Consider the following 67,421-nt stretch of genomic DNA (forward strand, 5'->3'; position numbering starts at 1 on the left):
ACACAATGCACAATATTAAGAAAACTCTTCCATTACTAACATTATCACAACCACTTAACCATCATAGGCACAGGGAAATACTAAGAAAATGAACATGATAAATGCAACCTGAATAACAGATCTGTGTCTATAACATCTAATGTTATGGCACAAACAGAATTTCACTATCTGGATGGAAGAAACAAAATCATTCTCACCACTTAGATTAGATCATTGAAAGTCATTATAAATTTTAAGTATATAAATTCACAACATAGAGCATGTACTTACTTTATACTATGGTAGAAAGTAAAAACCGTTTTTTAGTCTGATTGATGCACCATGCTCAACTGATACCCAAAAAAGAGCTTAAAGTATTTGATAACTGATGCCTTGAAGACCATGAATATTGAACTTAGAACCATTAAACAGTACTTGATAAGGACTAGGCTATCATTAGGTGCATCTGTATTAGACCAGGCTATTGAAGTTATGCATTTTAAAGGATGCCCAACTATCACAGAAATTGCAGCAATAATTATGTTACTACAAGGGATACACCATTACTCAAATGAAGGCATTTGTTATTCTACAATCTAAAGGGGAAAAATAATAATAATGTGAATTAAAAAGAAAAAGAAAAAGAAAAAAAAACCTGTATCCACTCTTTAATAGATTCCAAAACAGAACTCCTGTAATCATCCCCAGCCAAATTATGAACTTTGTCCTGACATACAAACAAGATAAAGATCATTATCAAGTGACAATCCTGTGTACTTCAGTGCACTTCTTTAGGCACTATTCATAATATCTTTTGTTTTCTTATTAAAGAAAATAGATAAATTAGTAAGTGACAAGCGAAAAAAAAACTATGATATGAAAAGTAGGTGCAGTTGAGAAGCCGAAATGCATTGATATATTAAAATTTGTTCTTCTAAAAGAGGTCCACAGGGTGTAAAGGGTTTAAGGTATGCTGAATAATCTTTGCACAATGGGGCAAATGGCACATTCTCACCTTCAAGAGCAAGAAAATAGCAGAAGCGTAGGCATCTTCAGCCATGGATGTAAATCCAAGATTTCTAAGATCACGAACCACCTTTCCTATGTTTTTCACCAATTTGTTATTCTCTAAAAACTTTCTCCGCTGATAGCATTCATCGATATCCATTTCACCTCTATAGGAGACTTTATTTTTCTCATCTAAATCCATGTCATCTTTGTCGTCAGATTCATTATCATCTTCATATTCTCCAGCCATAATTGTACTTAACTCCTCCAACCTTCCCTTAAAATAACAGTGGAGTATCTCTGAGAACATAGTAAGATATAAAGAACCAGTAAATGAACTAATATAGATCAGCAGTATCGATAATCAGTTCCATAGAATGCAGAAAACTATTTTACCCATGCATCGTATAGCTGATTGTAACAGCCCTTTTCATGAAAAAAAAATGCGATGATTGATGAACTAGAGAGTGGTGAATGAAACAACATTAACTGGGAATATAACAAGCCTTAAAATAATCACAACAAGAAACTAAAAGGGAAACAAAGAAACGCCTCCTGCCTTCTAGGATGGTATTGTAACAATATAAATATATCTATTGATGGGAATAAAATTAAATTACTGATGTAACACATCAGCCCCTTAGGAAGTTGCCACACAACTATCAACGCACTTGTGTCTGTCTCCACAAATCTTAAAGTATGACTAGCATTTTATCTCACTTTTCTTTTTTTTCTTTTTTTCACTTTTACCTAAATTCAAGAACTGAAATAAAAATACCATGGGCAATATCAATTAATAAAATCATTTTATTCATTAAGTAATGACTATATGTGTCAAGGGGAAGAAAAAGGATGCAAGATATTCGAACTTCAAATATACGTGTTGGTACTTCAGAAACTGTGACAAAAAATGTCCCATGTGCAATTTAATCAAAATATTAGTTACATACTTTCAAGAGTGCAAAGAAATTTTTTGGGTTTACATGCTTAGAAAGTTCCTTAGTTGAAGCTCTTCATAGAAGGGGTTGCCCAGAAGCTGTTCAGATCCTATATAATGATGAGTTCTTCCACTGAACCATCCCCAACACATTCTTCATGATTTAGGACCGGTTATCAATAGTACAAAGCATACAAACAATAAGAATGGCATGACGAACCACAACAATAAGAATATGACTCAATTTCCAGAAACATATACTTAGCCAATTCAAGTCCAAAACATGTTTATACAAAGTAAAAATCCAGAAACAACTACCAGGGAAATGCCGAGGAAGCGTGGTCATGAGAACTGAAGACACTATTAACTGATATTTAGAAAAAAGATGGATTCTTTCTGCATCTGAGTTGTGTCTTTCCTCTGATATACTATCCTTGTATGACTGTAAAGCATGAACCAGCATTAACAGGCACTTTTCCTGATACTGTTTTTCCAAAGACACATCATCCAATGCTTTATATAATACTTTCTGAATCCCATTCTCTTGAATCTGCATTTCACATTCATGTGACTGAAAATATAAGCAAAACAAGAAAACAACTGCAAGCTGATCAAATCATATAAGTTTGACAGATTGCATAAACAGCTGGAAGCTTCCAGCAGCATCTTGAAGAACACCAGAGTTATTTCTTTCCAATGAAAGAGAATTGGAACACTAAAAATTAATCAAAAATAACTACATGAAAATTTCAGGTCAAAAAAATAAATATCCAAATGCATTATAAGTCTGGATCAAAAATGAAATATACAAACAGATAATCACCATGATGACTAGGATATTCTAACATCCTTATAAATATTGCTGAAGAAGGGAGTTGTTTATTGAGCTCTCTCTTTATTGGCATAGCCTTTTGGTGCCCCATTGTATAGTGTACTCTGGTTTACAATTTTTTCCCACTCTCTATAATTTTTTTATTGCCAACCAGGGAAAAAAAATAAAAAATAAAAAATTCCAACCTCCCTATGCTCTTCAGACTGGCCAGGAAAATCTAATCCTGCTTCCCAAAATATTGATATTTGACTACAAGTTACCTGTCTAATCATGGTTAGAAGTAATCGAAATTAAATATTAAGAAACTTCAAAAGATCTCCATTTGGAACTTGGAATAGACATAGGAAAGGAAAAAAATTAAAAGGAAAAGGTATTTCTCTTTTTCAATTGGGATTAAAAATAGGAAGGAAAGGACAATATAATGGAAATTAGGGAGAAATTTAAACCTTTTCAAGTTCTTTATTTTCTGCTTTGAAAGTGTGAAACATTAAAGAAAATCAGAGGATAAATTAGTTTCAGGGAAACTTGTATTTGATTTCATTTTCTTTCTCCCTTCTGTTAATTCATCCCACCACAGTTTCCAAGAATTAGACACATCCTTACTGTTTGTACAATATCATATATAAATACAGATAAATCCTATAACAAAATCAGTATGGACTAGCCACGGGATAACTCGGTATTGTGGATTGGAGAAATGAGATACAGAGGAGAAAGTAAGTAATTCAACATGTATTTCCTTGTCTTGTAGAAGATTCAAACTAGCCATCTAGCATACGATCATACCACATGACAAAAACACCAGAATTCTAGAATGCCATGCATACGTACAGGGGATTTACTCATTTCCATAACTTCAACGTGGGTGTAAGCATCAAAATGCCGCCAGAACCTCGTAGCACCATTTCTCTCAAAAGTTTCCTGCAACAAAACACCACACAATTCTAAATTTCCAATCCACCACAGTAATTCGGTTCCATCATTCACCAAGAACTTGAAATGGGTTATTTGATCAAAAGGACTGAAATAGTCCTGATATTACCTAGAAAAGCACAAACATAAAATAACAGTACCTCCAGGGAGCGAAGAAAGTGGTCTTGAACGAGAGAGCCGAGCGAGCGCTTACAGAGAGAGTGAACGTGAGAAACGAATTCGGATCCGACGGAGAGATCGCCGTGTCCGTTGAGGAGAGCTTCAGTGGCTCTACAGAAACCGTCCCAGCTCTCCATAATTTCTGTGATGGAGGCATCGTCAACAGAGTCCAGAATCCCTAAATCAGAGACTGAAGAGGCCGCTTCCATTGTCGCTTCTCTTGAAACCCTAGCTTATGGTGAGCGACCTGCTTTGAAATTGAAATTGCAGGGTCGGAGTGAGTAAACTACCATATTTCGAGATTTTGCCGCCACTTTCACATTAAGCCTGGGTTCTGATCTCTTTTTCAGTAGGGTGCAAGAGGGGGACCGGATGTTTGGACAATGGTACTGTATATCAAAATAATATCTTAAAAAACAAGTGGAAAAATATATGCAAAAATAAAATAGTTTTGGCATGAAAAAAAAAAAAAAAAAAGTCTCTTAAAAAGGCTTTTTTTTTCAACAAAAAAAAAAAAAAACTTCGTAAGTATTGAAAACAAAATTTCTTTGAAAATTCAACATCTTGAAGAGATTCTCTTTCCAAAATTTTCTCCATCCAAACATTTTTAATTTTCATGTTTTTCAAGAAATTTTTAATAATAAACATTTGTATTGTTATAAAATGATTCAGATAATATATTTTTATGATAATGAAATTATTTAAAACATATATATTATAAAATTAATTGAAATATTTTTTAATTATTATAAAAGAATATGTACATTTTTTTTATAGATATAAGATTATCTTCGACTTTAATCTCACATTTTCCTTAGAATTTCAAAATTATGTTATCTTTAAATTAATTTAATTAATTATTGTAAAAATAAATACTCATTTACTATTTTTTATATAAATAATAAATATTTAAATATTTAAATTTCCCATCATTTTTATTAAGAATAAAATAAAATAAAAAAATAAAAAATGGAAGGAAATAAGACATTTCATTTAAAACGTGAGTGTGATACTTTTGAAAATTTAGAAAATCCTTATTGAAAGGAATGATTTTACAAGATGAGATAAGAGGTAATTTTGGAGAAAATCTCAATTTTCAGTTCAATACATACATCACTTCACCGCAACAACAACACTTCACTAACATGAACTTTCCCCACACTTTTTCTGCACAATCCCTTTCTCCCATACTCCACGCACATAGAAGGTGTTCAATGAAACTAAAGAATTATTACTTAAATTTTAAGTTAAATTATTGATGTAAGTGTAAAGGATGGTTAAAGAATATATATAATGGATGTTAACCCAGGTTGTTGGGTTATTGCTAGCATCATGGAATAGAAAATAGAAAACATAGGCTTTTTAAAATACAAATATGTATCTTTATCTTTATCAACTGTACAATATATCCTTATCCATTGTATAGCCTTATCATGCCCCCTCGAGATGGGTCTAGTGGAGACACCAATCTTGACACATAGTTGTTGAAGTTGTTGCCGAGACACTAGCTTGGTGAGCACATCAACCAGTTGGTCAAAAGAAGAAACATGAGAGACCCGAAGTTCTTCATTTTGGACTCGGTCACTGATTACTACTCAAAAAGGGCTATTTGATAGCTTGTAATTAACTCTTTTAAACACTTTTGAGTAGTAATTATCGCCCTTTAACCCAATTAACATATTAAGGACCTTTGCAATCACTTCTAATCACTTTGTGTAAGTTTTGGTGTTTTTGTTAGTAATTTGATCACCAAAGCAATCCAAGATGGAGGAGAGTTATTTGGAATCCATGGTAAAGCAATGGAAAGCTCAGGAACATGAAGAATCAGAGCTTTGAAGCCTTAAAGTCCTTTGCCATAACCAATCCGGAATGCAAGGAGGAGAAGTAAAGAGAGAATCTACCTTGAAGCATTCTTGATGACAGTCATTTCAGCCACTTTTGGAGTACTTCCTATAGTCCAATTTATGCATGCTTTATGTCGTTTCGAAGATCGGGAAGTCAACAATCCAATGCTTCAAACGGTTCGCAAATCAGAGTTGAAATGAAGAAGTTAGAGCCAATGGAAGCAGATCACTCCAAGCTGAAGGCCAATTTCGCAGGGTTGCGAAATCAGCCTTTGGCTGCGAAATCAGCCTTCGGCTGCGAAATGATTTCGCAGCCATCTTGTTCATCTGCGAAATTTCGCAGCCATTTTGTGCGCCTGCGAAATTCTCCTGAGTGCTTCCAGATATTTGCGACCAACGTTTTTTGTTATTTTGCCTCAGATATTTGTTGTCTAAATCCCAATTCTCTCCTTGTAATCCACCAATTAAATGATTCCTTAGTTGTTAAGCAAGGATACAGGGGTAAACAACCTGTTATATATTGTTTTGTAATTTTCATTTTAGGAGGGTCGGGGAACTTTCCCCAGGAGAGGAACTTATGTAAATTTTACACTTAGTGAAATACGCAGTATCTTTTGCCTTCTTTTTCTCTCTACTATTTTCTATTTTCTTAGTAGCCAAACATCCTTGGTGGATGAAATCCCCAAGGATGAGAGGCTAAAACCTTTTAGTTTCTTGAAGTAATGGATGCCATGTGAAGCTCCCGTGTCAGGATGGAGATTTCCAAGCCATGAATGTAAGTAGCTGAGCGTCATAAATGTTTTCATTCAAAGTAAAGCTTTTAATCCCTCTGACTTGCTTTGAATGGCCAATACTTGATAACCTTTTGGTCTCAGTGGATTCTTATTGTTAGATCCACTGACGTTCATTAGTTATCTCCTACGAGCCATTGTATTGCAAGTCGAGGAGATGACCTATATCATTAAAAGAGCATTTATGAGGTTCAGCTACCCTTTTTGTAAGTTTTGAAGGACTAAAACTCAGTTGTTAAACACATACCGGTTCGGGAAGTAAGCATCACCTGAGTTGCTTCCCCAACTCGAGGTGAAAAGTTCCAAAATCTCCATTTTTACACGGTGAGTTAAGCATGGCTATCCAAAGCTTTGAGAAACTTCTTTTCCCATCTTTTAACCTATTTGCATGTTAGTTTAGTTTACAACACCTTCATCTTTTTATGTTTTCATCTTAACCTAATCTTTATTAAGAAAAGTTCACTCCATCCTCCGAACTTCATCAGTTAAAGTAAAAACCCTTCCCAGTGTTCGATCCTAGAGCCACTATGCTATAGTAGCTTTGCTACTTTAGTGTAAGGACGTTAGGTATAAATTTTGTTGATACCCTTACATGCCAAGCTACCAAGAGTCGGGATATCAAATGGCGCCGTTGCCGGGGAAGGTGCTACTTCACTGTGAATAAATCAGCCGGAGGTAACTTGTGAGACTTCTCATGAGTAAGGTGAATTCTATCTCATTTTTCATTTACTAACTTTTTATTTTAGTTTTAGAACATTTTTAATTTAGTTTAGATAAGTTTCTTTTAGCTTTTAACTTTCATTTTTAGTTTATTTTTCATACTCTGTTTTTCCTTCCGCATGCTCTGTTTTTTCTTCTTTTTCTTTGTTTTGTTTATTTGTTTTGTTCCAGCTGAATCCGTGCATGCCCTATTGGATTAGAGACCAAGAGGGAAGGTTAGTGCGGATAGAGACTCCACGAGCTACTGAATTAGAAATTATTTTGGAAGTCATGGAGAATCAGCCAGAAGATCAACATTCACAACACGGGCAGGGGAATGATCCGAACTTGTATAGGTCCATGAGGGACAGGATGCACCCTCCGAGGATGAGTGCACCATCTTGCATCATTCCTCCTACAGAGCAATTGATTATCAGGCCACACATCGTGCCTCTGCTTCCTACTTTCCATGGGATGGAAAGTGAAAATCCATATGCGCACATAAAGGAATTCGAAGATGTGTGCAATACTTTTCAAGAAGGGGGAACAGCTATTGAGTTTATGAGGATGAAGCTCTTTCCATTCACATTAAAGGACAAAGCCAAGATATGGCTCAATTCCTTGAGGCCGAGAACCATAAGAACATGGACAGAACTTCAAGCTGATTTTTTGAAGAAGTTTTTCCCTACTCACAGAACAAATGGATTGAAGAGACAAATCTCCAACTTCTCAACACGTGAGAATGAAAAATTTTATGAATGCTGGGAGAGGTATATGGAAGCCATCAATGCATGTCCTCACCACGGCTTTGATACATGGCTTTTGGTGAGCTATTTTTATGATGGCATGTCATCTTCAATGAAGCAGATATTGGAGACAATGTGTGGGGGCGATTTCATGAGCAAGAACCCTGAGGAGGCTATGGATTTCCTAAGTTATGTCTCAGAGGTTTCCCGTGGATGGGATGAGCCCACTAACAGAGAAATGGGGAAGAGGCCAGTTCAGCAAATGTCAAAAGGGGGGATGTACAATCTGAATGAAGACATGGAGATGAAAGTCAAGGTAGCTGCCATGGCTAGAAAAATAGAGGAAATGGAGTTGAGAAAAGTTCATGAAGTCCAAGCTATTTCAAAACCTCAACAACCAGCCAATCCTTGCTCCATATGTCAGTCATTTGAACATATGGTGGAAGAATGTCCCACCATTCCAGCAGCAAGAGAAATGTTTGGGGAACAAGCTAACCTGATTGGCCAATGGAAGCAAAATTCAAATGCTCCCTATGGCAACACGTACAACTCTAGCTGGAGGAACCACCCAAACTTTGCATGGAAGCCAAGGCCAAACCCATATCAGTCACCAGCCCAATCAAGCCAACAGAGTCAAGGTCAATCCTCAGTTGAGCAAGCACTCATAAGCCTTAGCAAGGTTATGGGTGACTTTGTGAGTGAGCAAAAATCCATCAACTCTCAACTAAATCAGAAGATTGACAACGTAGAGAGTACATTGAACAAGAAGATAGATGGGATGCATAATGAGTTGTCTCAGAAAATTGACAACATCCAATATTCCATCTCAAGGCTCACAAATTTGAACACTGTCAATGAGAAAGGAAAGTTTCCCTCTCAGCCTCACCAAAATCCTAAGGGGATACATGAAGTGGAATCCAAAGACGAGGATTCTTCAAAGGTGAGGGACGTGCAAGCTATTATCACTTTGAGAAGTGGTAAGGAAGTGCATCAGCCGGAGCATGATAAGAGGAAAGCCAAAGAAGACAAGGCTGATAGAAATGAAGAAAAGAAGAATGAACGAAAGGGAAAGGAAGTTCAGATGAAAGAAAGCATCATTCCTAGCATGGATGGGGAACCTCAAATTCTTTTAAAGGAAGGCATGATGAAGAAGCACATGCCTCCTCCATTTCCTCAAGCCTTGCGTGGGAAGAAACCGATCAAGAATGCTTCTGAGATTCTTGATGTGCTAAGACAAGTGAAGGTGAATATTCCTTTACTTGATATGATCAAGCAAGTACCCACATATGCAAAGTTTTTGAAGGACTTGTGCACTGTGAAAAGAGGACTCAATGTTACAAAGCAAGCTTTCCTAACCGAGCAAGTGAGTGCTATAATCCAATGCAAGTCTCCAATCAAATACAAAGATCCGGGGTGTCCTACAATCTCAGTTAATATTGGAGGAACCCAAGTGGAGAAGGCATTGCTTGATTTGGGGGCAAGTGTTAACTTGCTTCCATACTCTGTATACAAGGAGCTGGGGTTGGGAGAACTCAAGCCAACATCGATCACCCTATCCTTAGCTGACCGATCAGTGAAAATCCCTAGGGGGGTAATAGAGGATGTATTGGTTCAAGTTGACAAATTCTACTATCCAGTAGATTTTGTGGTGCTTGATACGGATCCCATTGTCAAAGGGATCAACTATGTTCCAATCATCCTTGGAAGACCATTCCTTGCAACATCCAATGCAATCATCAATTGTAGGAATGGGGTCATGCAACTCACTTTTGGGAATATGACATTGGAACTCAACATCTTCCATCTATTTCAAAAGCACATCCATCCTGAAGAAGATGAGGGCCCAGAAGAAGTTTGTATGATAGATACCCTGGTGGAGGAGCATTGTAATCAGAGTATGCTTGATCAGTTTGAAGAGAGCTTGAATGAAAGCCTTGAAGTGCTTGAAGAAGGGTTACCTGAACCCTCTGATGTGCTAGCCATCATGTCTCCTTGGAGGAGAAAGGAAGAGATCTTACCCTTGTTTAATGAGGAGGACTTAAAAGGAGTAGCTAGGGAGGACCCTCCAAAGCTAGTTTTGAAGCCATTTCCTGTTGATTTAAATGCAAACTTCATATGGGATCCGGGCAAGCTAAATCCGGATCCAATTTTTTTTTATGGACTTAGTCTTTCTAAAGACTAGCTAGTCCATATCTTTTTGTTTTATTTTTAAACTTGTTTTAATTTTGATTTCTTGCTTTAATTTTATTTTGGTTTGATTTAACTTCCTCTTTTTGAATGATCTTTTGTAGGAACAATTGCAAAGAATATGAAGGAAGGTCTTAGAGGGCCAAAAGGAGCTCAAAGCTATGAAATTTTAGTGGTCTGCGAAATTTCGCAGCCCAAAATAAGCCCCTGCGAAAATGGTCATCTGCTGCGAAATCATTTCGCAGCCCTTAAATGGCCTCTGCGAAATCAAGGTTTGGCTGCGAAAATGGCCCTCTGCTGCGAAATAAATTTCGCAGCCCAACACCCCCCTCTGCGAAAATTTTCGCAGCTGCGAAAACACCTCTTGGCACACGAGTGCCATTTCGCAGCACAGGAACTCCATTTCGCAGCTGCGAAATGGCTGCGAAATCCCCATAGCGTGAAATCTCCAATTTTCGCAGCCATAGCCCAATTTCGCAGGGTGTTTCGCAGCTGCGAAACACCCCTTTGGCACACGAGTGCCATTTCGCAGCACAGTACCCTCATTTCGCAGCTGCGAAATGGGCTGCGAAAATGGCACCCGGCTGCGAAAATCCCATTTGGCTGCGAAATGTTTTGGCAGCCCCATAGCTACCCCCTGCCAAATCCTCCATGTGCTGCGAAAATGGCCTTTTGCTACCAAATGATTTTCAAACTTCCAAATGGCTATGAAATGATCTCCAAGCTTCCAAATGGCTACGAAATGATTTTCAAGCTTCAAAATGGGCTGCCAAAATGTTTCTATTTTTTCCATGGGCTGCGAAAATGTTTTTCTTTTTTCCCTTTGGCTGCAAAATGATCTCCAAGCTACGAAATGACCTTCTGGCTATAAAAATGACTTGCAAAATAAAGAGAGGTTTGCAAAAACACTTTGCAAAGCCAAGGGAAGTTGTGAAAATGCGAAGAGAGCCCCTCAACCATGCATCTAAAGAGGAGAACCCTTTCACTAAGATCACACACAAAGCCTCTCACTCCATTTCTGACCTCCTTAAACCATCAGAGCCCATAGCTCCAGCTGAAGAGACTATGCCACCTAAGGAGACTACTAGAACAGAGGCCAAAGTCCTGATCCAACCCATTCAAGAGGCCACCACAGACGCATCAGCTCCACATGACCCTACCACTACTTGATCATCTTTTTATTTTTTGTATTTACATATTATATTAGTGTAAATAATTTCATATTTTGATGTCTTATATTCTGGGATTGGATGTATTACTGATGATACATCATATATAGACATCATTTTTGTTTAAACTTAGCATTTTTCTATTTCCTCTACTCACTAACTCTTATGTTTTCTTTGAAACATGTGGTTTCTCCTATACGACTCAAACTCCATGTCACTCAGGAGGTACCACTTCCTCCCTATTTTTCAATCGCTTTTGTCACATTGAGGACAATGTTCAGCTTGGTTGGGGGGAGAGTTGAGGAAGTAAGTATTGTTAATAATGCTAAGTTATTTTGGTAATTTAGTTGCTTTTCGCTTAATTTTTAAATTTTTTAAGTTTTGTTTTTCTCTACTCTCCATGGTTATTAAGGAAAAATTCTCAAAAATGAAAAGGGAGAAATTGAATTTTTGTCTTTTTACTTGACTTAGAGTTTGTATTATGTTTATTAAAGTTGATGAATTGTTGAAGTTTCTATTGAATTCAAGCTTATGTCTTCCACTTTAAGCTATTCACACACTGTGCACAATAGGTTCCGATTATAAGATGAAAAACTATTTCCCTCTTGACTTAGGAAAATTTTAGACTTGGTACCTTTGACCTTATTTAATAGTGTTGGGACACCTTGTAAAAGGCCAATGAGTCTTTGAAAAAAAAGAAAAAAAAAGAAAGAAAGAAAAATGTTTGCTTGCCTTGAAACCCGAGCAAGGTCTGAAGGGTATATGGTGAAAATCTTTAAAACCTGGTGCCCTAAGCCTTAATTGGTTGGGAGTCACCGACCTCAATGCTCGTTACAAGGGTGAATAGGTGGAGTTTAACATACTGTAGGTGCTTGGGTATTAAAAATATATTCTCAAAAGTCCGGGGTAAAATCCGAGGAGTTAGTGGTTGAAAGATCCTTAAAACTTGATGCCCTAAACCTTAATTGGTTGGGAGTCATCGATGGACCCCCGTTACATGGACAATTTAGAAAAGAATACCTTTAAGCCTTGTACTCCTACAATGAAAAAAAAAAAAAAAAATTCTGAAAAAGGAGGTGCGTTCTTAACCTATTGGAGGTTGATCAGTTTGCTAAGCTTTGAAAAAGAACTAGGTTGGGGGGAGAGATTAGTTCAACATACTATATTCGGAAACTAATAAGTAACACTTAGATTTTTGTGGAAGAGTAAGGTTTGACCCTTTGGGAGTGGAAACTCTTTCAAAAGCTTAAATTTGCATAATGCCTTTTCTTTATGAATTGTGATTAGACAAGTTATTTGATAACTCTTGTTGAAGTTTGAGTTTTATTTCTTTAATGTTCCATGTGAGAGTTAGATCATCATGCCACTTGAGAATTGTTTTTTGATCAGCATGATGTTGTAAATTATAGTAATGTTTATTTTTATTTTTCTCTCCTTCATTGCTAAGGGACTAGCAATATGTCGGTTGGGGGGAGTGATTACTACTCAAAAAGGGCTATTTGATAGCTTGTAATTAACTCTTTTAAACACTTTTGAGTAGTAATTATCGCCCTTTAACCCAATTAACATATTAAGGACCTTTGCAATCACTTCTAATCACTTTGTGTAAGTTTTGGTGTTTTTGTTAGTAATTTGATCACCAAAGCAATCCAAGATGGAGGAGAGTTATTTGGAATCCATGGTAAAGCAATGGAAAGCTCAGGAACATGAAGAATCAGAGCTTTGAAGCCTTAAAGTCCTTTGCCATAACCAATCCGGAATGCAAGGAGGAGAAGTAAAGAGAGAATCTACCTTGAAGCATTCTTGATGACAGTCATTTCAGCCACTTTTGGAGTACTTCCTATAGTCCAATTTATGCATGCTTTATGTCGTTTCGAAGATCGGGAAGTCAACAATCCAATGCTTCAAACGGTTCGCAAATCAGAGTTGAAATGAAGAAGTTAGAGCCAATGGAAGCAGATCACTCCAAGCTGAAGGCCAATTTCGCAGGGTTGCGAAATCAGCCTTTGGCTGCGAAATCAGCCTTCGGCTGCGAAATGATTTCGCAGCCATCTTGTTCATCTGCGAAATTTCGCAGCCATTTTGTGCGCCTGCGAAATTCTCCTGAGTGCTTCCAGATATTTGCGACCAACGTTTTTTGTTATTTTGCCTCAGATATTTGTTGTCTAAATCCCAATTCTCTCCTTGTAATCCACCAATTAAATGATTCCTTAGTTGTTAAGCAAGGATACAGGGGTAAACAACCTGTTATATATTGTTTTGTAATTTTCATTTTAGGAGGGTCGGGGAACTTTCCCCAGGAGAGGAACTTATGTAAATTTTACACTTAGTGAAATACGCAGTATCTTTTGCCTTCTTTTTCTCTCTACTATTTTCTATTTTCTTAGTAGCCAAACATCCTTGGTGGATGAAATCCCCAAGGATGAGAGGCTAAAACCTTTTAGTTTCTTGAAGTAATGGATGCCATGTGAAGCTCCCGTGTCAGGATGGAGATTTCCAAGCCATGAATGTAAGTAGCTGAGCGTCATAAATGTTTTCATTCAAAGTAAAGCTTTTAATCCCTCTGACTTGCTTTGAATGGCCAATACTTGATAACCTTTTGGTCTCAGTGGATTCTTATTGTTAGATCCACTGACGTTCATTAGTTATCTCCTACGAGCCATTGTATTGCAAGTCGAGGAGATGACCTATATCATTAAAAGAGCATTTATGAGGTTCAGCTACCCTTTTTGTAAGTTTTGAAGGACTAAAACTCAGTTGTTAAACACATACCGGTTCGGGAAGTAAGCATCACCTGAGTTGCTTCCCCAACTCGAGGTGAAAAGTTCCAAAATCTCCATTTTTACACGGTGAGTTAAGCATGGCTATCCAAAGCTTTGAGAAACTTCTTTTCCCATCTTTTAACCTATTTGCATGTTAGTTTAGTTTACAACACCTTCATCTTTTTATGTTTTCATCTTAACCTAATCTTTATTAAGAAAAGTTCACTCCATCCTCCGAACTTCATCAGTTAAAGTAAAAACCCTTCCCAGTGTTCGATCCTAGAGCCACTATGCTATAGTAGCTTTGCTACTTTAGTGTAAGGACGTTAGGTATAAATTTTGTTGATACCCTTACATGCCAAGCTACCAAGAGTCGGGATATCAGTCACGAACAAAATGGAAGTCAATGGTTATGTGTTTCATACGAGAGTGGAAGACTGGATTGGCGCAAAGATACTTGGTGTCGATGTTATCACAATAAAGCACAGGTGGGTTGATTAAGAAGATGTGAAGCTCATGAAGCAAAGACTGAATCCAAATGAGTTTAGAGGCAGTTGATGCAACAACACGATATTCATCTTCTATTGAGGAACGAGCGATGGTGCGCTACTTTTTAAAGCTCCAAGAGATGGAATTGTTGCCCAAAAACACGGCATAGGCACTAATAGAGGTTCTATCATCTAGGTTATCGGCCCAATCCGCATTAGAGTAGACATGGAGAGATAGAGGGGAAGACCAACAAAGGAGAAGACCATAGTCAAGGAATGTCATAAAGATAATAAAGGAGGCGTTTAATAGTTGTCCAATGGCTAGTGGTGGGCTTGTGCATAATGTCTGGTAGAGTAAGGGAGAGGTCTTGAAGACTGCCTACAATGGTGCGATAGACTGATGCATTAGTAAGGAAGGTGCCATCAACAAGAGTGAGAGACTGACTGGTGGGAAGGGGAGTGTGAACAGCCTTAGCATTGAGCATGTTGGTACGAACCAATAGATTAGTGATGTATTTCTATTAAGAGAGAAGCAATCCAGTTGAAGTAGGGGTGACCTCCACACCAAGGAAATAGGATAGAGACCCAAGATCCTTAAATGAAAATCAAGTGGCAAGTTGTGTATTGAATGTTTGGAGAAGCTAAGAACTAGTCCATGTGAGGACAAGATCATCAACATAGGCAAGAAGATATAAACAACCACCATGTTGATAAATAAAAAGAGAAGTGTCAGAGTGAGCATTGACAAAGCCTTTGGAAAGAAGAAATTGTTTAAGTTCATTATACCAAGCTCTAGGAGCATGTTTAAGTCCATAAAGAGTTGTCTTGAGCTTGCAGACATTGGTTGGATATTTAGGATCAATAAACCCTGGGGGTTGAGACATGTAGACGTCTTTAACAAGGTGACCATGCAAAAAGGCATGGTTAAAGTCAAGTTGGCAGAGCGGCCACCCATGAAACAAAGCAAGACTTGACATGATATGAACTATTGTTGGCTTGATAACAGTATTGAATGTATCATGATAATCGATACCTGGTCGTTGATAAAATCCCTTTTCAACCAAACTCACCTTATAGCGTTCAATCGTACCAATAAGAGTTCATTTGATGCAAAACACCCACTTACAACCTACTAGGTTTTGTGAGGAAGAAGTAGGAACTAAGTCCCATGTTCCATTACGAAGTAGGGCATCAAACTCATCAGACAATGCTTAATGCCAGATGAGAAATTTGAGGGCTTGAATAACAGATGTGGGTTCTAAAAATTCAGGGGTGGTGAAGAGTTTCTGGATAGGTTTATGAATATGGTATTTAGCACGAGTAACCATGAGATGGATATTGTGTAGAGGTGAAGATGAAGAGGAAGGTGGAAGGGAATGGAAGATTGTATGGGAAGAGGATTGACATGGGCTCGAAATGGTATCCAAGGAAGAAAGTGAAGGAGAGGGAGAACTAGGTGCGACATTAATAGGTGTTGTAGTATATGGGGTGGGAAAGGAATGTAGGACATCAAGGTGTGGAGAATAAGAAGTGCGAGAAAGGGGAATACAGATAGAAACAGGAGACATCCATGAGTCAATTGTTTCTAGGCACGCTGTAAGAGTGGTAAAGGGGAAAGTAAAAAAAAGGGAAGATAGACTCAACAAAATTAACATGACGAGACAAAAATGGTTTTGGTGAGAGGATTAATACAGAGACAAGTGCTTTAGGTGAGGGAATAGCCAACAAAGACATAAGGTAGAGAGCGAGGCTTTAATTTATGGTGGGTGTAGGATTTGAGCCAAGGATAACAAAAACACCCAAAGACCTATAATTTGTCTAAGTTGAGACCATAACCAAAAAAAAAATTCAAAAGAGGAGTGCATTGATAAGCTCAATTTAGGCATGCGATTTATGAGATAGGCGGTTGTGGTGAAGGCATGTGGCCAAAAGGATAAAGGCATGGAGGCATGACTAAGGAGAGCAAGGTCGGTTTTGATAATATGGCGATGACTATGTTTAGAAAATCCGTGTGTTCAAGAGTATGAGGAAGAGTGGTAAGATGTGAAATGCCATGTGAAACAAGAAAAGATTTTCTAGCTTGATATTCACCACCATTATCAGAATATAAGGACATGATAAAATGCTTAAAAAAATTTCCACTAAGGGTTTAAATTGAGAAAACATAGTGGAAACCTCATATTTACTTTTAATGGGATATAGCCAAATATATTGTGTAAAGTGATCAATAAAAAGAACATAATACTTAAAGCCATCATAGAATTCAATTAGAGAGGTCCATACATCAGAGCAAATTAATTCAAGGGGGGTAGGACTATGAAGGAAAGAGATTGAAAATTGGAGTTTATAACTTTTGTTATATTTGCATGCATTTCATGAAAAAATGGAAAACATAATAGAAAACAAGGGTAAGGAAGTAGAAGAAATAAATTAGCTAAGGATTTTATTGGATGGATGGCCAAGTCGATTATGCCAATCAGAGAAAGAAGCTTCGACATTGGAGAAGGTAAGCAATGGTGGGCGTGAGGAAACATGGGTTGGCCACGCATAAACACTACCCTTAGTTGGTCCGTGGAGGAGGGTTGTCCTTATGCGAAGATCCTTCACAATAAAGGAAAGTGGGAAAGAACTCAATGGAAACATGGTTAGAAGCACGCAATTGAGAGACAAAGATGGGGTTCTATTTCATACTAGGAACACAAAGCATATTAGACAACACAAAAGATTTAGAAGAAGAAGGGAAATGAGTGGAACTTGTGTGAGTAATGGAAAGACTAGATCCATTACCAATCATAATGTCATCTGAGCCATTATAAGGGGAGTGAGGAGAGGTTTTGAAGGTTGGTAGTAACATGATGAGAGACATCAGAGTCAAAGAGCCATTATGAGGAAACAGATATTGGTTGAGCAACAAAGTGGGCATGAGGAGATGAGTGATTGGGATGGGAAGGAGCATCAACGGGGTGATGATAGGCAGGCTGATTTTTCCAAGGCATATACTTGAAGGTTGGACAGTGTCAAGTAGTGTGGCCTTATTGTGCACATAGTTGACAATATCCTTTAGAAGGCTTGGGCATAGGACTACGATGTGGATAAGACCCATGAGGGAAGGGCGAGGTGTGGTTGTGCTGACCATGGTTTTAGGTGTGGTAGTAGCTTGGACTGTTAGAGTGGAGTCTACGGCCATGTGTAGGTTTGTTGGCAAAGTTGGTGGTGGTTAGGAGGCAACTGCTTTTTTGGGCCTCAAGCTTTAAATATGCTTCAAAGTTGATAAGTTTTTCATGCAACTCCTCAAAGGAAATGGGATTTTCTCGGGTTTGTATTGTAGTTACAAGATCCTTGAATTCATCTCCAAGACCATTCAAAATTTTGATTGTTAGATCCTCATTGTCGATTGGTGCATTCATTGTGGCAAGCTCATCTACTCGACTTTTGATATTTTGCATGTATTCAATCATAGTTTGATTACCTTTCACTACTACAAAAATAGTTTATGGTGTCACTATTTACAGTGTCACTTTTAAAATAATGATACCATAGGGTTTATAATTAATAAAGGTGACACATCATATAAAAAATCTTCAATTGAGGTAGTTAGATGATATTAATTTTATATTTATAGTGTCATTTTTTGGGAAGTGACATCATATAAAATAAATTTTTTTAAGTATTATAACTTAATGAGCCCACTTTTAGAATTAATAATGATGGATACTATATAAAAATCCCATTGTTTCCATATCTCACCCACAATCCAAAAAATCTCAATATATAAATCCTATATATAAAATCATGATCTTCTTCAATCTTTTCTCTCACCCATCCATAGTCAACACGCTCAAAACCGACATTCTTCACTTTGTGGACTCCCAGGTAACCCAAAATCTCTTGGATCTATCATTTTTTTTCTTTATTAATGTCATTATATTAATTGTTTCAACATCTTTGTATTATGGTTTTTGTGAATTGTGTTTTCTTGAGTTGTAGGGAAGAAAAATTTAGGTTTAATCTTCTAGCATGGAAGAAAAAACTATAGATTAATTGATTTTTTTAATATAAACCAAACACATGATCAAGTCCTTAAAAAAAAGTGAAAAACAGGAAAAAATGAATGATTTTTAATATGTATTTGTGTGAGAATGACATGTACAGAATTTTTTTAAGATATACTATCACATAATCTTCATCCTTTCTAAAAAACGAGAGAGGAAAAAAAAAGAATGATTTTTCTGTTTGTATCTAAGTGGGAATGAGATATAGAATTTCGTTGAGAGTATCCAATCCCAAAAAGACCAATCCGGGAAGGCATGTGTGGTATTGACGGGAGATGATAAGATGGAAATCATAACCATAGCCATGTTCTCTCTGTGTCTTTCTATCATCTTCAATTAATTCATGGGCATAGATATTTTATTTAGTTTTTATATTTAGATTATTTATAGTTTATTTAGTTTCTAAAATCCAATTAGTTAGATATTTTATTTGATTTTGTTTTTATATTTAAGTATTTGAGTTTTGGAAAGTTTTTATATTTTGTTAATAGAAATAGAAATTTTTATATTTTTTATTATTAGGAATTTCTATTTTGTTAAATTGTAAGTATCTATCTCAATAAGAGATTATTAATATTCAAATGAAAGTGATGAAAGAGAGTAAACATTTTAATGCTCAATTATATTTTAATGTTATTTTTTTTTTACATAAGGGTTTATTTATGTTTTCAATTTTGAAGTTCCCTTTCCAAGTCCAACAACAAAAGTAGTGTCCAACCTTAAAATGGGCATGTGTGGTATTGACGGGAGATGATAAGATGGAAATCATAACCACAGCCATGTTCTCTCTGTGTCTTTCTATCATCTTCAATTAATTCATGGGCATAGATATTTTATTTAGTTTTTATATTTAGTTTATTTATAGTTTATTTAGTTTCTAAAATCCAATTAGCTAGATATTTTATTTGATTTTATTTTTATATTTAAGTATTTGAGTTTTGGAAAGTTTTTTTTTATTTTGTTAATAGAAATAGAAATTTTATATTTTTTATTGTTAGGAATTTCTATTTTGTTAAATTGTAAGTATCTATCTCAATAAGAGATTATTAATATTCAAATGAAAGTGATGAAAGAGAGTAAATATTTTAATGCTCAATTATATTTTAATGTTTTTTTTTTTTACATAAGGGTTTATTTATGTTTTCAATTTTGAAGTTCCCTTTCCAAGTCTAGCAACAAAAGTAGTGTCCAACCTTAAAATGGGCATATGTGGTATTGACAGGAAATGATAAGATGGAAATCATAACCATAGTCATGTTCTCTCTGTCTTTCTATCCTCTTCAATTAATTCATGGGCATAGATATTTTATTTAGTTTATTTATAGTTTATTTAGTTTCTAAAATCCAATTAGCTAGATATTTTATTTGATTTTGTTTTTATATTTAAGTAGTTGAGTTTTGGAAAGTTTTTATATTTTGTTAATAGAAATAGATATGAAGACTTAAAGGGTTTATATTTAGGTAGTGCTTGAACCAAGGAAAATGATAGTCCACTATCTTGACCCTATGCATCACAAACCATGTGAGGACTTAAAGGATATCGTAAACATGAAAGTTCTTCCTATTATTTTTCATAGTATTTTTTTAAATAAAAAAAAAATACATTCACCTCAAACACTTTTTTTTATATATATATATTAAAACATATAACATTTACCTATTTTAGAAATGTGCCCATTGAACTTATTTACATAGGGCTCTTCGAATATCTGCAAAGAAAACATCTAAGAGGGAGCCATCTTAGCAACTAGTGCAAGTGACATCCAAAAAATTTTCTTTACACATTAGCTTATGCATTTGCACCATTTATATATGTGAGTACTAATGTTATTTTATAATTGATCGATTAGTGTCCAAAACAAGAAGGAGGGTTCGAATGTGGCTACTTTGTTATGAGATTCATTAAAGGTATTACTTATTTAATGAATTGTAGATAGTTTTAGGCTTCCAAATGTTATGCATGTTAATGTTATTTTCTTATTTGATTTCAGTTTGGTAATAAAAAAAAAACATATTCTCAAGTAGAATTCAATGAAATTAGAGGAGAATGGGCTACTTTTGTGCTACAACTAATCATGAATCATGTTGATGCATCATGATCACCATGCATGGTGAGTTCCTTAGCTACTACATGAATTTTTCCATAGGTATTGTATAGTAATGCTTATTCTTTGAATAATGTTTCTATTTGAAAAAAAAAATTAATTCTTAGATTTGTTCATTTATGATAACATAGATCCATGTTTATTTTCTTCAATAAAAATCTCTAAAACTCATTAAATTTTGAAATGCAGGGTATACACTCTTGGGAGGGTGAAATGGAGAATAAAAAGAAAGAAGAAGGCAACAAGATTTTGGGTTTTTAAATGCAACTCTTATGTCATATGTTGTAGGACATAAACGTTACTTTAATTGCAACTGAGAAATTTAGATTTTTAGATGGGACTTCTATGTCATTTTGTGGTTAGTCGGTTTTATGTTTATGAAATGGAGGTATACATGAATCTTGGGATCTTTAACATTTCTAAATCATGTTTTGGTATGTATTCACTCTTCTTTTTTAGTTTTGATGGGTTTGATATGTTGGACGTACTATCCTTTTGTGAACATTTGATATACAAATATTATTAGATGATCAATGTATTATGAGTTATTCCAGAAACATTACAGAAAAATGAGTTAAATATAATATGATTGTTATATTTATGGACAAAATATAAACAGGTTAATCTTATTAATTCATAAGCATTACAAAAATCAACAACTAAAACCAATCATATATTCCACAATAATTTACAATGATGCGATACCATAACTCAAAGGTGATGCATTTAATGTGACATCATAACTCAAAGATGATGTATTTAATGTGACACCCTATCATCACTAGAAATATATGGTGTCACTTCTGAATGGGTCACCATTTATCTACTTTGGTGTCACTTCCAAATACGTCACCAAGTGGTACCCTCTATGGTGTCAGTGGAGAAGGTGACGCTATGTTGTAGTGACACCTTATATTTATGGTGACTCATTATAAATGTCACCATATACCTTTTTCCTTGTAGTGAAATTTGCTGAGATTAGAAAGCTACCATTTTATTTGCATAATACGTCCTTGGGAAGGTTTGGCATATGTTGTTGCCAAAATTATCCAAGCATCTTTGGATGTATGTGCAAAAGAGATGAATGGAATGATGGTATGTGAGACTGAGCCAACAATAGCATTAAGAGTAAGTTGATTTTGAAGAATCCACATTGAATATTCCGAATTTCTTATTTTACTAGCATCAGTGTTGAGAATTGGTGAAGGACAAGGCTAACTTTCATCTACGAATCCCATAAGATCATATCCAATGAGAAATGTTTGAAATTGAAGACACCAAAAGGTGTAGTTGGTGGATGTGAGTTTGAGGGGTGTTTGGGCTGCAACATTTATGGAATAAGAGGTGGGTTGTGATTAAAGAAATTAATGGTAAGTAAAGAATGAGAAGAGGTCAAGTTCATGGGATTGGATGTTGTATTTTATGAAACAACCATGGAGGGGCTTAGTGGAGCAAGCTGCTCTAATACCATGTAAGTGCAAAAGGATGGTTAAAGAAGGAGCTTACTTCTATTATGGATATGAACTTATATATGTATATATAATGGATGTTAACCCAGGTTGTTGGGTTGTTGCTAGAATCATGGAGTAGAAAACAAAAAGACAGGCTTTTTAAAATACAAATATGTATCTTTATCCTTATTAATTGTACAATATATCCTTATCTACTACATAGCCTTCTCAATTGACTTAAAATTTATTATCTATATTTATTTTAAATATCAAGGGCATCAACTTAACTAAAATATATTCTAAATTGTCAAAACATATTTATCCTCATTAGTTTTTAATTAATATTTATATTTTCAACAATCTTAAGTAATAATTTGTTTATTGAAAATTTATATTTATAGTATTATAAATGTATGAGACAACAACAAAAACATTTATTATAAAAGATAAGGTGTTAATATAAAGTCATTATAAATTATACTCTCATTAAATATGGACATATAAGGTAAAAAAAAAAAATCCAAGATTAAGAATAAGTTAATTATTTTAACTTAATACTTAAATATATTTTTTTGACTTTAAGTTATGATATTAAGTTATTTTACCAAACAAACTTAATTTAATTAATAACTTGAATTAAGTCATTAAGTTGATTTACCAAACAACCTCCTAATCTTGGCATTTCAGTTTTTCTCTCCTTCATTCCCCATTTGAAACCCGTTATCTCCAACATTTTAAAAAAGTTATCTCTAGCCCTAAGCAATATCTCCACTTCCTAGCTAATGAGGGTTAGTCCTTTTTTGGAAAAATCAATTTAAGAATAAGTTGAGAAGAAGTTGATGATTAAGTAAATAGAAAAAAATAAGATATTAAGAGAAGGAAATGCAAACTCTTTTATAGTGGTTTGGCAAACAACTTACATCCACTCTTCTCAAACTCCTAGTTGTTGCGTATTAAATGCACTAATAGGTGACTGTTAGGGTTCAAGACCTTAATCGATTGAGTAATCAATTCGACCAATCCTTGAATGGTCAAAGTTTTGCCTCAATTGGCTAAGCAAATACTATTGGAGAATTCTTGTGTGCAAAATGCACCTCAATTGGTCGAACCCAACTTGCTCAACCAGTTCCTCTCTATCTCAACCAGTTGCACTATAAAGTGCATTAAAAACCCTAGTTCAAGGTTTTGAACTCCCAACAATATGTCTTTACCTTAACAAAACCCTTTAAAGTAAGTTTAAAAAGAATTAGAGTTAAGGCTTTATCAAAAACATGAAATCATTCAATTTGATAATGAAATGAAATCTTTTTAAGTTCAAAGAATGATGAATTTTAAATGTTAAGCCATTAAAAATTTTAAACTCAAATGCATCAACAAGTGACAATCTTACAACAAGTTCTACGTCAAGTTAAGTCTTCAAGGAAACCCAAATCCACAATGTATTGATGTTCTTTTATGGTTGTTCGAGCTTTCTTTAAACTTTCAAAGAAAACTTGAAATGATATATTCAATTTGAATCATTTATGGCCTTTTTTTTTATGATCATTAAACATGATTATGAGAACTCTTAGGCTAACAATATTCGAATTTTTCCTTTTCACATGGATGTGACCTCGAGTATCAATACTCAACTACAAGTACAGTAAGAAATGTTAGTTTTGCTTTCATACTATTAAGCTTGCGTTGCTAACGCCCTTATTGATGATGAAAAAACTAAGCTATCTAGGGAAAAGCTTCACTTTAAAAAGTGCATGGAAAATCAAGTTAATAAAACTCATAAGTAGTTAGAAAATATACTTAAGCAAATGGATGATGAAAGATATACATAAATAAAAGGTCATCCATCTAACAATTAAGAAAAAAATATAAGACTAACAAAGAAAATCAAAGATCCAAAACAAATATCATGTGCAAGTAGTAGAGTAAAATTAAGAAGTCTCTAAGTATATAAATTGAGCATATTAAAATATCAAAATAATTGAAGTATAGTAATAACAAGCAAGAAGAAAAAAAAAGTATCCAAAATAATAATGATAAAGCATGAATATCTAATGATCCAAAAACTATAATTAAAACAAGTAGTAATCCAAGGTATGCCTAAAGTACGATCCTAGCCTAGATATGTCAACAATGATTAGAGTATCTCCCCTTTTGGAAGCATAAAAAATAAGAGGAAAATAGTACACTAGAGATCAAGGCTAGGGATGTGGAAAGATGGAGTACAAGTAATCCATCATCTACTCAAGCTAGGATTGAATCTAGGTCCGTAGAAAATCAAACTGAGATTGAACTAGGCTTTTCTTTGTGCTTAATGTTCAAATCCTCTTTCGAATACTTCCCTTGAGCTTTTATTACTACAAATACTTTTTGTGGAGTCATGATGTCTCTCCTTAATCAAAGGAAAGAGAGATAAAATCCAGAGAAGCAAGAAAGTAAGAGATGGAAGGGAAAACCCAAGATTTCCAAGGGTAAATCACTAGGGAATGGTTGCATAGGGTGTTAGTAGCGAAACCCCCCATCTCCCTCCCAAAAAAAAGTAATTGGGAGGAAAGATCGACAGTTAGGAAATGGTTTTAAGACCCTATATCCCGATGAACCAATTGACCGATTAAGGATCAACTCAACCAATTGAGTCAACTACTGGTCACCACCAGCTAAAAAAATCGAATTTTCTCTTAGATGTCTCCCTTACCTATTTCCTATGAAATTTCCCTAAATTTGATGCTAAATTGCCTTGTAGATTTAATTTTGGTCAAAAATTGACCTTGTTATATAATGCTTAAAAAAGCATAATTAAAAAAAAAAAATCACAAGAACAATAAGAAAATTTAGGGCAAGTTATAGTCATAGACATGGTGAAATCATACTTGGGGTTTGAATGCTCCCAATGTAGGAATGGCTAAGTAAACCATCTCAGGCCTAGGATTATCCTATGTTTCTCTAGATCTATGCAACAAAAGCAAATGGATATGAAAACATGGATTTATGAGAAGAAAAGTGATACCTACAAACTGCATGTTCTAATATCAATTTCAATCAACGCGTAAGTGCAGACCCTCCATTTTGTCCTCTTAGCATATGTAGTACTAGGTGTTTCATGTACTTTTCTCTTTATTCATAGTCATCCCTTGATGACCCATTAACACTCATTTGGACTACTCTTTCTGAGCCACATTCGAGAACTTTTTGTTGAGGGATTCATCTAAACCTTCATTGTGACTTTGGCAACTTTTTAAGTTAGTTTTTAGATTAAGACACTTAAATATTTTGAGGATAAGTTCCACTAAGATAATTCCCCACTTAGGTCACCTAGATGTTTTTTCAGTAAGATCACTTAGATACTTTTATAGGCATAGTTCACTTAATTTTGATTTTGAATTTGATTGCTTGATTTTGAGATTAGGTGAGTATTTGATTTGTTTTTTATTTTTTTATTGCATGAGATAATTTTTCAATATTTGGTTATGTGAGCTCGATATTTCATCTTTCATTATTATTTATTACATTAGTTTAATGTCTTGACTCTTTTGATTGCATATCATGATATTTATTTATTTATTCGCTTATTTATTTATTTATTTTGATTTGCCTTATTTATTTGTTTATTTATTTATTTATTAGAAAAATTACATGAGATGGGAGTTTTTAATTTTTTTTAAGTTGCATGAATTAATATTTTGATTTTTCTTATACATGCATGTGTTCGATTTTTTTCATTTTCATTTTTAATTTTATGAATTTTATTTTATTTTTTGTTATTATTGAATGATTTCTATTTTATTTTATTTTATTTTATTTTTTGCATGAATTTGGTGACATAATGGACAAGATCAAGCCACACAAGGAAGTGATATTCGAGCTGCTAAGCATTTGGAAATGAAGCACTACATGCAGATTCTCCTTAAAAAATGCAACATAGGAGGGTCTAAGGGCATCCATTGAATCTTCACTTCCCACAGAAAGGGGATTCACGTTACCATGTAGATATGAGAGCCACCAAAGAGATATTTGAGAATATAGAAGGAGCCACACGCATTCTAAACATCAACGACACATATTTGCACATCAACAACATGCATTTGCACATTAGTAGCATGCATTTGCACATCAACAACATGCATATTGGAGCAACGTGCACCATTGAAAGGTTAGAATTATGTCAGTTTGAAAAAAAAAATTAAAACTTTGTTTATTTTAGTTTGGATTATTGGTTTTGATTTGAAAAGTTAGAATTTTTTAAATTTAGTTTTTGACCCTTCATGATAGTTTGAAAAATTAGAATGTTGATTTAGTTTTGATTCTTATATTGATTTAGAAAGTTAGGATCTTGATTAGTTTAGTCTAATATTATTATTTTAGTTTAGAAAGTTAGTTTCTTTTGTTTTGTTTTGTTTTGTTTTGTTTTCATTTTGATTCATAGTTCAAAAGGTTAAAAAAATTTTGGTTTAGTTTCGATTCATGTAAGATTGAATTTTCTCTTAGTTTTAATTTTGATTCATATTAGATTGAAAAAGTTTGATTTTTGGTTTAGTTTTAATTTTGATTTATATTATATTGAGAGAAATTGAATTTTTGCTCTGTTTTAATTTTGAAATATATTGTATTGAAAAGATTCAATTTTTGCTTAGTTTTAATTTTGATTCATATTAGATTAAAAATGTTTGATTTTTTTTGTTTAGTTTTAATTTTGATTTATGCCAAATTGCGAAAGATTAAATTTTTGCTTAATTTTAATTTTGATTTATATTAGCTTAAAAATATTGAATTTTTGCTTAGTTTTAATTTCAATTTATGTAAGATTGAAAAAGATTGAATTTTCTCTTAATTTTAATTATGATTCATATTAGATTGAAAAGGTTTGATTTTTTTGGGTTAGTTCTAATTTTGATTTATATCAGATTGCATTTTTGCTTAGTTTTAATTTTGATTTATATTAAATTAAAAAAATTAAATTTTTGTTTAATTTTAATTTTTATTCATATTATATTGAAAAGATTTGACTTTTCTGGTTCAGTTTTAATTTTGATTTATATTAGATCGAGAAAGCTTGTTTTTTTTTTTTTTCTCAATTTTAATTTTGATTCATAATAGGTTGAGAGATTGTTTTTTTTGCTTAATTTTTAATCTTGATTCATGTTAGATTGAGAAAGTTTGAATTGTTGCTTAGTTTTAGTTTGATTCATATTAGATTGAGAAAGTCTGGTTTTTGCTTAGTTCAATTTTAATTCATGATATTAGTTAGAAAAGTTAGAATTTTGTTAGAATTTGTTAGTTTAGTCTTTGATTTATCAATATTTATCTTGTTTGTTTTTAGGAATTAGGTTAATTAATTTTGTTGATCTTCTTATGTTTCAAGTTTGTTAGTTTTAGACTTTGATTTATCAATATTTACTTTGTGTTTATAGAAATTTAGGTTAATTAATTTAGTTGCTTTTATGTTACAATTTTTATGTTTCAAATTTATTAGTTTTTAGACTTTGGTTTATTAACATTTCTTTTATGTGTTTTTGAGAATTTTAGGTTAATTAATTTAGTTGATCTCATGTTATAATTTTTATGTTTCAAGCTTCTTAGTTTTAATATTTGATCTATCAATATTTATTTTATGTGTTTTTTGGAATTTTAGTTAATTAACGTAATTGATCTTATGTTAGTTCTTGATTGCTCATCTCAACTTATTTACTTGATTGATCCTTGTTAATTCTTGATCGATTTTTATCTTAGTTTATGTGTTTCTAGAATTCTTGTGGTTAGTTCTTGATTGATATCTTGTTAATTTGTTTGATTTAAAACCCTAGTTTGTTGCTTTGGTAATCCGTGATTTTTAGAGGCTATTGGAAAATAATGAAGACTGACCTCTACTTTTACCTTTTTTAATCTTAGTTGGTTGCTAGTAATTTCACTTCATAGGTTTTGTTTTCCTTTGGTTTATTGGGGGTTTGAATCTATATATATTTTTATTTGCAAATACAACTTCTCTTTTAAACTGAGTTTTCTTAAAAGATCCAATATTAAAATCCATTTCAAATATATATATATATATATATATATCTTCTTTTTCAATGATATGCAACCAAATTTCAACTGGTATGCATTTTTTTTCTATAAAATTATGATTTTGTGTGGAACATGAATCCGAGCTTATAGTCTCAAACAAATGAGATAATTTATGGCCTTGATGAGTTTATTAGTGCTCATGTGAGGTTAGGAAATGCATAAGCTGAATTCATGTACATCAAGTGGAGATTTGGTTAAACCCCTACAAAAGATTATTTGTTAAAAACCTTTTAGTGTTAGCTTGTTGGATTTACTATGCATTTGAATTTAAAATTTGATTTGACTGAGTTAGGATAATTCTACAATTTTCTAGTGGTCATATGATATTATAGACATCTTAAACTTGATTTTAGAATTTTGTTTCAATTAAAAAGCAATTTTGAAATGGGAGTTATGAATTAGTCTTTTAAACAGTTTTGTTTTCACCCAATTCTGGACACCGAGATTTTTAGTTTTATTTTAATTATTAGATGATTATAAATTTATTTTGGTATTTTTTTTTCTTGATTCTAGATTCCTTGAAATTGATTTTTGACATATAAAATATTAAAAAATGTGTTAGAAAAATTAGGTTAATCCAACTTATGGTAATCACCCTAGAGGGAAGGTGAATAGGGTGATGGTTTTTTTTTAAACAAATTTAAATTATGTGAATGTAACAGACAAATATATGCACGAATATAAAGACAATTGCATATAAAGTAAAAGAGTAGGGAAGAGAGAATGCAAACACAAGATTTTATAGTGGTTTAGCACAACCCGGCCTACATCCACTCTCTTCTAGCTTCAATCCCAAGATTGAGGTTCTACTAGCTCAAGGCTTCCAAACCAAGCCTTCAAGCAATACAATTGGATTATGGTTCCAATCCACCCTCTTAAACTTTTGGCTCCAAGCACCCTTTACAATCCTCAAGAGATACCCCACTCTTGAACAACCTCTCCAGTGATACCCCACACTTGAGAATTTTCCTCTCAAACATATACAAATAATTGATCTCACAAAATCCTATTACAAAAACTTTAAGCTCAAATAATACAAGAAAACTAGGATTAAATGGTGCACTTAATGATATGCAAGTTTTAGAACAATGATGCACTCAAAACACTCTTCCAAGGCTTAAATATATTTAAGAAGGGTTTGAGAAGGTTGAGCTCATGTAACAATAAAGATTGGAGCTTTTTTATAGAAGAAAATGACCAAACTAGCCGTTATGGGTTCGACCGGTCGAGTTGGGGGTCGACCGATTGACTAGTTGTTAGCATTTAATGCTTGACAGGTGACCAATGGACCTCAACCGCCCCTTAACCAGACCTCGGCCTACCCTTGACTAAACCTCGACCGGTTGAGGTTCAACCTTGACTGGTTGAACAACTGTTCTGGAATAAAGGGAAATTTTTTTGCACCCTCGACCGGTTGAGCTGGGGGTCAACTCAGACCTGGGGGTCGACCGGTTCTTCATCCGGTTCAATCGGTTGAGCCGTTTTTTGCTCAATAATCAAAATTTTCAACTTAAAACCTTTTAAACAAATTTGAAGAACATTTGACACAAGGTTTTAGTTGAAAACATGAAATCATCCAATTTTTAAATATTTAAAACAAAATAAGTCTTGGATGATTTTGGTGCATAAGTAAATAATGTAATGTATGAAAATCCTAGTGCACCAACAACCTTACAAAGAGATCTTATGAAGTTTAGATCTTGAAAAACACTTCTCTTTGAGGTGGTCTTCTTCTTCATGATTTCTCCTTGGTTTGATTTGTCTTTGTGATTGCCACTTTGGAAATCGTCTTGCCTAATCACAATTGAAATATAATCATTAGTTCTAAAAATTATTTTGTTATCATCAAAACCGATATTAACCAAACCTTGGTTTCGCAATCTCCCCTTTTTTGATGATGACAAAACCAAGGTTGCTAACAAGCTCCCTCTCAATATATGCTCCTTTGAATTTAGAAAATATTCAAGTTTAGAAACTTCAAAGAGTATATTAAGGATGCTCAAAATGATATAATCAAACATATAAATGTGATACCAAATGTTAAAAATTAGAAAAATGATGAAATGAGCTTTACAAATTAGCCATTACCTCTTAGACGGTTAAATTTTAAACAAGAGGCCTAGCTCTGATACCAATTGTTAGAAAAATTAGGTTAATCCAACCTATGGTAATCACCCTAGAGGAGGGGTGAATAGAGTGATGGTAATTTTTTTTAAACAAATTTAAACTATGTGAATGCAAGAGACAAATATATGCAAGTATATAATGAAACAATATAAAGACAATTGCATATAAAGTAAAAGAGTAAGGAAGAGAGAATGCAAACATAAGATTTTATAGTGGTTTGGAGCAACCCGACCTACATCCACTCTCCCCTAGCTTTAATCCCAAGCTTGAGGTTCCACTAGTTCAAGGCTTCCAAACCAAGCCTTCAAGCAATACAATTGGATTATGGTTAAAATCCACCTTCTTGAAATTTTGGCCCCAAGCACCCTTTACAATTCTCAAGAGATACCCTACTTTTGAACAACCTCTCAAGTGATACCCCACACTTGAGAATTTTCCTTTCAAAGATATACAAATAATTGATCTCACAAAATCCTAGTACAAAAAATTTAAATTCAAATGATACAAGAAAACTATTATTGAATTGTGCACTTAATGATATTCAAGTTTTAGAACAGTGGTGCACTCAAAACACTATTCCAAGGCTCAAATATATTCAAGAAAGGTTTGGGAAGGTTGAGCTCGTGAAACAATGAGGATTAGAGCCTTTTTATAGAAGAAAATGACCAAACTGGCCGTTGGGGGTTCGACCGGTTGAGCTGGGGTCGACTGGTTGACTAGCCGTTAGCATTTAATGCTTGGCAGGTGGTCGTTGGACCTCGACCGCCCCTTGATCGGACCTTGACCGACCCTTGATCAGACCTCGACCAGTTGAACAACCGTTTTGGAAGAAAGAGAAAGTTTTTTGCACCCTCGACTAGTTGAGCTGGGGGTCGACCCACACCTCAACCGATTGAGCTGGGGGTTGACCCAAACCAAGACCAATTGAGTTGAGGGTCAACCAATTCCTCATCCGATTCAATCGATTGAGCCGTTTTTGGCTCAACAACCAACTGTTTCAACTTAAAACCTTTTAAATAAGTTTGAAAAACATTTGACACAAGGTTTTAGTTGAAAACATGAAATCATCCAATTTTTATATATTTAAAACAAAATAAGTCTTGGATGATTTTGGTGCATAAGTAAAGAATGTAATGCATGAAAATCATAGTGCACCAACAACCTTACAAAGAGATCTTATGAAGCTTGGGTATTGAAAAACACTTCTCTTTGAGGTGATTTTTTTTTTTTCATGATTTCTCTTTGGCTTGATTTGTCTTTGTAATTGCCACTTTGGATGATCATCCAATTTTAAAATATTTAAAACAAAATAAGTCTTGGATAATTTTGGTGCATAAGTAAAGAATGTAATGCATGAAAATCCTAGTGCACCAACAACCTTACAAAGAGATCTTATGAAGTTTGGGTCTTGAAAAACACTTCTCTTTTAGGTGGTCTTCTTCTTCATGATTTTTCTTTGGCTTGATTTGTCTTTGTGATTGCCACTTTGGAAATTGTCTTGCCTAATCACACTTGAAATATAATCATTAGTTCTAAACATTGTTTTGTTATCATCAAAACCGAGATTAACCAAACCTTGGTTTCACAAAATGTTTTTCCAATTAGGAGAAATAATTTTCCTTTGTTGTACCCACTGCACTACCTTAACTTTGAACAAAAAGGTTGTTTGATTATTTTTAAAATTGATTCATGTGCCTTTTGACCTTGCCATTATTTAATTTTTTATGATTTTATAACACTTATGTGTTGGTTTAAAAAATTGGTTTATTCATGGTATAGAATTTTATTTTGTTCTAGGCCTTCTTGGATGTTTTTGTGAACTAGGATTAAATGAGGCTTCAATAAATTGTTTGGCCAATTAGATGATAAACTAGACATGTGGGAGATGTTCCCTAAAAAATTTTGTAATTAAATTCTCTTTTTAGATAAATTATCTTTCCAATTAGATATTTTTCTAATTGCTTGCTAGAATTTCTGTACAATGATTTTCTTATCATTTAATCTGGTTCTAATTGACATATCTTGACTTGACTTTAGTTTGTGTTTTGCAATATAGACATATTAAGGATGTTGCATGATTTTTTCCATAATAAAATAATATTTCTAGATATTTGCTTAGGATTTTTTAAGTGAATGTAATTGTTTTGCCCATCTTCCTTGCTGCATGTTTTTGTTTTAGTTACTAATTTTGATACTTCTAGCTATATTAAGCATTAGTTTAAATTTAAAAATGAACTTATATGCATGTCCTAACTGATAGATGATATTCCCCTAGAATCTTTCCATTTTTTTTAACCACACATATACCATATATATTAGTGTTTTGTATTATAGTTTTTGTTATTATAATTGTAAACTATGTATGCTATCTAGGTACATTCTTCACCTTTGGGGTTGAAATGAAAATGGGAAAATGAATAAGTGGCGACTCCAATTTCTATAAAAAAAATAAATAAATAAATAAATAACTGTTTTTCACTAAAAAGTGAGTCTTGCCATCGAGTGAGAACACACGTGAAAAAATACAAGTCCACAATAGGTGATATGGATTTCAAAAACCAAGATATAAGCCTCCTTATAGCTCTCTTTCCTAAATCTTAACATGTGATGATGGTGGAATCCTTTATATAAAGATAGAGGCTAGGGTTATAGGATTCCTCTCTTTGGAAAACTAAATAGTAAAAATATAAACCCTAAACCCCTAAAGAGGTTTATATGGGCTTAAGAACCTAAAGATCCCTCAAATAATGTGTTATCAAGGAATATGAGATCAAACAAGGACTATTGAAACCCATAAGAAAAATATCATCTCCCTTATAATCCAATTCTAAAGTTGATTTAACATCCCATTACAAAAAAGTCAATTGCACTTTAGTGTCTTATGATATTAAATTGAGATACTAAGCTTCAGTCCATGACCTACTAACCATTGTATGGAAGTTCCCTATGAACTAGTGTTTGTAATCTAACAAAGTGAATGATATTAACCTCGCAAGATTACCTTTATATTCTCTAAGTCTAAGATCTCCCAATTATGTAATCAACTAACACACCCTAGTTCACAAAAAACATGTATCAAATTCTACTTAAGGAATTACTTACATGTCCTTAGGATCACCCAAATAGACAAGTTATTTCAATCCTATGAGATATTATGATGTCTCTATTGAGAATACATATTACCATCAACCTTTATCAATAATGACCCAATCCATAAGGAATATATGACCACCTTAAGGTCTCATCCATAAGTTAAAGCCACCAATGATTTTAACACAAACTTAATATCTTTTTAAGGTTGAGTCTATGTAATATAGTATCTTGATGAATCATGACTAAATAATAGCTAATATTATAATTCATCGTTAGTTATGCACTATACAAGTGATCTTGACACACTTCTAGTAGGGATGGAAGGAAGAGTGGAGGCTATGACTCTTTTTCCTTCTCTCTAGAGATGGAAAATAGTTCTCTAAAAAAACTATGGGAACCCTAACCCTTAAGGGCTTAAGTGACTTGAGCTCATTAAGGGCTTGAGTCACTTAATCTAGTCTAAAACGGGTCCTAATTGATTAATTAACCCAACAAGGCCTACTAATTAATCATTTAGCCCAATTTAGAGACCTTGTTCACTTACCGTCATACAACCTTGCATAATTACCAAAATGCCCTTATGCACAAAAGTGAACCTAGAGTCAATCCAACTCTCATAACCGATACCAACAAGGTATATAAGCTTAGAATGAGGACCATTTGGACCCATAGGAATACGGACGCCCACATAATCTAATTGTAAAGTTGATTCAACATCTCATTATAGAGAATCAATTGAACTCTAGTATCTTATGTAAATAACAACGAGACATCAAGTGTTCGAGTCTGTGACCTACTATCCATTGTGTTCAGTCTCCCCATGAAATAGTATTTGTAGTCTAACAAAATGAAAGCTATCAGTCTTTTAAGACTACATCTATCATCATTGAGTTATAGATCCTCTTATTATGTGTTCAATTGACATATCTTAACTCTCAAAGAGCCTACGCCAAATTCCACTTAAGGAACTACTATGACCATAGTTCCATGAACACATCTCCTTAGCATCACCAAACGAGACACACTGTCTCAATCCCAAGAGATATCCTGGTGCCTCCATTGATAATACCTATTGCTATTGGCTTTCATCAACAATGACCCAATCCATAGAGAATATATGATTAGCTTACGATCTCACCCATAGGTCAAAGTCGTTGCTAACTTCAACACAAGCTCAATATTCTCTCAAGATTGAGAGATAAGATAATGAAGCAGTTTGGTGAAGTCATGACTACTTGATAGCCTTAAGTCATAACTCACCATAGGTCCTATCCAATGTGCAACCATACTCACCAGTGCAAACCAACCATTCCTCTAATTGAGAAGTGATGCACTACAACCTCTAATGGGTTGCCTAGACCCATGAACTAGTTATGAACAAGTCATTTATTTGTAAGGAACCTATGACTTAGATATTCAATGCAACTCTTAATGCACTTAAGTCACGTACAATACAAAAAATGCAGACAAGAATGCTTATAAAGTATAATACATGGAATAAAGATAGATAAAAGTGAAACTAGAACGTTATTAAATAAATAATGAATTTCAAATTTATTACATCATTTCATGCTTTTAAGGGCTCTATCATAACATTGGCTGGATTAGATGGACAACTTTTTTTGTCTTTCTTTTTCAATGTAATGCCCTCAAATTGCGTTAGTTGTTCACATTTCAAAACTAATGCAGTAACAATGCATTTCACTAATGAGACCAATTGATGCAATTAGAATGCATTCATTTCAAAACCAATTTTCGTAATTTTATGTGTAATGGCAACAACCAATGGTGTAATTGGGAATGACTCATTTCAAAACAATATTTTCTACGTTATAAAGGTAACAACAGATGTAGTTTGTATCCAAAAATGAACTTTATATGCCATTACGCATTATTGATCTCTAGTTGTTTTTTCTTTCTGATCTACAAGATTTCATTTTTGTGATGGTTGGATTTAGCCATATATCAACATAAGGTTGTAGTAAAACAAGTAATATCAACCTCCATCTTTCTACTAGTTAAGCCAATAGAAAAATTGGTAGCATAAGGAGTTTTATTTTTTTGGAAATTCTATTTTATTCTTATGTTGCATAGGGTTGTGCCCTTTTTTGTTTAATACATTTTATTTAGTAGCACAAAATTCATAACATTCCTTAGTCCCTGTATGAATTCATGAAGTAGCAAATGATATAAGTTTTATTGCTAGAGTTGAGATATGTAAGACATTACTTGAGTTGGGTCTTAGATCAACATTCATCAATGAAGTTCAATCTTCATCAATGAAGATAAAGATTATTAACTACAAAAACAAGTAATAATTCAAGCAATTGTTTCTTTACCAATTTGGTTTGACGATTGTCAGATGGTGTTCTTATGTAATCCTAAAGTTATGATCTCATGGTCATTGTATTTTGGTTCCATGGTTAGAAGTATGACCACTGGTATTAGCTAGAAATAAAGAATCGGTTGCGCAATTAAATAACGATTTTTTATTTTTAAAAACAAAAAATAGTTTTAAAAAATTCATAATACTATTTGATCGTTGTTCTCTATTTCCAATTTTTTTTTTTAAACAAAGTAAAATAGAGGAAAATTTTTAAAGAACTAGTAGAAATTGTTTTCATTGGTTTTTAAAACAAAAGGAAAACATATAAATTTTTTTTAAAAAAATTATAAAAAATAAATAAAATTGAATATGGTATCATTCTTTTCTTTCTCCACAATCTAATCTTTATATTGAAAATCTTCAAATATGATTTTCCTTTAAATTGTACTATTTTTTTTTAAAAAAAAAATTCTTTAAACTTCTTTAAAACTTTTCATTAAGAAAATAAATTTCAAATCAAATTATATTTTATACATGAAATTTATTGATTTTAAAAAATAATTTAAAACTAAAAAATCGAAAATCACACATAGACACACACACACAGATACATATATTCATTAACATGTCTAACAATTTTTAAAAATAATTTAAAACTCAAATAATGACTCAATTAATACTAGACATTTATGGATAATCAATTAACACTAGCACACACGCACACGCACACGCACATACCATTTTTAAAAATAATTTAAAACTCAAATAATGATTCAATTAATACTAACGTGCGCGCACGTGCACACATATATTCGTTAATAAGTCTAACAATTTTTAAAAATAATTTAAAACTCAAATAATGACTCAATTAATATTAGACAATTATGGATAAAAAATTGGTTTAGAACGACTCTGTTGTTTGTCTTTTATATAGAATCATTATTTTCCAATTTTTTCACTAGAAAAATAAAATTTAAATTAAACAAGACTTAATATGTTGGGTTCATTAACAAATCTAATAATTTTTAAAAATAATTTAAAACTTAAATAGTGATCTAATTTATACAAACAAAATTATGGATAAAAATTGATTTAGAACAACTTTATTGTTTTTTCTACATAGAATCATTATTTTCCATTTTTTTTTCATTAGGAAAATAAACTCCAAATTAAACAAAAGTTAATGTGTTGGATTCATTAACAATTCTAGTAATTTTTAAAATAATTTAAAGTTCAAATAATGATCCAATTAATACAAAAAAAATAATAATTAATGAATAAAAATAGGTTCACAATGACTATTTTTTTTTCTGCACATAATTATATTTTTATAAATTTTCTCACTAGAAAAATGAACTTTAAATCAAATGATATTTTGTATTGAATTTATTAATGAGTTTAACAATTTTTAAAAATAAATTGGAACCCAAAAAATAGATCTAATCACCTAAAAACATAATAGATAAAAACTTATATAATAAGAGTTATGACTTACTATTTCTTCTATACATACAACTATATTTTTTTAATTTTCTTACAATTTAAATAGATTATAAATTAATTAAAACATAATAAATAATTTAAATTCTTTAATAAATCTTTTAATTTATAAGAATAATTTGAAATTAAAAAAAATTGATCTAATTAATTACAAATTAAATCAAACCATTCAAAATATTGTGTTTATAATTGAATACTAAATGTGTGCATACAATTAAAAATATTATTATTTTTAAACTATTATTATTCATTTTTAACCAAAAAAAAAAAACGAAAATGTTAATATTATTATGTTTTTAACATAAACTAAGATGGTATATTTTTTTATAAAAAATATAATTCATGATTTTATTATAATATTATTATTCACGTTTTATTAAAAACTATTTATTTTTAATTCATTTGTAATTACAAACTATTTTCATTTTTAATAAGGCTTGAATTAAATTTAATTAATATTATATAAATTGAATTTGCAATGTTTTTATAAAATTAAAACAGAAAATTTATTTTTAAAAATAACTTTGCCAAACACCCTTATTTTTATAAAGCACTAAAAAAATTGTTCTTATTTTTTTTGAACTTACAAAAAGGTTTTAAAAACAAGCATTAGAAAACAAGGCCAAACCAGCCCAAAATATCATAATAGTAGTGATGCGATGTTTTGATGATGGTGTTTTTGGTTCCAATTTCAACCATACAAAGATTAAGGTGTTTAAAAAGGTCATGAACATGGAGCCAAGACAATGGATGAAACATTTCCATGTGATGATTATTCTCTGCATGAATCAAGGTCAGACTCCCCATAAACCTATAATAAACCATTGGCTCTGAACTGTCATTATTGTTAGAACTCAACCAAGATGAATACCCTAATTTCATATATACTGGAATAGTCTTGTTAAAATCAACCAAGATGAATATTTAACAGGGTTATATATATAACCAAGATGAATACCCTAATTTCATATATACTGGAATAGTTAACAAGGTAAATACCCTAATTTCATATATATTGGAATATTTAACAGGGTGAATACCCTAATTTCATATATACTGGAATCTCCTGATTAAAAACAATGAGTAGAAAAATAATAGCGGAAGCATACCTGAATCCATTGAAGGAGAAACCTTATAGGAAGAAAACCCTTTGAGATGGTCTTCCAATTCTAGCCACTAGATTCTGTGTCAATTTCTCTCTGAGAGGATTTTCAAAAATTGGAATGCGTAGTCGTAGAATGGGGACCATAACCCTATTTATAAACTGCTAGGGCAGTTTTAATTTTATCACAATTATATTTCTGCCCCTCATAGAAATAATAATTGTCTAATGGTATCTACACAATAATCTCATGACAATTATACCCTTAAGCCAATTAATCAATTATTAATTAGATCACTATATTTAGGCTTAATTAAATGATAGCACACACATTTTAATTATTTACATGTGTGGCCCAAATTATAGATTAATTACAAAAATTAATCTAACAATCTCCCATTGGGCCACATGCATATGTAATCAAATAAATGTGCTTAACCTTATGAGCTCAAAATTTGCTATCATGTCCTTAGGGTATATCCGAACAATCTCGTCCATTAACTATACTGACATAGGATCAAGGTGGCCTTTGTTACATCAATCGTTACTAGACCAATCAATGGTCACATATATCTGCACAGCTAAATGACATAGATCAATCATGAGTGCATAGCATGGAAATTACATGCAATGTGATCTATTCATGCCTATTTCCAACTGGTCCAACTTAACTTTATTGAGATCAAATCTTTAGCATAATTTAACAAAGTGCAATAAAATGAATACTTTATTTCTGCAGAACACAATCCAAATGTATAGATAAAGTCTAAACATAACATAGAGCAATATACAATGAATAATACAAACTCCCACTAAATTTGGATATCCTCAAATGAGACAACACCCATATGAGCAGTGTGCTCATGAAAGACCTTGGGTGGTAATCCCTTTGTAAGCGGATCCGCTATCATGGAGTTTGTTCCAATATGCTCTATGGATATCTGTCCACTCTGTACCTTTTCTTTTACAACTAGGAACTTGATATCAATGTATTTTGATTTTGTAGAACTCCTGTTGTTATTGGAATATAAAACTGCTGATTTATTGTCACAAAATATCTTCAGTGGTCTTTCAATACCATCCAGAACACGCAGCCCAGTGACAAAATTTCGTAGCCATATTCCTTGATTGGATGCCTCATAACATGCTACAAACTCTGCTTCCATGGTGGATGAAGTTACGAGTGTCTGTTTGGCAGACCTCCATGAAATTGCTCCACCAGCCAACAGATAAATATAGCCTGATGTGGATCTTCTGCTGTCTTGGCATCCAGCAAAGTCGGAGTCGGAATACCCAATCAACTCTAACTGATCCAATCTCCTATATGTAAGCATGTACTCTTTTGTTCTCTGTAAATATCTCATAACCGTCTTGGCTGCTTTCCAATGATTCATTCCAGGGTTACTTAGATATCTGCCTAACATGCCAACAATGTACGCAATATCCAGACGTGTACATACCTGAGCATACATTAGACTCCCCACAGCTGAAGCGTAAGGAATCTTCTGCATTTCTTGACTTTCTAAACTATTTTTGGGGCATTGATTAAGACTGAATTTGTCTCCTTTAGCGACAGGGGTATCACCTGGTTTGCTATTTTGCATGCCATACCTTTGGAGGACTTTATCAATATAGGTCCTTTGTGACAATCCTAAAATACCCCTAGAACGATCTCGGTGTATCTGGATTCCTAAGACAAAGGAGGCATCACCAAGATCTTTCATCTCAAAATGTTTTGATAAAAATCTCTTGGTGTCGTGCAATATGCTGATATCATTTGTGGCTAGCAATATGTCATCGACATATAAAACCAGGAAAATATACTTACTCCCACTGAATTTGTGATACACACATTCATCCATAAGATTTGCCTCAAAACCATATGAGACAATAATTTGATGAAACTTGAAGTACCACTGACGAGAAGCTTGCTTGAGCCCATAAATGGATTTAGTTAATTTACAAACCATATTCTTTGAGTCTTCGGACACAAAATTTTCTGGTTGTACCATATAAATTGTTTCATCAATGTCACCATTGAGAAACGCTGTTTTAACATCCATTTGATGTAACTCAAGATCATAATGTGCAACTAGTGCCATGATTATCCTGAAAGAGTCCTTCGTAGAAACTGGAGAGAAGGTCTCTTTGAAGTCAATTCCTTTTTTTTGAGTAAAGCCTTTAGCTACAAGACGTGCTTTATATCTTTCTACATTACCATTTGAATCCCGCTTGGTTTTAAATATCCATTTACAACCAATGGGCTTCGTACCAACTGGTAATGGGACAAGTTCCCAAACTTTATTGTCTTGCATAGATTTGTACTCTTCATTCATGGCTTCAATCCATTTATGAGAGTTGGAACTTTTCATGGCTTGCTGGAAGTTGATTGGATCATCTTCCATCATTCCACTTTCTACCTCACGTTCCTAGAGATATACGATATAATCGTCCGAAATTGCATTTCTCCTCTCTCTAGTGGATCTCCTTAATGGCATATTTTCTTGAGGTTGTTGAGTTTGTTCTTCAGGAGCAATGTCCTCATTTGCAATTAAGGGTTGAACAATATTGTCTGTTGGTTGAGGATCCAAATTTACTTCTTGATCAATGATAGGTAGTGAAACCTGTACATTATCAAAAGCAATAGTAGATCCCTCTTCCTCCTCAAAGACAATATTCCTAGCCTGATTTCTCCCCCCAAACTCAACATCCTCAAAAAATGTTGCAGTTCCCGTCTCAAAAATTGACCTAATAGCAGGATCATAAAATTTAAAACCCCTTGATCGCTCTGCATAGCCAATAAAGTAGCTACTAACTGTTTTAGAGTCCAATTTCTTTTCATGAGGCTTATAAGGTCTCGCTTCAGCTGGACATCCCCAAATATGAAAATGCTTTAAACTGGGCTTTCGACCCGTCCAAAGCTCATAAGGCGTTTTAGCAGCCGCTTTAGTTGGCACCCGATTTAGGATATAAGCTGCCGTTTTGAGTGCTTCACCCCAGAGTTTTTCGGGTAAAGTAGAATGACTAATCATACTCCTTACCATGTCCTTAAGGGTTCGGTTTCGTCTTTCTGCTACACCATTCATGCTAGTTGATCCTGGCATGGTGTATTGAGGGACGATCCCACATTCCTCTAGGTATTTAGCAAATGGTCCTGGACGTTGTTCACCTGATCCGTCATATCTACCATAGTATTCACCACCATGGTCAGATCTGACGCTTTTTATTCTTTTGTTGAGTTGTAACTCAACTTCTGCTTTAAATGTTTTGAACACGTCCAATGATTGTGATTTCTCATGTATAAGAAATAGGTAGCCATATCTTGAATAGTCGTCTATGAATGTTATAAAGTACTGTTGACCATTCCAAGATGCCGTAGGGTATGGTCCACAGATATCTGTATGAATTAATTCTAAGACGTCTGTAGCTCTATTGGCACCTAATTTCTTTGTTTTGGTCTGTTTTCCTTTAATACACTCAACACAAATATCAAAATCTGAAAAGTCAAGTGAATCCAAAATCCCATCGGACACAAGTCGCTCAACTCTAGATTTAGAGATATGACCTAGGCGTTTGTGCCACAATGAGGCCGAATTATCTTTATTCAATTTACGTTTTGTACCTCGTGATTCCACATGCAAGGTTTCATTATAGGACGGAACAGTTTCCAACAAATATAGATTATCATAAACATTAAGTAAACCGGTTCCTACAGCATTTGAATTAATAGATAATGTAAATTTATTGTTTCCAAATGAACAACAATAACCTGATTTGTCCAAAACAGAAACTGAAATTAAATTCCGTCTGAAAGACGGTACAATAAAAGTATCTATTAAATCCAAAAAATAACCAGATTTCAATAATAATCTAAAGTGCCCTATTGCCTCTACTTCTACCGACTGACCGTCTCCGACGTAGATGCATCTTTCAGCATCACTTGGTTTTCGGTAACTCAGGCAACCCTTTCTTAACACGCCAAGCAGCATACTTGGTACATTCCTTCTTAGTATGTCCAGGCTTATTATAGAAGAAACATGTTACCTCAACTTTCTGTTTCTTTTGTTCTGGACCATTAGAAGCAGCAACCTTATTATCCTTATTCTTTCGTTTGCCCTTATCCTTGGAAGTGCTAGCCAGATGAGCACTTTCGGTCTTGTCTTGCTTCAATCTCTCTTCCTCTTGCACACAGAATGAAATGAGCTCATTAAGAGTCCATTTATCCTTTTGACAGTTATAACTGACCTTGAATTGATTAAATTGTGCAGGAAGAGATATGAGAACCAAATGCACGAGTAAATCATCAGATAACTCGAGTTTCAAAGCCTTAAGTTTTGAAGCAAGATGAGACATCTCCATGATGTACTCCCGAACATTACCCTTGCCTTTATACTTCATTAAAATCAAGCTTGCTAAAAGCGTGCTCGTTTCAGCCTTATCGTTTTTGGCAAAACGTTTCTGAATTTCCGCAAGGAAGTCACTGGCATTAGTAACCTCATCGGTTACCGCACCCCTGAAAGCTTCTGGAATGCCGCGCTTCATGATCATAAGACTTAGCCTATTTGAACGTTCCCACTTACCCCAATAAACCTCATCCTCTTGAGTACTTTGCTCATTGAGTTCATCAGGTTTGGGCATTCTCAAGGTCAAGTCTATATCCATGCAGCCTAAGAGAATCATCATATTCTCTTTCCAGTCCTTAAAATTAGTCCCATTTAACATAGGGACATTATTGATGTTGACAGATATAGAAGTAGTTGATATAAAAGCTGAATCGAGAACAAAATAAAATGAATCAAATAAACCATCATGCTCACATAAAATAAGCAATTAAACACATAATCTTTAAATTTAAAAGCAAATTATGACATTTCAAGATACCTAGCACAACATTAATATCAAGTCTTTGGACAGTAATATTAACTGTAAGTGGTACTCTTGTTGTAGTGATCAAACATTGATGATAAGTTATGTCAAATAATAAATCTATCTTTGGATTGATTTATTATTCACATTAAGTTACCTTTATAATCATCACATATTTATCACCACAAGTATGTATGCAATTTGACCAAATATTAACTTTCCTTTGGGCCAGTCAATACCCGCATGAATCACATACACACAAATATCTAACACTCCGAACAGACTAATCTACACGGAAGATGTCACTTTGGTGATTTTCCGCTTTAATTAGCCTATTTAAAATGCTAGATCAATAACTTAAATATTAATATCATAAAATGCTATTAAATAATAATAATAATAATAATAATAATAATAATAAAATAAAAATTTATCAACTCAATATTTCATAAATCTTAATCCATTGACATATATATATATATATATATATATATATATTAAAATAATAACTCAAAGAATTAATCAAGGAGTAGGCTCTGATACCACTTGTTAGAACTCAACCAAGATGAATACCTTAATTTCATATATACTGGAATAGTCTTGTTAAAATCAACCAAGATGAATATTTAACAGGGTTATATATATAACCAAGATGAATACCCTAATTTCATATATATTGGAATAGTTAACAAGGTAAATACCCTAATTTCATATATATTGGAATATTTAACAGGGTGAATACCCTAATTTCATATATACTGGAATCTCCTGATTAAAAACAATGAGTAGAAAAATAATAGCGGAAGCATACCTAAATCCATTGAAGGAGAAACCTTATAGGAAGAAAACCCTTTGAGATGGTCTTCCAATTCTAGCCACTAGATTCTGTGTCAATTTCTCTCTGAGAGGATTTTCAAAAATTGGAATGCGTAGTCGTAGAATGGGGACCATAACCCTATTTATAAACTGCTAGGGCAGTTTTAATTTTATCACAATTATATTTCTGCCCCTCATAGAAATAATAATTGTCTAATGGTATCTACACAATAATCTCATGACAATTATACCCTTAAGCCAATTAATCAATTATTAATTAGATCACTATATTTATTCTTAATTAAATGATAGCGCACACATTTTAATTATTTACATGTGTGGCCCAAATTATAGATTAATTACAAAAATTAATCTAACAATTATTAGTATTGTTTTTCCCTGAGTGGCTGCTCTAACAACCTAAGAACACAAAGTAGGAGCAAGAAGAATGAAACAGGAAACACATATATGACTTCACACGATTCATATATGTATCATAAGCATCACAGTTAAATTGAAATATAAGAAATAACAATCACTGGTGCAGTCACCGATTTCATGTACGATCATCTAACTCTGACGGCAAAAGCTGGTATAGAATGCACAGAAGAGCATCGCATCAGGTTGGCTGACCATGTGTGATCATTCCACCAACTCGGACCACAGGAACCCTGCGGTGTGCTGAAAACATTTCACTCATTTTGGCAATTTGAAGTAAGAGCTGACTGATCTTCTGCATATCATGAGCAAATTAAATTTAATGAGACGATTAAGTTGAAAATAAAAGGAAGTGAATAAATATGAAATAGCAGAAGATGAGGACTGCATCACATAATGGGCCTAAGTCGATATTGCATCCCTTATTTAGTTAGTCATATTCAACTACCCAAGCCTTTTTGAAGCAGGTTGTATACTTGTCCCCATCTTCTCGTCCACTCCTTATATCATCAATGGAAGGAGCAGATAAAGCTTTAGGGGCTTATAAATGAAGCTTAGCTGCTCTTTGTGAGTGCCCAAAGCTATTAGCTACATCTATATACTGATTAATGTTATATAAATGGGCATTTCTACAAACACCTGGACTAGACGAATCCAAATATCAAGAGATGCATGCATAATTCAGAAAAGATGTGAAATTAAATTGCTTAAGTGGACCTGGTCTTTCTCTTTGAGCAAGAGGACCAAACGATTCTTCTCCTCTTCCCGCAGCCGATGCCACCGCCGAACCCACAAGTACAACAACGACAGCAACAGCAACAGCGCCGCGGCCGCCCCCCCAGCTGCTGACCCAAATGCCCGAAATCCTCCAGCACCCACTGCATAACATCGAACACTGGAGGCAATCTTTACAATCCCGGAACTCAGCACCCCAAAACGCGACCTCAAACGCCCCCCAAATCCTTGCCCATGCAGCAGTTGCGACCGCGGTGACAACGATGGTGACAGTGAATCCGGCTGTGGAGTATCTTGTGAAGAAATTCGCAGGCCTTCATGGTCACCGGGAGGAAACACGGAACGGTCTTTGTAAAAGTCATCCTTTATCACTGTCATCGCCCAATGTCTTGACTGGGCCGTGGGAGGAGGAATCTGGGAACCTGGGGATTGGATTTGCTCCCAGTCGTTGAAGCCTTCTGGACCCTCCATGCCTCAGGAGTCAGGAGACTCAGGACTGCTGCCGGTACTGGGCATGGATTTCGAGTCTCGCTACACCAACGCTAGCAAAGGATTTGTGAGGTTCTTATGTCATTGGACTGCTGACTAGAAAATGATGGTAAGATATTATATTACTTTTGTATGTTTGGGTGAGATATTTTTGGAGTCCATCAATCGCATGGCCTAGTTCCCTTATCTATTGTCCGCTTCTTACAAATCTGCGTAGCAGATATTTATTATTTTATAAAATATCCGTATGGGAATGAGTTGATCACCGGCTTTCAGAGCAAATTTGGTTAGTCGCATGTCACTGCTTCCAGCAAAATTCTTCCGATGTCAGATGTCGATGGATAACCTATGGGGTTCAATGGATAATTAATGGGTTTTTGAAAATTGTTGGATACGTTTAAAAAATAATTTGTGAAATATTATCATTGAGAAAATGTTTCTAAAAACTGTCATAGTTTCAACTATTTATTAAACCCAAATAACCATTTTGAAAAATTAATTTACATGCATAAAAGTAATAAATAAATTATAAAATAATGATTATATTTTTAGTTTGATCCATGAAATCGATGAAGTGAGTTTAAGTCATCTTATAAATTGTTTTAATTAAGATATTCAATTCATTATTTTTGTATAATGGATGAGTCACTTGTCTAATATATATTATTAAAAAAAAAAAAAAGAATGGCTTGAGACCAGCTTAAAAAAAAAATTATAATTTTTAGTCTTTCCATAAAAAACTACATGAGAATTATACTCGTCGTTTAGAAATGTTATGTACAATTTAATAGATAATGATGAGTTACTACCTTTTCACATAAAAGCAAGTCTCCTAATTAAGAGGAGACTAAACGTGAAAACCGTAAGTTCACAATTATATTATTATTTATTTGTTTATTGCATTCTTCACATGTTACAATTTGCAAAAAAAAAAAAAAAAAAAAAAAAAAAAAAAAAACAACTCCCAATTCACCGGCCTCTTAAATGTTTACTTTAAATTGATATATCAATAATATATAATCCTAACATATCAATTCAATGTGTGTAATTAAACTATCTCATTTTTCTTATTCTATTTGCATTAATTTTTTTTAAAATAAAAGTAAAATTTAAAAACTTTAAAAACTAAATATATAAAAATAAAATCTTAATTCCTTTTTAAAAAAATAATGTTTAAATGACCTAAAACTGAATAAAAACTAGTCTTTATATAATAAAAAAATATTTAAAATACAATTATAACCAAAAAAAAAACTGCTTTGTAAGGATCTGTTTCCAATCCAAACAAGGGGCAAGGGACTGGAGGACTCGCGAGGAGATAGGGCTACTAAAACGACGTCGTTGGTGTTTTTCTTTTAAAACGACGCCGTCTGAGATGCTGATTCTCGACCCCATCCTCTTCAAGCTGGCTCTGCAACGCCTAGGGTTTGGTCTCTGCACCCACGCTCGTCCTCCATGAAGCCAAGGAATGATGAAACCTACACGAAGATAGCACTAACCTCGCTCTCGGCCATGGTCGCCGAGACCTCCACCTTTCCTATAGACCTCACCAAGACTAGACTCCAGCTCCACGGCGAGTCACTCTCTTCCGCTCGCTCCACCACCGCGTTTAGGGTTGCTGCCGAAATCGTTCGGAGAGATGGCCCACTCGGCCTCTACAAAGGCCTGTCTCCCGCAATTCTTCGGCACCTATTCTACACGCCGATCCGAATCGTCGGGTACGAACACCTGAGAAATGCTGTGGATGGCCATGATTCGGTATCTCTGTCGGGAAAGGCCCTAGTCGGAGGAATCTCCGGCGTCATTGCTCAGGTAAATTCCGTGTCTGTGTGTATCCTACCTATGTGTTATTCAACGTTACAAATGTGCGTGCATTCATCACCAGCAAATAAGAGACATTAATAGAATTAACACAACGAAATTATTATTCATATGAGAAGAAGTTTCAGGTTCAAAAATCAAGTGAGAAAGAATGGTGACTCAAGTATAAAATTCAAGATTCAGTTTGCATTGAGGAAAAGGAATTCTCAGTTCAGCTCAACTCAACTCAACAATTTCTTTTTCACTTATGACCATCAATGAGAAGCAATGCATTTTAGAAACAGAAAAGAATGTTGTCTTATTTCACTTCTCATGATTCTCATCATCGATAGAGGAGACCAAGTTTCTTGAATTTCTGATACCATCATGATGTTGAATAGTTTTGAGTTTGTTTTCCCTCATTTTCTCCAACCTCCAAAACTCCCATTGCACCACCTCTAGTGCCATTGTATTTGGCATTTAGACTACTCTAGTAAGTGGTACTTAATAAAACGGTTACTGAGTATAGATTTGAAATTCAAGCAATCATACTTCATCTTAAGAATGTAAGAAACCTTGGTTATTGTATTCATGTAGGGAACAACTCACCTACTTTCTCTATGTAATTTTATTTGTTGCTTGATTTTTAGATCTTTATTTATTCACTAATCCCTCTATCAAAAAATAGAATGTTAGCTTTCAGTATCACATGGGAACCAGACGTTTTAGTAGCTGTTTTTAGGATTGATTTTTGGTCCCAGTGGTATCTGTCCTGGATTCAAAATTGATTGGAACTACAACTGATGTTTTAACTAGGCTCCAACCTTAGGCATAGTTTGAACAAGACAGAGCTACTTCATTGTAAATACCCCTAGTTTGTCATTGTTGGCTTATTTAAAAATGGTTGAAAATTTTCCTGTTACTCTGGAAGTGTTGCATCACTCTGCATTTTCAAATAATTCATTGAGTGTATCAAAAATTTTAAATGCCAATTCCTCTTTTATTCTAAAAACTAGGAAACTTATGTTAGGTTGACACTATAATCACTTATACCTTCTCACAATCTGTGATTCATTTAGTTATTCATTGACTATACCAAAGTTTACAGGCTATTAGTTTCTGGTGTTCATCAAGAAATGCACCTTATAACTAGTCTTGGGCATAATTTTTGCTTTCAAAGATCCATCTTACTCACGCTTTTCCTTTCACCCCTTCATCTAAGAAATTATCCCAATTTGAAATGTTTTAATTTGAACAGCACTAGAACCCTAGTTTCTCCCATTGAGTATTGTGATTTATACCATAGTTACTTATTTCCAATTCTTGGAGGTATTCTCAAATGACAACATCATAAACCCGTCACTCTTCAAGTGATATATATTTATCATGAGGAGAAAGCAAACAAAGGTATGCAGTATTTTTTAAGATCTGCATATCTACCCAAATTTTGTGTATTTTTCACAAAGCAAAGGACAAAAAAGACACATTATATATATAGCTCGGCTTGGTTTTTAGGTTTATTGGTTAAATAGTGATTGGTGATTAATTCTTCCAGCATTATTTCCAATAAAGAAAAATTACTAGGATTGTTGAATTTTGTTTTTAGCATTGGTTCCCTGCTCTTATCTTACTTTATGTCAATGTTCAGAATATAATTCTTGAAATTTAAATTTCTCCCCTGTTATCAAGTCCTGAATTCCTCTGGTGTTGCATTATTCATGCTTTTGTGCCTTGAGCATTTGCATGCATGTTGTTCTATTATGCTTTTGATGCTCATGCCTTATGTTTCAAGTTTGATTTAGTTGAGGAAGAGGTATTCATGGTTGCGTTATTTTTTTTCCTTTCCATTTTCCCCCTCTTGATGCTTCTTACAATACTTAAAAGAAATACTCACTTCAAGACATGGTAGACATGGTCATAAGTGATCTTTATTCTTCTGTTGTTTTGGGTCTGATGCATGGGGAAGCTGAGCCATGATTGTCTAATTGATTCAGTGGCCCATTGAATATGCGCTTATCCCTTGTAGCATAGGTAGTGGCAAGCCCTGCTGATCTTGTCAAGGTGAGGATGCAAGCAGATGGTCGAATGGTGAGCCAAGGCCTCCAATCCAGGTACTCAGGAACTTTTGATGCATTAAACAAGATTATCCGTACAGAAGGCTTTCGAGGCCTATGGAAGGGGGTTTTCCCAAATGTCCAGAGGGCATTTTTAGTGAACATGGGAGAATTAGCCTGCTATGATCATGCAAAACATTTTGTTATACAAAACCAGATATGTGGTGACAACATATATTCCCACACCCTAGCCTCTATCATGTCAGGCCTTTCAGCAACTGCTTTAAGTTGTCCAGCGGATGTGGTTAAGACACGAATGATGAATCAGGCTGTGAGCCAGGAGGGCAAGAGTATGTATAATAACTCTTATGATTGTCTCGTGAAAACTGTCAGAGTTGAAGGATTAAGGGCTCTTTGGAAGGGATTCTTTCCTACATGGGCAAGGCTTGGTCCATGGCAGTTTGTGTTCTGGGTTTCTTATGAAAAGTTTCGGGAGCTTGCGGGGCTCTCATCCTTCTGATGAATTCTAGCGACTACTTTATTTCATGCTCAAGTTGCTTATTCCTGAAGTAAACAATTGATCAAATGCCATTTATTATTCCTCACTCAATCTTCAAAACATGGCTGCAATGGCTTCCTCGGTTTGGGATTGGGCTTTTCTCTCTCGTCAAATCTGAAGGATAGAATATGATGAGAGCCACCGGGCAAAGAGAATTGCAAAGAAGAGCTCATGATTATCTGAGAAACAATTAAGGTCAGTGATTCCTCGAGTTACATTTCGTACACATTCTTTACCAACTTATCACCCACTTCTTTCATACAAATTATTTTAACATTTTTTAGTTTAAAAATAATTTATTGTATGTTTTAAGAATTACACAAGTTTTTGTTTTCACGTATTCGTATTGTAACGGGTGATTGTTTTCACTTTAGGACTATGCTTGGTATGGAAAGAATGGAATAGTTATTTCATTGTATGTCTTCCATTCCAAGAACAACGATTTCAATATGGTTGTTGTTCTATCCGCATATAAACCTATGGGTTTAGATTTTTAGGTTATGTTTAGTTTACAGAAAGTACAAATAAAAGAAAATAAAAATGTTATAGAAAATTATTTTCTCATGTTTGGTTTTATTGTATAAAATATTAAAAAAAAATATATGATTAAAAATTTGTACATTTTAATATTATTTAATCTTTATATAATAGAGAAAAATAAGTTAAATGAGTTTGAAGAAGCATTTAAAAATAATTTCTTAATTTTGGATTTTTTTTTCATTTTACTTTAGTTCTCCATTTTCTTTTGCTGTCATTTTTCCTCCAATTTTCAGGAATGGATTGGAAAATTATCTATATATTTTGTTTAATTCATTTTTTAAAAAAAAAGATCTAATCAATTTTTTTTTTAAAAAAAAAAAAAGTGGGTTTTTACTCATTAATCTAGAAAAATATAAAAAGGGAACCCACCTTTTATAAATTAATTTTGTCTTCTTTCATTTAAAAATAATTTAAAATACATGCATTTTTTCATAAATCAAATAGTTTAAAAAAAAAAATGAAAAAAAGCTCAACTTTTATAAATCAGTTTTTTTTTTCATTTAAAAATATTTTAAAATATGTACATTTTTATGGGTGAAATAATTATTTCTTAAAATATTCTTTTATTTGATGATGTTAAATATGATTATCAAAAAATTAATTTATCATTTTAATTTGATAAAAGTATCTTAGAAATAAATATATTATTTATTATATAATATAATATACAAATCATTTTGAAAAAATTCTCTAAAATCCTCAAATGATAAATAAATTTTTTTTAATTCTCTAATTAATTATAATTTTATAGAGTGTATTATATAAATTCATACTTAAAAGTTAAATACAATTAAACCAAAAAAACTTAAAAATTTTAAAAAATAAATAAATGTGGAGTCTCATTATATTTCCATCTCTTTCTCAATGTTTATATTTTCTACTTGATTTAACGAAGTGAAAGATAATATTTTATTTTTATATTTTTAGCTTTAAAGGTTTATTTTTTATTTTTTAATTATATTTTTAATTTTTAAAATTTCTTATTTTAATTTGTTGTCATAGTAAAAGAAAATTGTGGTGTTTTTAACCTTAAAAATAAAATGTCACTTTAGAAAGTAATTATTTAATTTATGAAAAAGTGCATATATTTTAAAATTTTTTTAAATTGATGAAGATAAAACTGATTTATAAAATTTGGGGTTTTTTTTTTTCTAAATTTTTTCAAATTAGTGAGTGATACTATATTTGATACTAGTTTAATCAATTGTCATACTGTAATGGAAGTTCTTATTTTTCCAATATCTTTTATTCTCGACGACAGTAGGTTTAGGCATGAATGAAAATATCAGGCAATTTCATGAAAATATTAGATATCGGAAGACCTCCAAATGGAATCATCAAAAAAAAAAAAAAAATCATCAAAATATCGGCAAAATATTGTTTTGTATTGATAAATGGCCGAATTTTGTGGAAATATTAGATATCGGAAGACCTCCAAACGAGATCATCAACCGATAGGTGATTGCACAAAAAAAAAGTCGATGAAAAAAAAAATCGTTAAAATGTCGTTTTGTATCTATAAATGACCGATTTTTCAAGTTCATAAAACACAAGAGGGCGAGGTGAAAAAATCAGCAGTTAATTGCCAATAAATCGCTCTGATTTTTTTTCTTTTTAAATCGCCAATTTTTTTTTTCTAATTTTTATATTTATCCGTGTTTTTTAAAAATGTCTTCCAAGTTTTTTAATTATTTTTTTCTAATTTATCTTTTATTTTAAATTTATATTGTCTTTTTATTTTATATTATCTTTTTATTTTTAAATATTCTTGTTTATCAATATTTTAATCCTTGATTTTATTATAATATTAAATAATAACATATAGAATTTTAAAACATATTTAATACTAAAATAATGATTTATTTAATTTAGAATGATGTAAAATAAATGATGATATATGTATGATTTTTTTAAAATATTTATATTTCTCTTTTGTTTAATTAATATATAAAATATAAAGAAAAAGTTGTTAAAAATGATGATGATAGTTTTATATTTTTAAAAATATTTTAAACAAAATTTAAAATTTAAAATTTATTTATTTATTAAAATTTTATTTTAATATTTTGTTTTTCTCATGGACATCTACATGGGTATGTCTTTATAAAACGAAGTGCACTAATGGTCCATTGGTTAGACGAGGATATCTCATCCTTAATTATGGCAGAAAAATCGGAAATGGTCAAAATTGATTTGAAAAATCAGTGATAATTGCCAAAAAATATCCGAACGACAAAGTGATCGATCTTTCTCCTTCATTGGTCATGTCCCCCATCACCAAACAGAAAATTTTGTGGAAATATCTTAGAAATTTCTGAATTTTTTAAACCTTGCTTATGATAAAATTGTTGTCTGATTACTTGGGTTTATTTCTAAGTACATAACAAGTGGAATTCATCTTCTTTTACATATGGCTTCCATAACCACAGTGAATGGAGTTGAAGAACTACCATTTGAGAGGAATGCTCCCCATACTACTTCCCTTTTTTAAAGCATATCACATTGCTGATTTCTTTTTGTGCTCGCAATGATTATGTGTCTAGCATTTGTAGTGATGGCTCAATGACATCCCTCTAATCATGATGCTTAGCAAATATGTTAATTCGAAACAAATAAAATAAAAATTGATCCTCAAGTTCACTACTAGGTAGACATATACATAGGTGCCCTTTAGGGTGTTACTCCAAAACTCTTTCCATTCTAGAAAGCAACCATAGCCATTGAAGATTTGTTTTACAACCCCTTCCCTTAGGCAACCAGATCTTCTTTATATTACAAGTAAAGCTTGTTTTAATTCATAATGTGCTTTGTGTGTAGTTGGCAAACATAGGATGGTCTTAAGGAATTAATGAAGCCTTTTGGTTGAGCCATGTACGCGGATTCATGAAATTTGCCATTAAGAAAGACATTATTTATATCTATTCACTAACTATCCTAATGATAAGTGATAATAAGAGTAAATATAACTCCAATGGTTAGTGGCTTCACAATAGGGTTGATTTCAACCTAATCAGGCCTGAATTTTGTTGAAAGCCTTTAGCAAGAAGGTCAACTTTGTAGTGTTGAATGTTGCCATCAAGATTGAATTTAACCTGAAAAACCCATTTGCTCCCAAAAAATTCATAATGGTAATGTCTAGAACCAAACTTCATGTTTTTATTACATAACAAGGTATGACACTCATCCTTCATGGTAGATTTTGGGTTAGTATTAGTCGAAGCTTATGAAACATTTTTAGGAATAGCAACATTAGTAGACTCATTTGCACCATTAGTAGATGCATGATATGTATTTTGGTTTGAAAATGCCAACTTTGGAACTAATTATCATAGGATGAGTGAGAATGATTTGTTTAGGTAGTGGAGCAAGATTAGTTGAGTCAACAGCAAGTTTGAAAGTTGGTGAATTTCATTGCTTGAGAAAGTGTTGTCACAAACAAAGAAATAAGGAGTAGTAGAAAGAGGTTGAGATGGAGTAATACCAGCTAAATGAGTAGTGGGAAAAGGAATAACAAATGGAAAAGAAGTAGAGGATGAAGTGGATAGAAAAAGGTTGGTTTGTTAGAATTATGAGAAAAATCGTAAAACAGGGAAAATCCATTTCAACACTTCTTGAATGTAAAGACGGCTAAAAGAATTAAGGCATTTGTAGGCTTTATGAGAAGATTTGTAGCCAAGAAAAACATATTTGTTAGTATGCTAAGATAATTTACGCTTATTATAAGGATGAGAAAAGGATAACAAGAATAACTAAATATTTTGATGAATGTGTAGTTAGGTTGTTGCTTGAAGAGAGTTTCAAGGGGCGAAAGATTAACTACAATATGTGTAGGTAGATGGCTAAAGATGTAGACAATAATGGAAAAAGAGTGCCACCAAAATTTGAGAGGCATTAAATCTTACGAGAGAGAGCAAATTCAACAGTTTGATGATGTTTCTTTCAACTTTACCATTTTGTTGATGAGTATAGGGATAATGGTGTCTAAAGATGATATTGGGTTGTTTGAGAGGTGATGTAAGGGTTTTATACTCCTCTCCCTAATGAACTTCCTTTTATTTTGTAGTCACATTGTCTTTCATTTAACTTTTGAAATTGAAGAAAAATGGCTTGAATTTTGTATTTAAGCTTCATGGGATAAATCAAGGTAAAATTGGTGAAACTATCAACAAACTCTACATAGTACTAATATACTTTAATTGATAGAACAATGTTAGACCTCATACATCAAAAAATACAAGTTCAAAGGGAGAAAAGGTTTTATTGATTAAAATAGGAAAAGATGTCAACTTAGTTTTCCTTAATTAACAAGCTTGATAGAAAATGAGTTCTTTTTTTAGAAGTAACATGAATATTAAGGTGTTTAAGTACACAAGATAAAACTCTAAAACAAGGTTGACCAAGTATTCTATGCCACTAATCAAGCATTTTGCTTTAATTGTCACTTTAACAAAAACTAGTGCTAGAAGTACAAGTAGAACTGAGAGGAAATTGACTCAAATCAAGGAAAAATGAGGATGGGTTGCATCTTATTGATGACAAAGATTGTAATGTTGATGACTAGGAGAGATTAAACTAGTACATCCATCTTTAAGTCTCCATTGAAATAACATGTTCTTTGTATTCTTTTCTTTAACAAGGAAAAAATAGGGATGAAACTCAACAATTACATTATAATCTTTAGTAAATTGTGATACATTCTATAGGTTTTTGGTAATATAAGGAACATATAAAATGTTTTTAGGTGAAGGTTTAGATTATGAATTGTAGTTAATAATACTTGTTCATATATAAGAAATAGACAAGTTTTGGTTGTTACCTACAATCAATTTGTCTTTATAATTGTTCTCGAGAGACTGGTTGTTGAGATATGAAGTAATATGATTGGTTGCACTACTATCTATGTATCAAGAAAGATCATTCACAATTTTTGGACTAGCAAAGTATACTTGAGATTTGATTTGAGTTATTGCCTTGATGAGTTGCAAAATTGTTGTTCTAACTAATGTTTAGACCAATGAAGCTAAGATCAAATGTATGATAACATTGGATTGCTATGTGACCTGGTTTGCCACATACTTGACAAATTGGCTTACCTTGTCTATTATTGATCTTGAAATTCTTGCCTTTGTTTTGGTTGTATTTTCTTTGGAAATTACCTATGTTTTGGTTGTTGTTGTAGTTCTAAGACTTTTTTATTGCATAATTTACAAATGTTGTCATATCAATGGAAACATCTTATTCAAGGATTAGAATGTTATCCACATACAATAACATCACAAAATTGTTATAAGAATACTACTTGAAATAAACACATGGATAGATTAATGTCCTTTTATAGCCATGACTCATCAGCCTTTATAGGTATGTTACTTGCAATAACATCTCTAATTGACTCATTAGCCTCCTCATCCTTATTTCTAGGTTATTGTGATAAATAAGGAATAGGTACCAACTCAATAAAGCCATTACCTATACCTTTAAATCCCTCAGCTTTGCCAAAATTTTCCAAAGTTTGGTCATCTTAGAAAACCACATCTCTACTTCTCACAAGTTTATTTTTTATTAGATCCTACAACCTAAATTCAAACTCTTTATCACCATAACTAACAAAGACATGTGGGATTGTCTCATCATCAAGTTTGGATCTTTGTTATTTAAGAACATGCATGAAAACCTTATATTTAAAAACTTTCACGTGAGACTAGGAAACATATTTTCTATTCACACCTTTTCTAGTGCTTCAAAATTTAGTGGAATTAAAAGGGATTTGTTTATCAAGTAGCATGTAGTCTAATCAACTTTACCTTAAAACTCTTAAGGCAATTTTGTTGTTTTTAGCACATAACTTATTGGGATTGAGCTCCTAAAAGTAAGACATGATGTAACAAAGTTAAACTTAACTATCCCTTTGGTGTATTAACATTGATTTGAACATTCAACCCATGTCTCTTACATTATACATGACTTGGGTGCATTAGGAGTTGCATAAAAGATACAAGTCATGGGTTCCTTATAAGTAGATAAGTTGTTTACAGTTGGTTTATAGATTTAGGCAATCCAATAGAGACTGTATTGCACCACTTCCTAATTGGAGAGATGGTTTGTCTTGGCCATTAGGATGGGTTTCCCATGGTGAGTGCACTAGTCTATGTGATGCACACTGAACATGACATACAATGAATCATGATGCAAGGCTATCAATTGTCATGATTCACCAAGCTACTATACTTCATGGACTCTTAACTTTGAAAGGATATTGAGCATGTACCAAAATCAACAGGAGGCTTCAACCTATGAGTGAGACTATAAAGTAGTCATATATCCCTATAAATTGGGTCACTATTGATGAAGGTTGGTGGCAACAAGTATTCCCTATAGAGCCATCATGATATCTCATGGGATTAAGACAGTGTCTCCCTTTGGGTGATCTAAAGGACATGTGATCATGAAATCTATGACTATGGTAATTCCTTTAGTAGAATTTGACGTATGCTCCTTGGAGCTCTAGTATGTCATTTGATCACATAATAAGGGGGATGTGTAACTCAAGGATTTGAGAAGTAATCTTGATAGGTGATAGCATTACATTGTTAAATTACGAATATCAATTCATGGGGAGTCTACATGTAGTGTCACAAACTTGAACATTTGGAGTCTCGTTGAAATTTAAATAGGATACTAAAGTGTAGTTGACTCTCTATAGTTAGATGTTTAGTCAATTTCAAATTTTGATTATGAGGAAGCCAATAGTCTTGTGGGTCTCAATGGTCCCGCTCTAAGTTCATATTCCTTGTTGACACAACCTATGAGGGTTGGATGGGTTTTTAGTTCACTTTTGTGCACAAGGGCATTTTGATCATTATGCAAGGTTGCATAGGAATAAGTGAGTGATATCTCTAGACTGAACTAATTGATTAATTAGGCCTTGTATGGTTAATGAATCAATTAGCAACCTTTTGAAGCTAGATTAAGTGACCCAAGTTTATAGTGGGCTTGAGTCACTTAAGCCTAGTAGGAAGCCTATAAATACCTCTTTAGGAATTAGGGTTTCCAAGTCTTGTCATTTTCCCTTTCAATCTAGAGAGAGAACCCTAACCTTTATCTTTGAGATTTCCACCATTTCAATGCTTAGACACAAGGAAGAGTCATTGGGCAAAAGTTCATGGTGTTTACAAGATCTTTTATAACTTTGGAGTTATCTACATTGATTGGAATTGATATGGGAACATTCAGATCAAAGTTATGTGGCTTTATTCTCTATATCTATGTTTTCTATGGTATTCGTATTGTTTTTAAATACCTATTTATCCACTGCAATAGATTTAGAGAGTCTATGATATATTTGCATGTACCCTATACGATCCAAGGCATGGGAATGGAGTGAGTAATCCAAGGTTCCCAACATAACTAACTCTCTCAATTATGGGCAATCTCTCTTAGTAACACCATTATACTATGAGTGTCAAGAACTATTTTCTCATACCTTATACCACGCTTTGAACAATACACTACAAACTCTTCTCAGGTGTACTCACCTCCATTATTAGAATTGAGGCACTTTAATTTCTTTGCAATCTCTCTCAACCATGGCATGAAACTATAAAAAATGCAGAAAGATCCTATTGACTTGAGCAAATAAATTCATACCTTCATGGTAGCATCACTAATGAAGGTGATAAAAGTATTCTTTCCTCTAAGAGTATCCATATCTATAGGGTCACACCATCAAATATACCAATTCCAACTTCTCTAGCTTCTTCTTAGAGATAATGTTGAAAGGCACTCTATGTTGCTTTCTAGCCAAACAATGATCATATGAAGACAAGGATTTATTTTTGCCATGGTAATTAAGGACTTCCTTGTCAAAACTTGCAATCTTTTCTCACTCATATGCCCTAACCTTTTTGTAACACCCCAAAATAAACTTTAGGGGCAAAATAGTAAATTAAAAATTAATTAATTAATTAATTAAACTCATTAAAGGTAAAAGAGTCCTTTTACAATTAAAAATTCTAAGTATAAATTAGATTTTCCTCTTATCTTCTCTAGTCAGAAAACTCTATTAACCAAAAATCAAAAAATTGGAGAACGTAGGGCTAAAGGTTTGAAAGTCTAGAGTTTGAAGTTCAGATTTTTTTTAGGTAAGATTCTAACCCTAGTTAATATATTATATTCGTTAGTTAGTTTTGAACACATTAGATATTCTTTAGAAAATTTTAATTTAGATTAGGGTTAGTTTAGTTAATTTATTTTAAGATCAAAAGATTGAAATTATGAATATGGATTGTTTCACTGATGAAAATAGGGAAATTCGAATTTTTTTTTTTTGATGAATAGATCTAAACAATGAAATTTTAAAAATTAAATGAGTAAATAAATCTATGATTATATGTGGCTTAAGGGATTGGAAAATAATAAGAAAAAGAATTGCATGTTTCTAGATTTTGGATTTGAGGCACTAAAGAAAGAAAAAAAAAATTAATATGTAATCGTGAGAGACAAAGAGTGGTAGTGGAATAAATTAAAATAATAATAATGAGTATAATTGGGGGGTTGTTAGAGTTGTTAAAAGTACATGGAGTATTTTGTTAAGTAAGAGGGGACATTGGGATTAATAAGAATAATGATAATAATAATAACAATAATAATAATAATAATAATAATAATAATAATAGTTGTGATTAATAAGAATAATGATGATAATGATATTATTAATAATAACAATAATAATAGTTTAATGCAAATAAATATTCTTAAAAGAATTAATTTAGATAAGTTAGAAACAAGAAATAAATTAAATAGTAATAATAGTTTACTGCAAATAAATATTCTTAAAAGATCTAATTTAGATAAGTTAGAAAAAAAGAAATAAATTCTTGTTTAGGAAGTTGAAAATAATATTGGATGGTAATAATATTAACATGATAAATTAATTAGGATCCCTGATACTAAATAAAATATTTTTAAGATTGTCAAATTTATATATTTAGATAAATAATCAATAATCAATATTATGTATGATATTATGTTAGGTGAGAAGTAAATTCGTCAGGCTAAATACTTCAAGTTTTTTAGTGTTTCTTCGAGGTAAGGGAAATCAATGCAGATTTTTATAAAAGAAGATAATTTTCTTTTTATATTGTATTTTGAAATGTGTAAAAATATTTTTTTTATTTTTTTTTGTATGGATCAAATATGTGTTTTGTATGGAAAGTTTTTTTTTTTTTGAGAATTTTCTTTGTTTATTTATGAAAAGTGAAAATTTTTGGAGATATGATATTTTGTTTTGCAAGTTTGAATTAATGAAATAAAGTGTTTGACTCTGGTTTCTATGGCCCTAGTCAACGGGTTATAATTGTTGACATATTCGACCCTAATCAATGGGTTATAATAGTTGATATTATATGACTCTAGTCAACGAATTATAATAGTTGACTTTATGACCCTAGTCAATAGGTTATAATTGTTGACATTTGATTTTGTTCACCTTAACTAGAACAAATTTGAAATTAGCCACTCATTTGTGAAGTCTCACCTAATTGGGCACCATTTGTTATTTGATAACCAGAGTAAAGACATTTTGAATGCATTTGATTTGGTTTTGATGAGAAATTGTTTTGAAATGGATATGAAAAATTTTGTTGAAAAGTTTGAATGTATCAGTATTTTGAACTCAAAAGTTCTTATGAAAATAAGTATATATTATATCTCCTATTTGCAAGCATGATTGAAAATTGTTTGATCCATGAAACTGTATTAATGTTCCTTATTGGACTTTAAGCTCACCCTTCCTTCGTTGATATTTTTTTCAGGTACTCTCAATTCGGGCGAGGAGCGATGGTAAGGCTGGGGAATTTTTCTTTTTTTAGGATTTTGGTTCAAACTTTATTTTGGACATTATTTAGATGTTAAAATTTAATTCCCGTTTAAATTATTTAAATTTGGAGTTATTTGAACAATAACACTCTGGTTGATGTGTTAGTTTTTTTTAAAGTTGATACTTGAAGATTTTAGAATTTTGTCCTACTACTCTGAATAAAAATTAGGTAGTTGGTAAATTTCCAGTTACAATATGAATGTTTGTGTTGTTTCCACTTTGAGCCTTTGGGCTTAAGGTATGAAATGACCGTCATGCCCTTGGAGTGGGTTTTGGGACGTGACACTTTTACTCCAAGAAAGTATCCTCTATAGCATACAATTCACCCTTACATACTTTATCTTGAGTGTTGTACCAAGTGCACACATACACTTCATCTAACAATAACCAATGAGTTGTTATTAAGCCTCTATTTTCCACCACCAAAGTGGCTCTCATACACATGCTTATCTAATGTAAAACCAGATATTAAATTGAGGCATAGATTTGGTACCTGTCTCACATCCCTTAATATCAACTTACATCTTACATTAGTCTAAGGGCACATATCTCTCATTCCTATAATCTCATAGTAGTTGGAGTTTCCCATTTCCACTATTCCAAAATCTCTAGTTTTGTTGCCATAAAACAAATCTAAGTGAGAAGTAGCATGGTAGGAGATTGCAGTCTATATCATCCACTCAACTCCTTGGTCACCTACATGCAAACACTCATCTTAGAAGACCAAAACTTTATTTCTTAGATATAGAGATTGTGGTATTCTTTTCATCTTCATTTTTTCTAATTTTGCATATTTTGCTTCATTTTCTAAATACAACAATTTTTTTTCATATGCCCCTCTTTGCCACAATGAAAGATATAATTTTATCTTTGAACTAAGACCTTCCCTTAGACTTGCAATGAGTTCTCTTTGCCCTATTCTTGTTTCTTTCTTTACTTCTTATGATGAAGGCTTATGCATTTCTATGTTTGAAGCTTTCCTTCTTGTCTTCTCATCATATAGATTGCTTTTGACAAGTTCCATGGACAATACACCATTTAAAATAACATTTATTGATAGTCACAACAAATGTTTCCCAATTGTTTGGTAGTCAACACAATAAGGAATCTTGCATCTCATCATCTATTACCATTTTTATAGCAACCAACCGATTTATCAAACTCTAAAAAGCTTTCAAGTGATTTGTCATTAGAGTTCCTTCCTTTGGATTCATGTTCACTAATTTCATCAACAAAAAATTGTTCATAACAATTTTATGTTCAAACACTTATTCTAGCTTCTTCCAAAGAACATAGACATTTGTTTCAATTGCCATGTGATGGTGAGAGGCTATACCAATCCATTGCCTATTGTAGAAATTTGTCTTTTTATACATCTTCTTCCATTCCAAATTAGAGATATTCTTAGGCTTGACTTCTTCACCGTCAAGAATATTTGATAAATCTTTAATCGTGACAAAATTTTCCATCAAAGATTTCCACATAGCCCAATTTGGGTTGTTAAGTTTTATCATGGAGGTTAAACTCCCTTCCATTTCCATTCCTTCTCAAAACATATATCGCCACTAGACCCAAGGTCTAATACCACTTGTAGGGATGATAATAACCCAAGCTACAAACTCTCTAAAGCAATACAACCAACAAATGATCCTAAAAGCTAACAAATGAAACAAGAGATATCGTGATTTCACAATATGAAAATATGAGCAAGTAAAATAGATCAAAATAAGGACCACCAAATTTTTGGATTGGAAAAACATTCTTATAGGAGATAAAACACCACTATGAAACTTTCTTTCATTTATAGGAGCTAAATAGGAATACAACAAGTCTTCACTAGTTTCAACAACAAAAGAGACTATTGAAAATACATATAAAAAAAAGATTAAGATGGAAAGACTCACCTTAGAAATATAAAGAAAATAAAAAAGTGAAGAAATTTCACCAAAGGCTTCAGAAAAGTTGAGTTTGAAGAAATCACTCACAAAGTTCATTATAAAACTTGGATCTACTCACTTTAGCTAATGAAAATGACCAAAACAAAATAACTCTCTTGGAATTCTCTCTCTCTCTCTCTCTCTCTCTCTCCCTCCCCCCATCTTTAGGCCTTTATCTACCTTTTTCTCCTTCTCACAACTACTGTAAGTCTTCTTTTTCTACAACCAAAAGAAATCCTAAAAAATTTCCAATAATTGGGCTTAAAAGGGCTTGAAAGATAGCCCAAACTATGGGCTTTAAAAAAACCACTCTCCTATGAGCTAGAACCATAATGGAAGATAAGCTCATGCACAATAAGAACAAGGCTATGTTAAGTGATAGGGAGTGGGAGTTGTATTCGTAGATGAAGAAAAGTTGTGGGATGTCTTGAGATCATTAGGTAGATCATTCATTTCTACATTTTATTATGTTTGAGTAGTAGTATACTAATACTAAATCTTCCTTTTTGTAGGAGAGCAAGGGAGATTTTGTTAAGTCATCAAAAGTGTACAAATCGGGGTATTACTTGCAACCCTTAAAAAACCATAACAAGAGAAGAGGTTGATTCTTCAAAGGAAGTTAATCAATGTGGCACTAGACACCTTCCTTATTGCTAACATTGATGGTTTTTAGTCTTAAGAACCTCCCCATTATTGTGAGCTACTTACACTTAAATTTAAGTATCCTACTTCTCTAGATCAACTCACCAAAAGCATCGATTTGATAGAAATGGAAAATTTCTTTCTTTCAATGATGATTGATAAGTCACTTACTAATATTCCAAAATGAGCATGAAGAGATCTACCAAAATTAAGCATGGTTAAGGACTGAACTAAATCATCAAACAATTTACGTGCAATTAATGTTGTTGAGATTCTAAGTTGGGGGGAATTATACACCCTTCCTCTTCCCTTTAATAGATCTCAAACAAAGGAGAACTCCTCAAACTTGGGAACATTAAGAGGGAGCTCAAGTTGTCAAGATATTAATTGATTTTTTTTTTATATAATTTTAGAATCTATTTTAGGTTTCTCCACCTTGGAGGCTATCTCTAGGCTAATTTCTCCAAAAATGAAGGCTATCTCTAGGTTGATTTCTCCAAATGAAGTCAACAAAGAAAGGTTAAAAACGATTCCCTACCTACCTTTACCATTGGGTAAAAGCAACAAATTTGGTTAACTTATTCCTTATTTGTTTTAACACTCTTGAAAATAAGTTGTACATTAACTTAGTTTAATATTTAAACAATATATTCTTGCTATTTTTGTTGGAATTATATCAAAATTGTTTAAACACAATTTAGTGTGCCCCAAAAAGGACAATATTATTTCTAAAAAAAAAAATATCATAGATTTTGAGAAACAAAACAAATCACCAAAAAAAAAAGTAAAAAAAACTCTAATAAAAATTAGCAAATTGGAAGAAAATGTATGTTGAGAATAAATTGATACAACAAAAATTCTTTGAATTCCTTAAAGACAAATGAAATTACAAGTGGAATTAAAAAACAAAAAAACAATTATTAAGAGACTTGCACACTAGTTACTAAGTTCATGACCATGGATTGCTAGCTACCATGCAAAATTGATATCATCGAAAACTTGATATAAGACATGCTTTACTCCTAAGTGACCTAGATAAGGACTTTCACATGTAACTTCCTCTTGATTCATGCCCAGTTGGTGTGCCAGCTGATTCGTGTCCAGCTGGTGCTCCTTGAATGAGGGAGTAATCAACAAAATTTATAACCTATAACACCATATACTAAGGTAGCAAAGACAAAGCTACTATAGTATAGCGGCTCTAGGATCGTTCACTGGGAAGGATTAACAAGCTATCAATGATATCAATTCAAAGTGAATTGGTTTTGTTTCATTTCAAGGTTAGCTTAAGAAATAAAACACAAACTTTGATTGGTGAAGATTTAGACTTAAACTAACTAACACAATAAGTAATGGGAATAACTTAGGAAGAAAAACATTCCTTGGAGAGTTAGGTTCACTAGGGTGGTTCCTCATGCAAAAGACACGGCTCCGGTCAGATGGTTCATTTCCTCGTGTTAGAGATTCAACATATAGTCAATTCTCTAACCGGTGTTGTATAGATACATCCTTCAATTAGATTTCACTTTAATTCTCTCACTGATACAACTTGCAATGGTTTAAGCCTCTCACTAAGCCTTAACCGTTCAAGGTGATCTTTAACCTTGGATTACCCGTCTCAAGCTCGCAAGAGATAACTAATGGATGTCTCCTTGGAGTCCAAAAGCTTACCAAGTGTTGGCTATTCTAGAAAATCCTACCCTAAAGTCACATTCCAGAGGCTCGCAAGGGGTAAACTAGTGCATTTCCATGGTTGGAAATCACTTGCCTTACCAAGTGTTGGCCCAGGTGACTCTAAGGTGTTTTAAGTTAACTAAAAACATAGAAATCACTAAAGGATTTCACTTCCTCTTCATTACTAGCTAAAACCACAAAGCTTTGCATTCTTGCACTTGGAACCTTCCCCGACAACCTTAGCTCCAAGGAACTAGATGTTAAGTTACTCATTCTCTGGGGAAAACTCCTCAGAGAGTTCATAACTTAGTAAGAAAATAAAAATACAAAGTGAGAAGGTAAGGCAATACAAAGAACTGAACTTTACTTGCTTACCCAAAACTTTACAAAAGGATCCCCTTTCTCAGAACAGGCTCCCGAGAGGTATATATATGAACATAATATAAAACTAATTATTACATAGATATTTTCTCTTTTTACTAACTTAAAAGCTAAGGAATCTTGTAATTGGTGGCTTACAAGGAGTATTTTGGGATTTAGACAACAAAAATCTAATATAAAATATCTCCAAATGTCGGTAGCAAATATCGGGGTGCTTCAGGAACCATTTCGCAAGAGAAAATGGTGTCTGCGAGATTTCGCAGGCACTCAAGAAGGGCTGCGAAATCACTTCGCAACAACAAGCTATACTCGCAGGGCTGCGAAGTTGGCTTCCACCTTGAGGTTCTCAGCTTCCAGCTTGCAGCATATATCGGGCACCTTCAGAAGGAAATACACCCTACTGTACAAAAAGGCTGCGGAATCACTTTGCAGCAAAAGGGTGATTTCGCAACACTTTGGAAAATGCTTCCTTCAGCTGGGAGCGATTGGCTTGCAAAGGCTGCAACTTCTTCGTTTCAATTCCAAATTGCACACCATTTGAAGCATTGGATTGTTGACTTCCTGAGCTTTGAAATGGTATATAGCATGCATCAATTGGACCTCAGAAAGTGCTCCAAAAGTGGCTGCTACGACTGTTATCAAGAATATGCTTCTTGGCAGATTCTCTTTACTTTTTCTCCTTGCAATCCGGATTTACTCTTGGAAAATGACTTCTAAGCTTTGCCCAAGATTCCTCATAATTCTCCTCAATCTTGAATTGCTTTGGTGATCAAAATACTAACAAAAACACCAAAACTTACACAAAGTGATTAAAATTGCTTTCAAGGGTCCTTAACATGCCAATTGAGTTAAAAGGCCAAAACTACTACTCAAAAGTGTTTTAAAGGATTAATTATAAACTATCAAATAGCACTTTTTGAGTAGTAATCACCTCTCACGTAGCCATAGGATCTAAAAAGTTGGTTTGCAAACTTGGGAACATTGGTTTTCTTTCCCTCTCTATTTTTTTTATATGTTTTGTCAAATTCATTTCATTTATTTTCTTTTATTATATAAATATTAAATAATTTAAATATATATAAATTTTTGACAAATTTTAATTGTATTTGATTTTCTTTTGCATTTTCCATGGTGAAACCAAATATAAGAAAACCATTTTCCTTAATATTTTTTTTTTCTTTTCTTAGTGCTTTTCGATAATCAAACATAGTCTCATAGTTTTAGGAAAGCATTGCATCAATGGTTTGTTAAATTATCTCATGAACTGTATTAAATGTGGGATTCAAACATGTTATAAATGTAAACTACTTTTTTTGTTTGCCAATTGGATAGTTCATGAAGAGGGTGTTGGTTAAATCAACTTAATATAACTTAAGAACCTAATTTAAGTTATTGAGTAGATTAAGAATGTTTGGTAAAATATCTTAATATTACAACTTAAAATTAAAAATAACTTTAGGTATGGAATCAAAATAATTAACTTATTCGTATTTTCAAATCTCTTTTATGTCATTTACCTACATTTAATGAGAATCACTTTAACAACCATGACTTCCAATTCATTTTTTACGGTAAGTATCTATAACTTTAATTTATATGCACAACAAATAAATTTATTGTTTAAGATTAATCAAGGTAAATATTAGTTAAAATTAATTAGGGTGAATATATTAATTTAACAATATTTTAAATATCAAAAAAAGGTAATTTTACCAAGCAATTTTAATACTTAAAGTAAATATCAAATAGTAAGTTTTAATTCAATAAATTAATAATAATTTAAATTAAAATCAACTTAAGTTATTAAATTAATTTTATCAAACACCTCTTCATAATTATTCTTGTTTATGTTGATGAGATAGTCATTGCAAAAGATGATATTAAAGTTATCATGATTATAAAAAAATATTAAGATTATATTTGGTTCCCAAAAAATATAAGGGAAATGTGAAGGAAAGAAAATAAAAGAAGGAAAATAAAAAATAAATTTAAGGTCAGGGAATTATTTTTAAATGTTACTCCAAATTTATTTCATTTATTTCAATTATTCATTATAAAGATCAAATAATTTAAAATTGTATAAAATTTTAATTAATTTTAATTATATTTTATTTTCTTTGATATTTTTCATAGTACAATAAAAAATAAGAAAATTATTTTCCTTAGTGTATTTTTTTTCCTTATTACTTTCCAAGAAGCAAACATAACCGTGAACAATAAATTCAAACTCAAAGATCTTAGGCACTTGAATTTTTTTTTGGTCATG

At 32.8% G+C, this 67,421-nt stretch overlaps 4 protein-coding genes across 6 annotated transcripts in view; 1 reads left to right on the forward strand and 3 right to left on the reverse strand.

The window, feature by feature from the left end:
* LOC100263601 (anaphase-promoting complex subunit 2) overlaps positions 1–4,251 on the reverse strand; it is a 10,017-nt gene extending 5,766 nt beyond the window's left edge. The window contains exons 1-5 of one of the 2 annotated variants that reach the window (XM_002271407.5): positions 3,830–4,251; positions 3,588–3,677; positions 2,243–2,474; positions 995–1,287; positions 635–706 (exon numbers count right to left, since the gene is read on the reverse strand). In XM_002271407.5, coding sequence (XP_002271443.2) covers positions 635–706; positions 995–1,287; positions 2,243–2,474; positions 3,588–3,677; positions 3,830–4,057 — 915 coding nt within the window. In that variant the 5' untranslated portion in view covers positions 4,058–4,251. Of the gene's footprint in view, positions 1–634; positions 707–994; positions 1,288–2,242; positions 2,496–3,587; positions 3,678–3,829 lie in introns of both variants that reach the window. The other variant, XM_059740783.1, reaches the window with a different exon arrangement.
* Positions 4,252–38,884: 34,633 nt separating this feature from the next.
* LOC132253755 (secreted RxLR effector protein 161-like) lies at positions 38,885–39,858 on the reverse strand. The gene is made up of 2 exons (XM_059736718.1): positions 39,426–39,858; positions 38,885–38,928 (listed from the first exon to the last, which is right to left on the reverse strand). The coding sequence occupies exons 1-2, from the start codon at positions 39,856–39,858 to the stop codon at positions 38,885–38,887; spliced, it is 477 nt and encodes a 158-aa protein (XP_059592701.1).
* Positions 39,859–44,478: 4,620 nt separating this feature from the next.
* LOC100241338 (uncharacterized) lies at positions 44,479–45,846 on the reverse strand. Its single transcript, XM_002271241.5, has 2 exons — positions 45,185–45,846; positions 44,479–44,762 (listed from the first exon to the last, which is right to left on the reverse strand). Exons 1-2 carry the CDS (start codon positions 45,671–45,673, stop codon positions 44,649–44,651), a joined length of 603 nt encoding a protein of 200 aa, XP_002271277.1. The 5' UTR covers positions 45,674–45,846; the 3' UTR covers positions 44,479–44,648.
* A 1,129-nt stretch (positions 45,847–46,975) lies between these two features.
* Positions 46,976–60,702, forward strand: LOC100263686 (mitochondrial uncoupling protein 3). Of its 2 annotated transcripts, XR_009466938.1 has the most exons (3): positions 46,976–47,503; positions 49,523–50,299; positions 60,457–60,702. XR_009466938.1 is itself a non-coding variant. In XM_002268569.4 (2 exons), exons 1-2 carry the CDS (start codon positions 47,147–47,149, stop codon positions 50,063–50,065), a joined length of 900 nt encoding a protein of 299 aa, XP_002268605.1. In that variant the 5' UTR covers positions 46,976–47,146; the 3' UTR covers positions 50,066–50,522. The 2 variants fall into 2 exon arrangements, 1 of the variants encoding a protein (XP_002268605.1); XM_002268569.4 differs by lacking the exon at positions 60,457–60,702 and having other exon boundaries at positions 49,523–50,522.
* The last annotated feature ends 6,719 nt before the right edge of the window (positions 60,703–67,421 follow it).

The sequence above is a fragment of the Vitis vinifera genome, chromosome 1, assembly GCF_030704535.1.
Source record: "Vitis vinifera cultivar Pinot Noir 40024 chromosome 1, ASM3070453v1".
In the NCBI taxonomy this organism is placed as follows: Eukaryota; Viridiplantae; Streptophyta; class Magnoliopsida; order Vitales; family Vitaceae; genus Vitis; species Vitis vinifera.

Coding starts and splice junctions, on each gene's coding strand:
- LOC100241338 (XM_002271241.5), bottom strand. CDS start 45,673: ATGGAGGGTCCAGAAGGCTTCAACGACTGGGAGCAAATCCAATCCCCA. Junction 44,763..45,184: donor TGCTCAAAGAGAAAGACCAG/GTCCACTTAAGC, acceptor CATGATATGCAG/AAGATCAGTCAGCTCTTACT.
- LOC100263686 (XM_002268569.4), top strand. CDS start 47,147: ATGAAGCCAAGGAATGATGAAACCTACACGAAGATAGCACTAACCTCG. Junction 47,504..49,522: donor TCTCCGGCGTCATTGCTCAG/GTAAATTCCGTG, acceptor CTTGTAGCATAG/GTAGTGGCAAGCCCTGCTGA.
- LOC132253755 (XM_059736718.1), bottom strand. CDS start 39,858: ATGCAGAAGATTCCTTACGCTTCAGCTGTGGGGAGTCTAATGTATGCT. Junction 38,929..39,425: donor TGGGCTGCGTGTTCTGGATG/GTATTGAAAGAC, acceptor TATGTCATTTAG/CTGTGCAGATATATGTGACC.